Genomic DNA, 72089 nt, shown 5'->3' on the forward strand with positions numbered 1-72089 from the left:
ATTACTGTAAATTAACATTTTAAAGAGATGCAATTGGAGTCCTAGGAAAAGCTGCTTGTGTTTTACCAAGAAGCAAAGCTTTCAGTCACCATATGACTGAGGCATCCTAAAAATACTGTGTTTTCTTTCCTGTTGTCACCTGGGGCCAGTTGCAATGTGCTGAGAAAGATATAGTCTGCACTGTTACCCCTAGGAAGGTTTTGAGGTATAACCAGGTTTGGAAGTGATTTAAAGGGTTTGTTTCTCTCAATATTGGAGACAGAAGTCCAGGACATGGTTATTTACCCTATTCTTAGGTACTAAATTATGATTTGTGTTTGCATTTCCCATTAAATCTGGAGTTGTGCCTTACTTTGCCTCTATTCACACTGTTAAGCTCCTTTGGTGGTACCATTGAGCAAATACAGAAATGAAGGATTTTCAGGGCTGCAGAACTACTTGTTTTGGGGGCAAGGAAGTGCTGCCAGCTGCTCTGCCAGGTGTCAGGGAGAAGAAGCAGAGCAGCTTGCATGCAAGGATGCTTCATGTTTTAGTGTTTAATAATGTGTTTACTTTATTATTATTTAAAAGCATAACAACTGCTTTTAAACTAAATATTGCCACATTTTTATTAGGAAAATGACATGTTGCAGGGCCTGAAGAAAAAGCCTATGCAGAACGTTCTTGTTAATAAGCCTGAAAGCTCACCAAATCTAAACAAAAATTCTCCTGTTCTGGAATGCTTGGTCCAGCAGTTATTTGTAATACTGTGATCAAGATGACAGAGGTTGCAAGGTCAAGTCCAGTTATTTACTGCTAAGAGCTTTAAAACAAACATTGTTTATGATGATGCACAAGTTTGGTTATCTAATTTTCTCTCTCACCAATAGTACTTGCTTCCGAATATTCTTTTTGAAGATCCTTTCTCTAGAAGCTCACCTACACAAATGAACATACAGCTGCATAAGGTTCTTGTGTCCTTCCCTAATCTAAATATTTCTTTAGTCCACTGGAAAAAAAAAAAAAAAAAAAGGAAAGAAAAAAAAGAAAGAAAAAAAAAGGAAAAAAAAAAGGCTAAATGCAAGCATATTTCTTTGGTCATTTATCATTCATCTTGAGATTCCTGAAACCATTCACATGGTCTGAAGGTACAAGTACTGATGTAAAATACATTTCTGGGCTTTGAATCTGAAACCACCAAAGAAAACTTAAGCTATTGTACTATGTAGCTACAAGTACACACAGCAATATCCCTTCCTAGTAGTTTATGATAGTAATTTGCCATGAGTACTGGCCTCTAACTTATTTCTAAATTCAGGAGAAAAAAAAAAATCCCCAAAAGGTAATTGTTCCTGATTCTCATTAGTGCAGAAAAAGCATGCTTAAAAAGGTGTTTTTCATGAAAGCCATATTTCTTTGGTTTTAACTATTTCCTTATGTCCTTGCAGATTCAGTTTTGATATGAGTAAACAAGCTCCAAATTTAAACTGAATGCAGATCTTACTAAAAGCCATAAATTGAGAATTTATTCCAAAAGCTGTTCTGATAGAGTCTTATTTTGAACTTCAGGACATGCCTCAAGGCTCTGTGTGGGGGCTTTTGCTTAAGCATGATAAATGAAAGAGACTAATTTTACCTTGTGTAAAATTTTATCCGCCATTTCAGCTGATAATTTCTGAGTTTATTAAATACACTTTTTTTTTTCCAAACATTTCACATGATTAAGATGTTAAAACAGGTTTTCAAAGGACTGGGAAGCAAGGGTTTGTAGACAATCTGCACTCAAAAACTGGAAGTCCACGTTGCTTGATATAAGTATTTTTAACTGTGTTAGGAGTATACTGCTGGGAGAGCCAGCTGAATGCAGAAGTGTGGCCAGGAAATCAGCACACTGTTCAATTCTCTCATACAAAAGACTTCAGTTATGTTAGCCTGTAGTTTGTACTTCAGTGGCACCTTCCCAAAAGGAAGATGGGAAAACTGATAAAGAAGCCTACACCAAGATCAGAAGTAGTATTTTTGCCTGTTGCTGCTTTATGTGGCAAGACAGTGTTGTAGGACTAAAATAATGTTTATGTCTTTATCCTAGGTATTCATCGGTTGAGTCTGAAAGTTGACTGTGATCTAAAAGCTAATCTTTTTAAAATAGCTTTATTCATAGTATTATTGACGTGGAACAGAGGAGACGAACAGTACAACCTAAATGATTTTCTGTGAAAATATAGTCTCAAAACTATATGACCTTACGGAGAGTATTTACTGAAAAAGTAACCCAACACACCCTAAAGAAGGAGATGTAAGTGAAAGAATATAGATGCAAAACATGTTTGAAGGGATGAAAAATAGATTAAACAATGAACGTAGGCAAAGTTTAAATTAGCAGAAAGTGATAAGCTGGCAATTTTCCAAAGCTGAAAAAAAAACAGTAAGCTTTCATCCTTTGGAAATGACAACTAGTTAGATATTCTATTAAGAAAATACTGATGTGCAAAGAGGGGGCAATACAATTAGAAAGCAATTTAAATTTGTATGAGACAAAATGTCCACTGAGGTCAAAACCATAAATATTATGTTTGTTCCTTATCAGAGGTGAAATAATCAATTTAATACTTAGTGCATATGTCTCCCTCAAAGACAGTCTAACACCGAACAGGTTTGGACCTGCGTTTTGGTAGAGACGGTGTACTTTTATTTATTTATTTAACTCTAAATTATTAGGTGGGCTTTTACCTGCTTTCCTTAACATAAGAAAAGTTTGTGTGCAAATCTGACATGGATTGAAATTCTGTAAACATGTTATTGTTTTTTCTTCTAAAGACAAGGTAAAAAAAATCAAGTTAAGGAAAAAGCCAGGGAAACAACAACAAAAGCTGTTTAAACCAGATGTTTCAGTAAAGAATGTGTATGTATAAATAATACATACATTTTTATACCAGTCTTGTCTAATGTGCTAAGATATTCTTTTCACTGAGGTAAAAATAAGCAGAGGTTACCTCAGAGGAAGATCAACAAAATAAACTGATGAGAGAGTTTTGCTATCATGCCTATTTGACTTAGCATTTTTGAAAGCTGCTCTGTTAGAGGAAATTTTTTCCACTCAGTTTGCTCTGTGAGGATGCTTTAGTGGAGACGAAGTGGTCCTTGCTGAGCTTTAGCCCCTCTGAGGGCTCTTCAGCATCTGCCCTTCAAGCAGCTATATAATCAAATTCATTATATCCCCATATTCCTCCTCCCACAGATGGTAACTGCTTGATCCCTTCCTTCTTCACGGGCCATCATGGCTATTAGCGCTATCTATCTCAGCAAGGTCCTTTCAGTGTTTTCTCCCAAACACTAACTGATGTGTGTTTGTACTATGTACGGCCTGTGACCCCACCACATGGCCCAGGTTTCAGGGCACCCGCCTGCCTTACTGCATTGCCCCTCAGGGCCTTAAGGACTGGAGGATAGAGAACAAACAACTGACTGGATCTCTGGTGGCCTTCAGGTTTTCCAGACTCTACCTTTAGGATATAATTACAGGACATGGATTTCCTGTAAACCACCTGCACAGGGATGTCCTGCATCTGAGAAATCTCAAACAGGACATACCATCTTACTGCTCTTCCTCCACAGGCTCCTGAGTACCCTCCAAGGCCAAGACAGTTTGAACCAGGAGGCACTGTCACTCCAGTGGTGTCTCCAGCCATGTAGAGTAGATAAATATTCTGCTTAGAAAAAGAAAAGAGTGGAACATGGGATTTGCAGAAAAAATAAATGTAACCAACAAGCTACTGTAAGAAGGGGAAGGCGTCTTTGCCTTCTGACACCTATAAAAGCTGTCAGTAAGTGGGAGCAGGAGGATCCATGATATACAGTAGATTGCATGGAGGAAAAGGACTTTTGTCCAGTTTAGACCTTTGAGGTTAATAACCTCTTTTGAGGTCATGATGCACATTGTCAATATTGTTACTGTTCATATTTGTTCAATTGTGGTATCTATGTAAGTGCTTTCCAGGACATGCAATAACACTGTCCGTTCTTCAAAGTACCTATTCTCCATAACAGGAGTGAGGAGAGAGATCTGGATTGTGTCTACCTCAGGGGTCGCTTTCTGTGTGCTAGACAAAGTAATCCATAAGTAAACCATAAGGGATCCATTAAATACCAACTTTGTGCACGTAAGAGAAACCTATGAGAATTTAGTTTTCCCCTACACCAGTTTTATTCTCACAAGAAACAATACACATCTTAGTCCTGAGCCACAGTACAAAATACAGTCCCCTCTGAGTGTGGCTCCAACAGTGTAGTCCTCTGGCTTCTATACAATTTCTGTGATGAAACACAAGCATCTGTACATAGAATTTCTGGAGTTCTTAAATGGGGAATGAAATCCAGAGACAGCCATACACAAAGACTTGAAGGCCAAATGCATTACCAAACATTTTCTTTTTCTTATCTTTTTTTTTTTCAACTATGAAAACAAATTATTTTACTAATGACCAATAGTTATTTCACTTTGACTTTGTATGCAAGCTGTTTATTTTTTAATCAATCTCCGTATCTTTCAGATTGTTTAAAAGATAAAGCTAGTGATCTTATGGCAAAAAACATACCAGTATGAAGTGAATGACCTGAATCTGCCAGCATAAATTGGAAACACCACTACAAGAACTTGCCAATCCATCCCTATCTTATTCAGTCTTGAAATAGAGGACTGGACAAGAGTAATAAACACTGTGTTCTATTCATAGGAGTTATATAACTTTATCTTGAGGTTCAAATTTTTTCACTATTCATCAGAGAGGAAAAAAAAAACAATGGTCATTGGTTAGCCAAACTACGTTATTTCTGATGTAAATGGAATATTGAATTTCAGTGTAACTTCTTTCCAGTAACTGGTCTTTCACAGTATCTTAGAAAACATTTTCATCAAACTATAGAGTTATACTTTTAACTTTATTTGGATACAGAATTCACTCAAAGCCTATTAAAGCATACTGTCTGCTTTTTTTAAATAATATTCAATAATTTAAAGAGTAAAAAATGACAACTTTTGTAAATGTTCTGATGCCACATTTTCTGAAAACACACTGTACACAGTAAAAGTTTGGCCTGAATGGCAATTGTCAGAACATAGTCCTGTTTGCTCCTGGAGATACCAGAATGATTACTTTTTGTCTGAACGCAAAGGGGTGTATCTGATGAGTATTTAAGAAGGCAAATAGGAAGAGGACTAAAGATGCTCTTAATATCAATAGTCACATCTTGTTAATATAAAAGTTTGCTGTATCTTGGGTAGATTAAGCTAGCTGGGCAGTGGCAAACACATAGGTTTATATTTGATAAAAAGTTGTTGTTTATTTTCTGCAAAGAAGCCTAGAAGTAGAATAGTGGTTAAAGGAATTTTATCTTTGTCTTGTCTCAGAGCAAGCAGATATAGATTGGATATATGTGGTGGTGTAGTCCCCTCACCCCGCCAGCCTGAAACTTTATAATCTTAGCCAAGTGATATAAAGGATTGATTGTGCATGTAGTTCTTTAGGGGTTGGGATAGTTCTTTCTGGGATTGGGATATGATCTGGTCGTATCTAGACTCCCTGGAGTTTAGATGGCAAAAGGGACCCCATTCTGAACCTTGTGACTCAACACGAGTCACCCTGATGCTTTTAGTCTGACCCTGTCCTCTATGCAGTAAATAATCTAGTGACCTTGCCATCACGAATCTTGTTAATGTCACATTTACAGTGATTGTTAAATCACTGTCTCATTCACAATTAAGCCCTGATAGATCACTGTTTTCATCAATAAACATATTGCTGCTTATTTCTTATAAGTGAAGTGTACAATTCTTTTCACAACAAAGTATGAGATTGCACTGAGTAAATGCAGACTGTGAGACAGAGTTTTAAGTGTAGTTTTACTGTTTGACAAACCATATGAGTCTTTCTGTTTTACTCTTCCATCCTGTAAGGTGGGAATAATATTCAACCTACATATATTTTACATATATTTTATAGGAGTGCTATGATGGATAGTAAATATGTGAGTGGATTGCAAAAGTTATCACTGCTTAAGAGCTATTATGCATGATTACCATATGATTCATTAATCCTCTAATGGGTAACTTGCTTCCCAGTTGAGCACTCTGCAACCTACTAACAGGATATATTATGACCAAATGGAAATTTATATTTTTAAAGTTTTATCTTGGATGTTAAATCAAATAATTTATTGTAGTTGCATTCTATGAGTCACTAACAGTACTGGAATCTCTTTAAGTTTAGCTGCAGTTCTGAAATAAAATTTCATCCTTGTCAGTTAATGAGCTGGACCAGACTGCAGTTGAAAACTAAATGAAATTAACATAAAATTATTAAAAACCTTCTAATATAAACAACTATAATTCCATTTTAAAAACATTTCCAGCTACCCGGCATATAAACAGAAACCTCACTGATGTTTATAATTTTGGTTTCCCAAAGATCCCTATCAGACCCCGTATTTTAGCTTAAAAATGTGAAGAGAGCTGTAGATACTGCCTTTGGGGGATATAAAGGTAGATTATAAGAAGCAAGAACAAAGCTCCAGAGTTGACATTTTTTCCCACATTTTCTATGAGCATATGCATAGACAACAGACCATGGTGTCAGAGAAGAGATGCCCAAGCTCACATAGCTTTGAGGTGAGCAACATTAAAAAACACCACTTCTTTACCTACCCTGCTTTAATGGTGTGAGTTCTTCATGAAGCTCAGGGTGGTTGTCATGAGTGCAGCAGTATCAGAGCAAATCCATTTTGAAAATGGGTACCCTGGTGCCTTTCTCCTTCTTCCCTTTCACATCCTCTTCAGAGGGAACTGATACTGCTTTGGATGTGCTGCTCCATGCAGCTGCTGTGCCACTGCCTTCATCTCTTCATCTCACACTTGCCATTCATATTAAGCAGGATATAGTACTATGAAACTACAAAATGAATACTATGAATATGAAAAAGGGCACTCAGCTGAGTGTGTCAACATTATGCTTGTATAATTGTATCAATCATAATCTACTTCAAGCTATTTTTCTCCTTTTTAATTTTTTTTCCTACTTTGATGCACTTGTTATACTTTTCTGCCATCTGTCCCACTGATGGGTAATTTCTGCAAAGTACTGAGGACCCTCAACTGATATTAAAGAAGGAACAGGACCTATATTTATTCTGTGGGACCAAGTCTTTCAGTATCAATGCCCCACCTTTCTGGTTACATTTATGGAAAAATGTTCCTCAAACTTTAACCTGTTGAACAGAAATCTCATGATGTTCACCCTAACCTCAGCAAGGACAAATATACAGGTAAGTTAACTTTATATGGATGCTTCTTTACCAAGCGTTGATCTTGCTTCTGTAAACTTTATTCTTTTCTATTCTTTTATTCATTCATGGATTAAATTATGCATATCAGGCAGAATATGTATATTTTGCAAGTTCTGTTGAGAAGCCAGAATATTTTTGACTAGGGAAAACTAGTACTGCAATCATTAATTTCATCAGAAGCTTCCATTAAAAAACAAACAATAGCAAGGACCATGATGTTTGACTCTAGATCTAAAATGTGCACAGACTGAGAAGTATTTTTGGGAAAAAAAAAGGACATGTAAATGTAAACTATGACTCCTGTTAGTGAGATGATCATCAGGGCTACAGGTAGATCCATTAGTGAAAATAAATAGTGCAACCCTGTCACTAACATTTCAGGCCTTCACTTAAAATGCAAATATCTAACAGTGAAAAGGAAAAAAAAAAAAAAAAAAAAAAGCTTGTTGTCAGTGCAGGCTGGCATGAAATTTCTCCTTTTCACTGCTAAAAGCATTTGCATCTCAGTGCACACTAACTCTCTATTTTCTTTTCCAATGCCCTCTAGTGCTAATTGAAGATTTTGTTACTAACTGTGAATATGCAGGAAATGCCTACCAGGAACTCAGAGCTTTTGAAATGAATGAAATTTCTTGCTAACTTGTTACTTACTGCCAGCATTTGGGTTGCATTAGTAAGCACAAGTCCTCCTGAAGTTAGTTGAAATTAATACCACTTACATTTAACGATGACTCAGAAAGAGTGGGTGTAATTTCATATGTTCAGATTAAAAAAATGTATTGATGAAGCAAAATTGTGTGATGTAGATATAAATCTGTAGGAAAGATTTTGCAAAGACACGAGATGAATATCAGCACCAAAGTTTTTTGCTGGCTTGCCGCTCTTAACATTTCAGGCAATCTTATTTGCAAAATTGGCTTATTTTGCTTTTTTTTTATTATATATAATAATTTCACTTAAAATAGTGGAGTAACATTGACATCACACTGGGAAATAATGCAATAAAATATGAAATAGGTTAAAGAAAGCAGGGGCTGAGGTCCCTTGGTTTGTTCAGCCCAGAGCAGAGCAGGCTGAGGGGAGGCCTCATGGCGGCCTGCAGCTCCCTCACGAGGGGAGCGGAGGGGCAGGCGCTGAGCTCTGCTCTCTGGGGACAGCGACAGGACCCGAGGGAACGGCATGGAGCTGGGACAGGGGAGGGTCAGGCTGAGTGCTAGGGAAAGGTTCTGCACCCAGAGGGTGGTCGGGCACAGGGACAGGCTCCCCAGGGCAGTGGTCACAGCACCGAGCCTGCCGGAGTTCTAGAAGTGTTTGAACAACGCTCTCAGACACAGGGTCTGATTTTTGGGTGGTCCTGTGGGGAGCCAAGAGTTGGACTTGGTGATCCTTGTGGGTCACTTCCAAGTCAGGATGCTCTATGATCCTATGAAAGTATTTAGCTTATGTAACATTTTAGATTGGCAGCGCAGCTTTTATTGCTTTAAAAGTTGCTACTCAAACTAATGAAAGCTAATATCAAATTAATTCATTCTTGGACTAAAAGCATATGCATTTCATTATCATCCAGAATAAAATCAACAGATCAGATGATATTTTAAAGCCCAATATACAACCAGGTTAGGAACCAGGAAAGAAATAGAATTTTTTTATTTTCTTTTATTTTTTATTTTTTTAAGTTGAAAAATAAGAATTTCTTATTATAAATGCCTCTTCAGGGTAACAGTATCAAAATGTCTCTGAAATATGGAAAATATCTGTGAGAAAAATTATGCAAAGCAAATCTAGGGAAATATATGGATGGACGATAGGAGAACCACAGCCGGGTTGGGGAAAAATTATTCAATAAACATTCAGTAGGGCATGGAGAGCTCTTTTCAGTATTGCTGATGGCAGTTGTAGCAGCAATTCTGAAGAACGAAGTTGGATATTCATTAACTAGTACTTTGCATTTCACACAGTACTTCTGCATTCTCAAACTACACAGAGATATTGATGAACAAAACCTCCCAACCCCATTCTCATAGCTGCTGTTATCCTAATTTTATGGGGGAGGGAAAAAAAAGTATAACAAATGAAATGACTCGAGTCACTCTGTCTATGGCAAAGTTGGAAGTAATTTAGATCTGTTACCTCACTGTTATGTAGACAAAGGGCAGTACTGATGCATTTCCATGGTTTAACAACTAGAAATCAATTCTTAAAGTTATTGTTTAAAAAGGATGAACAGAAGTGGATTCCTCTTAGCTATTGCTATAATTTCACTACATTGATGTCTAAAAAATTCCCCATCTCTAAAGAAAATAACACTTCTGTGAAACTGATGTTACCTACTGTTCCCATCCTGTACCTAGAGGTAAACCAGGGAGGGCTATGTTCCTATGCAATCGCCACTGTTTTTCAGAAAATCCTTGGCAAAAACTGAAGCCTGCCAGCCTTCGTGTTCCTGCTGGTATAGCTGTGAGCAACTGGATGTGCACAGAGTACTGCTCAGGTTGCAGCAGTACTTGGTTGTTCAGAGGCTCTGTCTGCACAAAGCACAGTCGGGAGTCATCAAGATGGTTTGTGTCCTGAAAGTGCTAAGGGGCAGACTGAGCTCTGTGTAATCAATATGTTCCTAGCTTGTTAACTTTTTTTTTATTATTATTCCAATTGGCATAAAAATAAATTATGCATCTGACAAGTCAGATCACTTGAACAGCTTTAATTTCTTATCCTTAATCTACTTTTCTCTAGCCACTGGACTCTATTTTGTCTGAAATGTTTTTTTTTCACTCAAGAAAGTGCATTCTGGCTGCAGATTTTCATTCCTCATTACCAAAAAAGCAAAAGACTGTGCTGCATCAATGCTCTCTGTCTTACTGCTGAAAGTTACATACATTGGTGTGATATTGGATTGATCATTGTGATAATACAGATTTTAAAATGTCATTTGAAGCCTCTGTGCCCAGCATCTAAGTATTTTTTCTGCTACTGGGACCCAATAGACTGTATTTGTTTCTGTTGAATTTCTTACATTCTGTTACTTCTATGTGACTGCAGCACACTGCCATGAAATAGCGAATTGATTTTGCTCTTCTAAACAGAGAGTACTAAATACTGACAGTCATCAAGCTTTTTACATAAAGGCCTTTGAGACTTTATTAATTTAAAATCATATTAGATGCCTTCAGGGCACGCTCAGTAGTCATTTTTTTCAATTGTTTTTCTTTTTTCTTTTTTTCATTGTGTTTATTTCCAACAAAAATTCCCTAAGGCAGGACTACATTCCCGATGCATTACAGACTTCAACTCTTGTGTTCTGGTCTGCCTTCCTATATATATCTTGCTAGCTTTTCTGTTGACTGTTGCCTTGTATGTGAGCCAGACTGAACATAGAAAAACCCTAAGAAAATAATTGGTTCTTAGTGTTTGAAGGAGGAGGAGACAGGTTACAGTTTGCAGGAAAGAGGCTGGTTTCACCTGGCTTGCCTGCCTGCAGAAAACTTAGAGTATCTTCTAGAAGTGCTTCCCTACATAGAGCAGCATCGTTTCAGTTCAACATGCTATTTATTTGAACCAAGTGCTCTTCATGTATTTAGGACAATATTTCTTGTACACAGAGTGCTGTATAAATAGTATAGTTAGAGGTGAAAATGAAAACAGAGACACTAGTGTCATCTGCTGAAGGTGATAAACCACATTGTAATGAGAAAAAATGTAATTTATACAGTGTTTAAATTGCTTAAAACATCTGAGAAAGTAGTGCTCAGACTTTTTTTCCTGTCACAAGTCATCGTTAGGCAAATAATAAGCATAGAAGTTCCGGTGGAACAACTGAATATTGAAATCTCTAATTGAAAATGGAGCCATAATGGAAACATTTCTGTCTGAAGTCCAAGTATGGGTGAAGATGACAGGGCATTAAATAGATGTTGTTCATGCTCAGACAGCTTGCAAACAGAAGTGATATATCTAGTCTTTCTGCATAAGTCTTTTCCATGGGTTAGTAAGATGTTTTAGTGTGGCACTTTAGTAGTTTGACTAAACAGCACAGATTTCACTAAACAGCCATAATATAGTGGCTTGTCGTTTCCTTGTAATTATTTTTTCCCATTTGACATTGATTTTATTGTGAGTATATACCATGTCTTCCTGGAAAAATCTCACGTAGTTCTGAAAATTAAAGCACAGACTTAATCTCCATGACTGATACATATTATTTATGAGATCTGTGTTAGTGTGCTCTGAACTAGATGGTCAAGCTATTTCTCTGCCTCTGTACCCATTGTTTATGGAGTAGTGACCTTCAAAATATAAGACAGCACAGTGGTTTATGTAGGTTGATAGATAGACAAATGGATGGGTTTCTATTAATAGGCTGATTGCTGTGACTGAAAAATTTAGTTATGCAAATGATCAGTCTTTTCCTCTCTGCTGAATTAATTATTAAGGAAGAAGAACAGAGACTAAGATGTGAATTTTCAGCAAAGGTATAACTCAAGGTGTCCTGGTCCTGGCTGCGGCTCTGCCCATCCTCCTACACCAGTTTCTCTCCATCCTCGCCCCTCACTGTGTGCTGCCCCTGCAAGTCAGAGGAGTTTTCCTTGTGCTCTTTATTTCCAAGGCAGAAGCATGGTATTCTGAAAAGCCTCCTGTGGGGTTTCTTTGAAACCAAGTGCCACAAATCCCATCAATCACATGTTTTGGTCAGCCAAAGGGGCACAAGGACTGGCCTGAATAGCATTGGGAAAGACTTTGGGCACTTCATCACTCCAGGTTGACTGAGATCATGCTGGAAAGGTGATGAGGAAGAAAAATCCAGCAGCACCAGTTCATTTGGGGTTAAACGAATCAAAGTCGAGCTTGGGCTTGCCGGGCTGCTGCTAGGCAACAAGTAACTTTCTGCATTCAGAACTTCCCCACTAATTGATTCTTGACACCATTCCCTGTTGGTTTGTATAAATAGAGAGCTGTTGCTGGGAGGAAGAGAGGGAAACTGGGGTGCAAGGACCTGCAGTATGGAGGTGCAGAGCATCCCTTCCCATGGCAGGAGGGATCCAGTCCCTACGGGGGGGTGGCAACCACTTGAATTCACAATTGATAAAGCAATACCGATGCTGAGGAACAAAGAAATCCACAGGAGAAATATTGCAGGATGTCAGCCTTTCAATGTGTCCACAGAACACATACCTCTTACATGCACTTATGCCTCGGTTAAATGAAAGCAATCCACAAATAATAGGAACAAGCCTTCCTTACAGGACTAATATTTGGCTGACTGGCAGAGCGAGTGCAGCACTAACAGCATATGCACTTCGTGCAGGTCTACCAGCATAGAGAGGGGAGAATTGGAGCAGGGATTTATAGGATCTTGAGATTCTGGGAGAACCAGGCTAATGACAAGAAAGGGGAAGCTTGCCTGAAGGAGAAAAACGAGCCCAGCAAGTGTCTGAATGTCAAAATCCTCTTTTATAGATGGCTCGTTTCTTAAATAAAGAAAGGAGTCTTTATTATATTGGCTCTGTGCCCACCCCAATAAGATTTTACCCTCACTACTGACTTCAAGACTGAGGCATTTTAAGGACCATTTCATGAATTAAACTATTGTTCCTTATAAATAAACTCTGATTCTTTTTTCTCTCATAAATTATTTATTTCCTAGCTCTTTATTCTCCTGCAGAGAAATGAAAGGTATAGAGAGAATGAAAATGGGATGTTTCAAAGATGACAGAAAATTCAGTTATTTTTTTACAAGAGTGAAAATTCCCTTTCTCAACATGGATGTAATGGGCAGGTGTTACATTTCTATATCCAGCATGTATATGCCAAATGTTACATGATATTCTCACTTTACTTGCTTTTGGGCATGTTAGAAAAATGTATACCATTATGCTTTTTCTGAATCTTTCCATATGTTTCTGCAGATGTTGGGGGGTATTTCTTCCTTTCTTCTTTGACGTCCTCTCTGAGATGCTGCACTGCAATAGTGCTGACCTTGTGCTGCTCGGGTCAGGTGGTCTGTTTCTCTAAGCAGCTGAGAGTTGGAAGGGAATATTTCTTCTTGGATATTGTTATTCATCTCACTTGGACAATACCTTCACACAGGATTTTGTTATTAGGGTGAGGGAATTGTAGTTAATTGTTAACGACCATATTCATCCTCTTTCTAGATGAGATGGAACTATTGCCAGTGAGCACTGCACCCTATTTTTGATAGTTTCATTTATAAATCAGTAGCTATTCCATATATATTTACATGTTGGGAAGAGTGCATTAATGTATTTTGGCATGCTTTTCAAATATGCTGCTGCTGCCCTTTTTATTTTTTTATTTTTTTTTTGTATCTATTACCACTATCTTTCTTTTTTTCCTTAATAGTGACAAAAACTATTTAAAGATTAAATCAACTATTATTTTTTTTAATTGAAGGTTGTCTTTGTGAGGTACAAATCAGAAGAAACCCGACTAACATATGTTTATTTATTAGTAAACATATCCTGATATAGTTACCCTTTTTAAAATAGAAAAGCATTTTGAAAGTACTTTGGCAAATTTAAATCCTGACCTCTGCTGTTTTCAATTCCTTGTGGAACAGCAGAAGTGAAATGCACTACCCAGGAGAGTGATATGGAGCTCAGAGAAAAATCAAACTGACATATTTGTTCCTTTTTCTTTTAAAACTACATCTATTTCTCTCTTGATAATTCTTGCAAAATACTTATGCTTCCACTTCATTCAGGGTTCCAAGAAAAGCTGAATAAGCTCTTCTGAAACACTTTTTTTTTTTTTTTTAAGATTTAGACCCATTTTATCTCAAAAGTTACTTGCATATAATACAATTAACATTACCTAGTTACTCAGAAATGCCTACCAGTTGGATACTCAAACTAGCCTTGCCTACATACCAGCACTGCTAATTTCACCCTGAACTCTTCATGTTTTCTGAATATTTAGGATTCAATTTATATTACGTGCTTATCTGGATAGTAATGCAGAGTTACTTTTTGCAGGGACAGAACAGATGACAAAAAGCCAGTGGGCTGCTGACTGCCTCCCAGGATGTCTGGGAAGCCCTTCAGGGAGGTACAAAAATTTGTCTCTAGTGTAATTGCAGAGACTCCTTAGAGAATTCACACAAGACCAATTAGTCACAGTGTGTTTACTCCAGTTGCAGTGCTTTTCTGCCTCATTTTTCTACCAACCTTTGACACTTTTTAAAGGGTCTTTTAAGCCTTTAGAATAAAATTTTTAAATCACAACATGGAGATGAATTCAACATTTGGTTAAACAAGTTAAAGTGCACAAAGAATGTGAATATGAATACCCCTGATCATGCTTGAAGAGCCAAAACAAATCTACGTGTGCTTTTAAACAGGATTTTAATCTCAGATAAAATGAGGTTTTGGTCAAGATTAAATGAGGAGGAGATAGCCACTGTTGCCTGTGATGTCTTGCCTATGCTTGCCTCACTATTCCCTTCACTGTTATTATTAAAATATGGGTGCACTGCAATAAAAAGTTAATGATGACTTAGAGGCACTGGAGAAGGCTTAGGTACCCTTTTATATTGAATCTTAAATAGAAAATAATAGTAATGATGGCTCTGAGTATCCTCTGCTTAATGAAGGAATTGTAGTTGTCTGCATTTGGAATTCTTGCAAGGCAACCATGTAATAGATAACAATATCTACCAGGTTCTAAATTCCCTGTATAAGCATTATTTATGACTGCTGCTGGCAAAGCAGTTACTCCATTTTCCAAGCCAAGTTGCAGTGAAAGTTCTGGCAGCAATCAAAGAGGAGCCTCTAAAATATATATATATGAAATAAGTAATATTTTTGGTCTTCTAGACATTATTGACATGAAAAGGTGAATAGAGTTTCAAACTGTTAGTTTTATTAATATATTTACACTTTTTCTTGTTCTTTTGGATTTTATCACTAAGGCAAAGGAATATATAACCTCCCTCTACTTGAGGCCTGGATGATCTAATATTTTTTTCAGTAGTATAACTTATTTTTTCATTGCTGTTGGAGAGACTTTTTTAATACATAAAACTAAAATCTATATGTCTATATGTAGGTTTTTTTTGGAATATTTTTGAAGTTTACCTGATCTATGTCAGAGACTTTGAAAAACAGATAGAGAAACAAGCAGTTTAACCTATAAAGATATCTACCATGGAGTTAAAAATCACATACTAACTATAGAGTGCCAACATTTTCCAAAGTGGGCAGTGATTGTGGGTGCATTCCTGCCCAAGCTGAGCTCCAACTTCACGTCTGATCTCAGCTGCAGCTCAGCTCCTTCTGGAAATTGGGCCAACAATGTCTCAAGTTTGGGTAGAAGAGATGAGATGCCTAAATAATGAGTGCTTATTTTTCAAAAGTGGCCTGAATTTCAGGTTTTGTTCCAAGAGTGGAACAAAAATATTATCCTAGTGATTGTTATATGTTTTCCATACATTAATGGTTTTAAAGCACTGTGAGATTTTCAGAGGGCTCTAGAGCACCAATAAGTAGGACTATAAACTAATACACAGGAGATATTATATGTGTTTTTATAATACTATAGGTTTTATTTTATGCTTTTCCCACTATACTGCATGGTAGAGTGAACACAGGGAATAGTAAAGCAACACTTTGCATTTTATGACTGGGGTTCAATATCACCTTAAACCTGGATGCTTCACCTCCTGTCTCATTATGCCACCCATGAAGGGCAGGTTTCTTTGCCTCTGTGAAAGCAACCAGGAAATGGGGTGGGTATATCTGACCCAGAATATCCCCAAAGAGATGCCACAAGGGTCCAATGACTGCTAACCAGACTGGGGAATGGCTTCCAGAAGGATCAGGGTGTCCTTGCAATACACTAGGTGCTTCCCAGTTGCATGCCTGCAGAAATCACTTATATCAGCTGTGCCAGCCCCATGGGCAGCCAGGCTTGTCTGTATCTTCTTCCGATGCTGATTTCACTCATACTGTCAAGCTCATGGTTAATATCCTCTGTCTATGAGGGACCTGCCAGAGAGGATATCAACCTGCCCAGAAGCCTCACAGCTACACAGATGAAACTGGGCACAGTAAAGAAGGACTAGATAAATATTTCATGCTTGCTGCAATGTGATTTTTGACCAAACACAGTTTCATAAAAGTAAGGGAAGAATGAGTCAGTGACTGATTTTATAATCAGTTTTTGGAGCTTTTTTGAAGAACTCTCTGTTATTGGCATAAGAGCATGATCATTTCAGAGTCTCACATCCAGCATGCTGAGGAGATATTTGAGGCAGAGTCTCTGGATGCTGTAAGCAATCTCGAGGACAGAAAGAAGGCATCCCACAACACCAGAGCAACCACAAAAGACTAACAGAAAGCAATGTACATATCGAGTACAGAAAAAGAATACAATAAAATATTGTCAAAGTAACATCAATAGTCTGCCAGGCCCCAGCAATGGGAATGACCTGGAGCATGTCACACAAGCTCCACAAAACTCCTGATGAACAGTAAGTTGACATCTCAGATCCTGCCCACCCCTTCTTAACTGTGTTATAATTTTCCTCATCTGCTAAGTAAGAAAGTAGAACATAAAGATCTAAAAGAGAAATGCTGGCAGTCACCACAGAAAACGTGCTAAGATACAGACAGAGTCTGAGAACCGGTGAAGCTATGCAACAGCAAAGGGCCTCAAGGTAGGATAAAGAGGTGCAAGTAAGTGGCAGAAGAAAAGTAAGAATACACAGAAATTTTTGCTTCCTGAAAGTTTAAAAATGGAGTTTCATTCTAAACAGGATGTTGGTTGGCTAGTCTGGGACGTGGGAGAATTGTATTTTAAGTGTGAACTTCTCTATTTGGAGCAGCATTTCCAGGCCATTAAAAAGCGACTTTCAGTTGTGTTTACTGTCACTGTGCAATTGTAAAAAGTTACTGACTAAAATGTGTGGGAGATGAAATGTCTTCGATGACAATATCCCTGCTAAAGAAAAAATTGCCTTTGCCTTCCCCACTAATCTGCCAAAAAGTAGTTTGCATTGGAAATGTTCCATTTTTATGCTAATAAGATTTGACAGTAACTGAGATTTCAGCACTGGGACCTATATAAGTACCGGCTGGGAGAATGTACAAAATATTATTTTTAAGGAACAGGACTATGGTTTGGTTATTTTCTAACTAGAACTAAAGCTTCCCACATTCTGCATAAAATAATCTAAACCTACATTTAACGCTGGAGATAAAACCAAACCTGAGGGCCTTATTCTCTGCTCATTTCCACCATGGCTAACGAAGTCTGTGAAACTACAATGATCCATAAGCAATTTGAAAGAAGAATAATTATTGCAGTAAGTAGTAAATAAAATTAATAATTTAGAAGCAATTAACTTATTCTCAAGGAAAATAATAAAATGAACAAGATTTTTTTTCTGTATACCATTAAGAGGTAGAAGTTCTAGCTGATGGACATAAAATATGTGGGGCAGAATCATAAAAATAGGTTATTTTTTAATATGTGCATATTCTAGAATGAAAAATAAAAAGATGTTGATAAAGCAGTTTCAAAAGCAATGGAAAAATGTTTACATTCTTTCAGAACTTTTCCTTTACTTTTTCACATTTCAGACTTTCACAGGAATGTTAAAATGGCATAAGAATGTAAGGCAGTGCTGAATCAGACCAAATGCCCATCTAAACCAGTATCTTTTCTCTACCAGTGGCCCTGGTGATGCCTAAGGACAAATAAAAAAACAGCAAACTTATATGATATGATGATTCACAGTCACAAAAGTGAATTGCTTTCATTGCTTAAAGGTCAGTATACCTCAAAAGTCATAGTTTAGTCCTTGAGTAACATTACTGAAACAATTAGAATTATACTCAGATAAGTAATTCATGCAGAATTCCCACTGAGTAACAAATATTTCTGTTTATCAAGCAACAGTTGTGCTTCATAAAACATACATGTTGTTTAAGAAAATAGGTACATTTTACAGCTAGAGATGAAAATGTAATGTAATTCACAGATTACCATTTACATTACTTTTTTTTTTCTTTCCCCCCCATCATTACTGCAAAAACATCACTCACAGGGAGGAAAAGGTTGATGACTATTGAACTACAAATTCAAACAATAGTAAATATCTTTGTAATACTAATTAAAGTAACATCACAGGTATCTGCTTTCCGTGAATTTTGGTGCATGTTTCTACTGAACAGAAGCAAGTGATACTACATAAAATGGACTGCTGCTACCAACATAATACTTCTCCTAATACAGATGCTCTGCTCAGAACACATCATACTGAAAATTACTCCTGCAGTCACACTGGTACCCAAAGAGGTATGCATAGAGAGTGTCTCCTACTCCCAACTCCTTTTCAACGGCCAGCAGGAAACTTTACACTCAGCAGACAGCTATGGATCAAAAAGAGCCTCTCTGTGTAGTTGAGCTGATCCCTATTTCATATTCACATCACATCCTGTGCTCAGGTGGATCTATCTGATGGCTTGAAGACACTTTTAATAGGTTCCTCACCTCATTTTCGGACTAGATTGATCCAATAGCTCAATCTAACATATGCTTGTAGGTCTTGCCTCCCTTTGCTCATCAAAGCTCCACCAATCTGCTAAATCTGTTTTCCTCTAATTTCAGTATTTATGAAGGTTTGAAGCAAATAGATGTCCATCTTACAGCGGGTTACACCACCTTGTCCCCTACCATGAACAAATGTAGAGGACAGTTTGGAAAGGAGATGTACAGATGGAAGGGCTGGTTCTGAATCCCCAGTAAGCACTGTGTGTGCCACATTCACCTTGAATTATGAGAACCTTGTAACTGGAGAAAACAGCTGAATAGCAGTGCTAAATTGCTAAGAGATACCCATTACAGCTAATGAGAGGAGAAAAAAATGTGCATTTTAAACTAAATGTTACTCTTTTCAATAGCAAAATAACACATTTCTTCATTTTCTGCAGTTCTTTAACTATTTCTCCTAATGTTATTTTGGGCTTATTCAGGAAACTAACAGGTAAAAATAACATTTACCCAATAGTGGCAAGTCTTTCAGTCTGCAGAAATAAACATGAAGAGATAAAAACATGAAGAGCAGTAAGTGGATTATATCTATTAAGTAGACCATTTTGTCATCTCAGCTAGTCATTTACTAATTTCAGGTGTTTGTTGTTGTTTTGTTTTTTGTTTGTTTGTTTTAAATATAATTACCCAAATTAGTGGTAATTATTACAGTATCTACATCCGGGTATGCAAAAGCTATGCTCTGTGACTCATGAAAGAGTGACTGTTTCGGCTGTCAAAGCATAATGCTAGCACTAGTCCTTTGTTTTGATATGATAACAATTTTTGAAATCATTCTGGAAAGACAATGAATTGTACATTCAGAGTAGTGCAATTGCTACTTTGAAAACAGCTCTTCTTGAAATGTTTTGCTTCATCGAGAATTGGCAATGCTTAAGTGAGCAGTAAGTGTAATATTATCTGGTTTCCAAGCCACGGCTACATTGTAGAGCTAATTAATGACTGGGAAAACATTAAGAAGGCTATTATATACCCACCATAAAAATGATCTGTTAAATATGTACAAAGAAATATATTTTTATTAATTATCTGAAAGCATATCCTCATTGAAATACAGACATGTCACAACACAAAGTTAGCATGCAGCAAGAATGTTTCATATAGTGATAATATTTTGCTTTATATAAGGTGGGAAAGACTTATTTCAGCAGTATGCATTATTTTCACAACAGAAGCTGTTCTGTGGTCATTTTATGAGTATCTGTGCTTTCTATATCTAAATAGCTACAGGATTTAATAAAATTTGAGTGCTAACAAATTTTTGCTGAACTATTTCTGAGATTTGTGTGCTAACCAGCTACTCTACTGGAATTGCCCTGAATACTAGAACCTGCCAAAGAACAATACACTCTAAGCGCCACAAATATTTAGTGAGGTAGCCTTCTAGAAAAATAGTAAAATTGAGATGTCTTTGTAGTATATCAGCTTGCAGTAACATGTTTGGGAGAGACTCAAATGATACATGGGGGATAGATGGTAGGAATAATAATTTTAGCAAAGCTGACGCGAAGTGCCAGATACCACAGATAACCTTCCAGCCCTAAACAAATCTTTAAAAAATGAATCTAAAGCCATGTTTATTCATGGTCTTATATTCAGAATTGATCTATTCTGCAGAAGCCCTTTGCTGGTGCTCCTTCTCTCCTGCAATGATGCAGGATAATTGGAAATGTCCTTGAGCCAGTGTGTATCTGTCTGTTGTGAGAAGGATCTTATGCAGGTTTGAGAGTGGAAATTAGTTGCACATAGTCACAGCAGATTTTTTTTTCTTTTCTCCCACGCCTCCTCAGAATATAACAATTATTCCACACTTAAAGCTTGTACTCAGCTTCCTTTCTTTCCTTCTTTCCTCCCTTCCTTCCATTTATTTGTCTTTCTAATTTCTTTGACTTTTTACCTTTTTTTTCTTTCTTTCTCTTTATCCTTCTTTCTTCATTCCTCTTTCTGTCTTCTTGTTAGTCCTTTCTTTGTTTCTTTTTCCAGTGTTCCTCACAGAGTAAAATAGATGCTGAGGCCCGGATGAAATTAATGTAATTGAATAATCCTCATTTGTCTCATTATCTTCTTGGCAAAATAAAGACTGCATCACTTGTGGTTAGAGATCCTCTGAGTTGTTCTACTACTGCTGTAATTAAGATGTCATGGCTGGCACTGCTTATGAAGGTCTTTTCAGATATTAAGGAAAAAACTGAGGGAGAATCTGAATAGTTTTTCAGAGACACATGAAAAAAATATTTGTCTTTTTACATGTACCCAAGATAAGATACAGTGCACTGATGTCTATAACAGTTCATGTACCTTTGCTAGCAGTTTTGTGACCTTTCCATATCTCAAAGGCAGTCTCAGTTCAGTCATGGGAACGTTCTCCTGAGCATGCAAATGGGGAAACACTCATTTGGGGGTGATTTTCATAAAACACCAGACAGGGCAAAGAGAGCTTTCCTGTACAGAGCATTAAGAAAGAGATAACTGCTCCGCTAATGAGCTATGGTGTATTCCCTTGTAACCAAGGGGGAAAAAAAATAACCAAGGTAAATATCTTTCTCTTAGGGAGAAAGCTTTAAGTGCTTATTGTATGGATTTTGAAGAAAATGTGCTCTGCATAAGTCTTCCCTGCTCACAGAGAGTAAAATTCAGACCTTAACAAACAGCTGGAAGTTGATCTCCAGAATCACACGCTGCCTCTGCCTACATGCTTGTGTTGAGATGAAGGCCCTCTGTGAGCTGGTGCTCAATGGTCACCAAGGGGCTGCATGCAGATGAGCAAGAACTTCCATAAGCACCAGGAGATAATGTCCTGCCTGCCACACTGCAGCTGTCCTCCACACCTGAGACTCAGATATCAGCAAGGCTCCAAAGTGGGCCTGGGGTTCTGTTTCTGACCAAAACATTATCACATCTTGTCCCTACAAATGTGAAAAATTTGGTGGGGAAACAGCATGTTTTCCCAGTTTCAGCTGTTAACTTTCTTCTTGGTAGCTGATATAGCACTGTATTTTGGGTTTAGGATTAGAACAATGCTGATAACACACTGGTGGTTTAGTTTTTTGCAGAGCAGTGCTTACACTAAGTCATAGTCTTTTGTGTTTCTAATGCTGCCCTGCTATCGAGGAGGCTGGGGGTGCACCAGGAGCTGGGAGGGGACACAGCCAAGACAGCTGGCCCAGGCAGACCAGAGGGATGTCCCACATCATGCTGAATGCTGAATCATGCCATCATACTGAACTGGTATTTTGATATTTGATATTTTGCGTATAGTTCTCTTTATGCAAGTCAAGGACTCCTGCGGAGAATAGGTGATTCTGAAATCCCAAAGGGCAGCCAGGGACTGAGTCAGCCTTCACTGTAATTTATGGCCACTGTGGGTCTGTCCTAGGTCACATGGAGGCTGCCGGTGGGATCACACATGAAAAAGCTAGATTGCTCAAGTACAGTGTGCTCATCCCACATCTGTCCTCCTAGCCCAAGCATCCAACCCTGAGCAAAGGGATAAAAAATCCAAAGGCTTAAAAGAGGGTAACTGGGCAGAATGTAGCTGGAGAGATGCTCTAACAGAGTGCAATCTTCAGATTTCTCCAAGTTTTCTAGGTCAGTTTTTGTTCTGCCATTATAGGCAGGCCAGAGCTTATTTTCACAGATGTTTCATTTAGATATACCTTATGCTATGACCGATTATATGGTTATCCAACTCATTTAAGGATGACTTAGATTCATTACTTTGAACTTTTTTTTCCATATCTAATGAAATAACAATAGACCATTTTGTCTTTTAAATTATTGCTGTTAGAGAATGCCAAACAATTCTGTAGAAAAACTTGCATTTATACAACAATTTCTGTATCACAGTATCACAGTATCACAGATTTCTAGGTTGGAAGAGACCTCAAGATCATCGAGTCCAATCTCCGACCTAACACTAAGTACTCCACTAAACCATATCGCTAAGCTCTACATCTAAACATCTTTTAAAGACCTCCAGGGATGGTGACTCCACCAACTCCCTGGGCAGCCCGTTCCAATGCTTAATAACCCTTTCGGTAAAGAAGTACTTCCTAACATCCAACCTAAAACTCCCCTGTCGCAACTTTCGCCCATTCCCCCTCATCCTGTCACCAGGCACGTGGGAGAACAGACCAACCCCCACCTCTTTACAGCCTCCTTTAAGGTAACTGTAGAGAGCGATAAGGTCGCCCCTGAGCCTCCTCTTCTCCAGGCTGAACAAGCCCAGCTCCCTCAGCCGCTCCTCGTAAGACTTGTTCTCCAGACCCCTCACCAGCTTGGTCGCCCTTCTCTGGACTCGCTCGAGCACGTCCATGTCCTTCCTGTAGCGAGGGGCCCAAAACTGAACACAGTACTCGAGGTGCGGCCTCACCAGAGCCGAGTACAGGGGCAGAATCACTTCCCTAGACCTGCTGGCCACACTGCTTCTTATACAGGCCAGGATGCTCTTGGCCTTCTTGGCCACCTGGGCACACTGCTGGCTCATATTCAGCCGACTATCAACCAATACTCCCAGGTCCTTCTCGGCCAGGCAGCTTTCCAGCCACTCATCTCCCAGCCTGTAGCTCTGCTTGGGGTTGTTGCGCCCCAGGTGCAGGACCCGGCACTTGGCCTTGTTGAACTTCATACAGTTGAGCTCAGCCCATCGCTCCAGCCTATCCAGATCCTCCTGCAGAGCCTTCCTGCCCTCGAGCAGATTGACACACGCACTTAGCTTGGTGTCATCTGCAAACTTACTGAGGGTGCACTGGACGCCCTCATCCAGATCATCGATAAAGATATTAAAGAGGACCGGCCCCAGTACCGAGCCCTGGGGGACACCACTAGTGCCCGGCCTCCAACCAGATTTGACTCCATTCACCACAACTCTCTGAGCCCGGCCATCCAGCCAGTTTCTAACCCAGCGAAGCGTACGCCAGTCCAAGCCCCGAGCAGCCAGTTTCTTGAGGAGAATGTTGTGGGGAACGGTGTCAAAAGCCTTACTGAAGTCAAGGTAAACCACATCCACAGCCTTTCCCTCATCCACCAAGCGCGTCACTTGGTCATAGAAGGAGATCAGGTTCGTCAAGCAGGACCTGCCTTTCATAAACCCATGCTGACTGGGCCTGATCGCCTGCTTGCCCTGCAAGTGCCGCATGATGACCCTCAAGATAATCTGCTCCATGAGCTTTCCTGGCACTGAGGTCAAACTGACAGGCCTATAGTTCCCCGGGTCTGCCCTGCGGCCCTTCTTATAGATGGGCGTCACATTTGCTAGCCGCCAGTCAACTGGGACCTCCCCCGATAGCCAGGACTGCCGATAAATGATGGAAAGCGGCTCGGCCAGCTCCTCCGCCAGTGCTTTCAGTACCCTCGGGTGCATCCCATCCGGCCCCATCGACTTGCGCACATCCAAGCTCCGTAGCAGGTCGCCAACCATTTCCTCATGGATAGCGAAGGCCACATCCTGCTCCCCATCCCCTTCCACCAGCTCAAGGCACTGGGTATCCAGAGAACAACCGGTATTGCCGCTAAAGACTGAGGCAAAGGCGGCATTAAGCACCTCAGCCTTTTCCTCATCCTTAGTAACTAGGTTTCCCCTCGCATCCAGTAAAGGATGGAGATTCTCCTTAGTCCTCCGTTTTGCGTTGATATATTTGTAAAAGGATTTTTTGTTGTCTTTAACGGCAGTAGCCAGGATGAGCTCCAGATGAGCTTTGGCCTTTCTAATTTTCTCCCTGCACAGCCTCGCTACATCCTTGTAGTCCTCCTCAGTGGCCCGCCCTTTTTTCCAAAGATTATAAACCCTCTTTTTTCTGCTAAGCACAAGCCGCAACTCTCTGTTGAGCCAGGCCGGTCTTCTTCCACGCCGGCTCGTCTTTGGACACGTGGGGACGGACCGCTCCTGTGCCATCACGATTTCCTTCTTGAGGAGCGCCCAGCCTTCCTGGACTCCTCTGCCCTTCAGAACCGCCTCCCAAGGGACTCGGCCAACCAGCGTCCTGAGCAGCTCAAAGTCAGCCCTCCGGAAGTCCAATACAGCAGTTTTACTGGTCCCCTTCCTGGCCTCGCCAAGAATAGAGAACTCTACCATTTCGTGGTCACTCTGCCCAAGACAGTTTCCGACCACCACATCTCCCACCAGTCCTTCTCTGTTTGTGAAGAGAAGGTCTAGCGGGGCACCACCCCTGGTAGGTTCACTGACCAGCTGCATCAGGAAGCTATCTCCCACGCTCTCCAGAAACCTCCTAGACTGCTTTCTCTGTGCCGTGTTGTGCTTCCAGGATATGTCCGGGAAGTTGAAGTCCCCCATGAGGACAAGCGCCGACGATTTTGCAACTTCTGTCAGTTGCCTATAAAACTCCTCATCCGTCTCCTCATCCTGGTTCGCCGGTCTATAACAGACCCCGACCAGGATGCTAGCCTTGCTGGCCTTCCCGCGGATCCTAACCCACAGGGATTCAACCTTATCATTCCCAGCCTGGAGTTCCACAACATCAAAAGATTCTCTAATGTAGAGAGCCACGCCACCACCCCCTCTGTGCTGCCTGTCCCTCCTGAAGAGCCGATAGCCAGGCATTGCAGCACTCCAGTCGTGGGAGCGGTCCCACCACGTCTCGGTGATGGCAATCAAGTTGTAGCCTGCCTGCTGCAAATATCCTGTAAATATCCAGCTTGCTGAAAGGGTAGCTGAAACCATCACTTGAAATTGCTTGGATTAATGCATCACTAAGGAACAATTCAGGTGTTAACGAAACACTTCCATGTGCACATCGGAAAAATAAGATGGTCAAGCAATTTCAGAAGAGTCAGTGAACCACCTACATTAACTACTAGGTCAGCAGTCTACAGGTGAAACACGTTTAAAAGCTATTGAACCGTCCACTCTCCCTAGTGCATTGTATGAGAATAAAGCAAAGAAAATGCCACTTTTCATCCCTTGTGACTACAAAAATGCTTTTAACATTAGAAACTCACTTAGTAGAGCACATGCATTTAACACAATAAAGTTTTATTTTATTAACTCAGATGTAGGAAACTTGTATTAAAATCACAATCCTGCATAAGAAGTACTGAATTTAATGTGATAAAACCTGTTTGTAGATGACAGGAGATACTATATTTCCCTGCATGCTTTGTTTTATGATTTAGGGCCATTTACTGTCCATACTAAAATAAAAAATCCAGGTTTCATTCAACCTCTGTTCAAATACCTTGAAATAGATTTTAAACCCATCACATTTTTTTCTTTCATTTAAGCATCATGGAATACTGTATCTTGACTGGACATTCAGGAAGCCCTCTGGTTCATCCCACATACCCCAAAGCAAAAGCAGCTGTAGTCTGTGTCGTGCCTGACGGATGTTTGTCTCTTACTCTTAAAACCCCAGGTGACATCAACTCAACAACATCCCCAGGCACTCTGTTCTCATGTTATTCTATATTTTCCTTTGGAGTTTTTCCTAAATGTCTAATCTAAATCTCCCTTGCCACAGTTTAAACCCATTATTTCTTCTCCTACCCTCAGTGGAGATAGAGAATGGATTAATTACTCCTTTCTTCCTTTCAGCTGTCCTTTAGATATCTGAACACAGTTATCACACTTCCCCTCTGTCTTTGTGGTCCCCACAGCAAAAGCATTGTTATTTAGCATCATTGCCAAACTAGGAGGCAATATTTTCTGTAAATATTTCTGTAATTACTGTCAAGGGAATAGTTTTTCTACTGCATCAGTTTTCAGTGGTATTTGCAATGGGATTATCTTAGGAGAAATGACAATACTGTTCCCTTTTTGTAGTTCTATGGGGATAAAAAGAATAAAGCGGTCTAAGGGGAACAATTGCAAGAGAGAGAGAGAACCCTTCAATGAATTTTTGGGCTGCAGCTGGCTGCGATTTTCTCCTCTAGTTAAACAGTAGGCCTTGTCTTGCCTTGAACTCTGTGTAACAGCATGGTAATGGGAACTTGAGGGGCTGAAACAAAAAGGTAAGGACAGCATGTGTGAGTGTGTGTGTGCATGAGGGTGGGGGGGGAAGTTCTGAAAATGCTCCAGAAAAATGTTTCCTGTCTCATGCGTATTTTAATGCCAAGTCTTTGTGTCACTGGGAAAGAGTGGTAACTACAAGAATATTTGTTTCTACTGACTGGTACTTTGGCACCTGAAGAAACTGCTTTGCTGTCTCACAGTCACTTCTCCATTCATTTTGACTTGGATACCTTCCAGCTGCCTCTGCGGATCTATGGCCTCTCTTCCAGTGTATTATCAGCAGCATCCTTGGAAACCTGAGCATCTTTGCCCCTTTTTCGTGCTGCCATAAGAGGACCCTCTTTGTCCTACTCTGTTACAACTTTGCCTACAATGTAAGCACAAGGTGAAGCCAGAAGTATTTTTTGCATCAAAATTTTCTTACTTTTTTGTCACTGTATAAACATATGCGTCTCCATTATGATCATATGACATGTGCCTCCTCAGTCTGTTGAAGAGAATGACTATTTTCAGGACATCTGTGTGCACGCTGTCTACAAAGTTCAAGAGTCTTTGCTTAGCTTTCATATTTTTGTTTTCAGGATATTTTGCAAGGACCTCTCAGGATCTATTTTGGTGTTTAATAGCTTAGTCTTCAGATTCCTAGAACTTTAGAGCCAGCTATATGCTCCTCTACAAGTTGGGTCAATGAGTCATAACAATCTTACCTTACCTAATCTATAATTGTTATTACTTAATGGTCTTGAAAGTAGTAAAATTAAAATGCTAATAAAGTAAACAGCATACGGAGATTTAACTGAGATACTCATTAAAACGTTTTAGTAATTTTACATTACAGAATATAATGATTCATATAATTCTTACTGATATACAAATGCCATAGCAGCACTTGACATTTATAACACATTTTAGAAGAAATTGTACTTACAACTAATTTACAAGCAGATACAAAGGGATGCCAGAGCTTATTCCTTAATTTGGAAGTAGGGCATGGACTACTGGGACCTTAGAGAGACAATGCAGACCTGAAAAACAGAGCCATATTTTAGACACTTGTCTCTCCCTTTTCTTTATGGGGATGCTTAAGCCACTATTAAGTCTGTGTAGGAATTATGTGCCTCAAAGGAAAATGCCAAAACCTGCATACACGAGCTACCTGCAAGAAAAGCTTGGCAAAAACCCATTCTGAAATTAATAATTTTTTTTATTCCAAAGCCCACATGAAAACCTACACCCACTCTTCATAAGCACCGAGAATTGTAAACCTTCCTTCCTTTCTTTCCTTCTTCCTTCATTCTTTCTTTCTCTCTCTCTCTTTCTCTCTCCCCCTCTCTTCCCCCCCCCCCCCCCTTTTTTTTTCCTGTTTAATTATTAGGCACAGATTTACCAGGGGTTTTAGTCATCGCTTCTCTTATCCCTGCCTCCCACTGACTCCTTGCATGTTCTCTGCACAGCATTGAAGCTTCTCCATAATTCAAATGAAATCACTAGATGCAGGGAACCCGGTAGATGATATATTGCTCTGCAGAAGTCATGGAGTTAGTGGTCATTCTCATCCACAGCCTCATGCTGTTCATCTGCTCTATCATGAGGTCTCATCTGTCTGCAGTTCTCCTCAGCCTTCATCTCATTGGGGATCTGTTTGCCCCTTCAAAAATTAATGGAATTACTGGTGCTCATCTTTTGCATATCTTGGGTTGTACAAGTGCCTATGAATCAGCCAACGTAGGTCCAGTTTCTTCCTCTGGCAGGGAGATTAATCACTTAACTGCTTTTGATAATAAACTGGAGATCACTGATGAGCTCTGAAAATGATGAAAAACAGTAGCCATGAGATTCTGCTGTACTTGTTCAAGGCGAAGAGAGAATGTCGAGGAAATCTGTCTTCCCAAATCATCCTCCCAAGACTGCAATGGGAAGGATGAGCTACAGTAAGATATTTTCCATTTTTAAAATCTTTTAGCTGACATACCTTTTGAAGAAAGAGTGATTCTGCACTTGAAACACTGGTTAAAAGTTTGTTTATGTCTCTGTTGATTTGTTTTATGCTCTTGTGAGGAAATTAAACTGTTGCCAGAATATCTGTAGGTGTCAAAGTACTGGAGGCCACTGAGGGGCTGCATCTACTGTAAGACTTAAGTAACTAATCTGTGAGGTGACTTCTAATAGGAGCAAGGATCAGACTGTACATGAGAATCACAGAGAGCCCTTGTGGTGAACCACATCTGTCTTAAGACCTAAAAGAGCTGGATTGCCTCACATCAGCCTGGTGGGTCCATGGGATTTGAGATGTCAAGCTACCAGCCAATTTTCTTCCTGTCATGGGGGGATGATCAGCACCCCCAGGAACTGGATGTTGCAAACTGTTTGGATTGTGTGGCTCCACACACTGAAAAACAGGTCAGGTTTAAAGGATTAAATTCATTTACAATCAGTGGAGCTCAGCATTCAGCTTTGACTTTTGCACTTGTCTCATATATTAACTTCTAATCTTAGCAAGGTTTTTGCATTTGCTTTCTCTTAGAAAAATGTTGCAGCATTGAAGGCATCACTCAGTGGCCACCATAGTGAAGCAAACGCTGAAATATATGACGATGCATAATTCTTAATTCTTGTTTTGCTCGGTTAGCTATTTATTTACCATGGAGAGGTCTGAAAGGATGCCTACATCCTGGTGTAATTTGTAACTCAGGAAGCATTTATTACTGACTTGGCCCTTGAAGACCACCTCATGAAATTGTCCTAATGCGGACAAGAATATCCCATGTAAAATTATTTTCATCTATTTTCCAACCATTGCTCAGAATTCAATTTATTATGCAAAACTGAGATTTCCCATAAAACCCCTGATAACTGTACTTGGCTGTGTTGCTTCCTGTACGGGTATAAAACGGTATCCTAACAAGATTTTATGGTTAATCTATCACAGTAATTATGAAGTTTATTTACCTCACCACAGTATGTTCGAAACTGTATTTAAAGATTCATGTGGTGTTTATTCGGTTCCAGTAAAAATTTAGTTTTCTACACAGCAGCAAGTCATACCCATAAAAATAAGACTCATTTTAAACTATTGCCAGTACACCAAATTAAATTTATGAACTTAGAAATGTGTTTGAAAGCTGACTATTTCTTATTTCTCTTAAACAAACAAAATGAAAAAAAAAAAATGTCACTAATGCATATAGTCTGCTGTTTAAAAAAGATCTCAAAGAAGATAAAGGCCTTTCTTGAATATCAACTATTTTCCATGGTCTCTCATTTTATTTTATTTTATTTTATTTTTGGTTGTTTGTTTTGGTTTTGATCATCTGCTTAAGGAGCAAATGTTCAAAATGTGAAAGTTCAAAGTTTTGGTGCTCTTATTTGACTAGCAGACTAGAGGTAGTCTAGACCTAGAGCTTGTGTCATTGTTAGCAGCCTGCGTCTTTTTCTGCTAGAAGAAGAGAGATGTTTTAAGGTGGCAACCTAGAAAAACCAAGCAGTCCATTGGTCCCCACTAAACTTAATGGTCCTTACTATCAGATTATGAGATTCCTACTGAAGTTCAGGCATATTTCTGAAACAGAAATAAAACCAAACTGCCACACTGTTCAATATGGTCCCCATGACTAAGGACTTGACCTTTTCTGGTCTTATGCTACAATTTTTTTGGATGCTTACACCAGACACTAAAGATCAAGCATACCTTGCAGAAGACAGATTCTTTCAGCACCAAGAAATTAAATGAGGAAGAAATAACTGTAGATACATCAAATGTTTTATTTTTCTTAGATATAATGCCTAAATTATAAAACAGAGAAAAAAGTATAACATTATATTTTTAGTTCTCCTGCTTGCTGACTTAAAAATACTCATTTCCTTGAAATAGAGCACTGTACAGAATGTATGGTTCAGATATTTAAAGGCATATCCAATAGTCTTCTGTACTAATGTGCGTTATTTGGCACTTATGTATATTGTCTGTTAACCAGGAAAAAAAAAATCTGTCATGAGCCTTACTATTGTTGCACAATGAAAATCATTTGATTTCAATATCTTTCTGAAGCTATGTGCAGCATCTGTTCTTCCTGTTCTCTTTCTGTCTCAAAATTCCCATGGAATCTTTTGTAATTGTTCATCAGACTTCCCAAAGCTACATTAAATGTACAACAGTTCAATTAAATATCACTCCTCTATCAGAAATGAATCTATTTTGCAATCCATGCATAATGTGTGGCTGAACCTAAATTAATAACTATTTCCATGCGCAAGAATAAAATTTACTGTAATTATTTTCTTTACCTAATACACAGAATTTACCATTGTATCATATTCATATATCTGGTCAGGTTAGCAGCAAAAAAGACCTGCAAACCTGAATTTATGTAGATAACTGCTGATCACTGAGGGCAGACTTTTGGAAATGAGGAGTTGCACATTTTTTCTAGTTAGCCTCTGAATTTTTTATGATCGAAGGCAAGTCTTTATTATCTGTGCTCTAGCTTTCTAATATGTAAAAGGGGGATAATGATGCCTGATGACCTCTGTGAAAGAGCTTTGAGTTTTTATTTTATATAAAATATTATTGCTGCTGTTCTTCAAGAGAGAAATACATACCATGGAACTGTGGAGAAGCTTCAAACTACGTGGAAGAGAAGGAGAAGAATTCAAGAATACCAGACAAAAGGGAAATTAAACCTACAAAACCTGGGATCCTGGCTAGTGCTTGGAATCCTGTCCTATCAGGTGTGAGAAGTGAAAAGTCTTTCCTGTGCCAACCAAATACATAGGTCAATAGGATAAAGATCTTTCCTCACAAAGGTCTGCAAATGAGGAGGATGTTAAACCATTTAGGCTATCTGAGCATTGCTAGAAAACTTTTTGGTTGCTTGGCTGCTGACTCACTGACCACAAGAGAGCTAAAACTGACTGTGATTTACACGTAACCTCCACTGTGAAATTGGATCTTATACAGAAAAATGCAAGTATCCAGATACAAAAACAAAGAGAGAAAGAAAGAGAGAAGGAGAGCAAGAGAGAAACTACGTGAAAATAGAAAGATAAATCTCCAAATATCAAGATGTTAAATTACATCTAAGGTTGGAAACAACTTAGCAGTACACTAGAGCACTGGACCAGTTTATCACTAGAACTTGTAGAAAGTTGGCAAAATGAGGTACTTCTAAATCAGGCAGGTTTTTAGCTTCCTTTCAATCACTTTGCTACTTAAGTCTACAGAAGATGAAAGGAAATAAAGAACTATGCCTGAAAATTATATTTCTTCTTACTCTTACTAGGCCTCTATACAGTACATGTCTACACAATCATAGAGAAAACAATGGAGTGAGAGATATGAAAAAAGATGTTGGAAAAGATATTAAGGAAAAAAAAGAAAAACAACAAATTCTGTGGATATATTTGATTTTTGTTTTCTGTACAGAAATTACACAGACATGTACTGTTCCAGCCAGGCATCAGGGGGTAATTAATTCCAAATATAAGCTAATTATATAAAGCAGGTTTATCTTTTTTCTTTCTTTTTTCTTTTTTTTTTTAAACTACTTTTTAAATTTCAAACTTCTCTGAGAAAATTGCAAACTTTCATGTCCTACCAGCTAAATATAATAACTTGTTAATAATTTATGGAAAATTATGAAGTCTTTTAGTCTTTTATGTTTAGCTTCTGCTTCTGTTTTGGAAAACATCTGCATTACTAGTATTAAAATTACACTCATTAAATTGTCTGCTTATTCTGTTTCTACATTCTTAATATTATCAAAAGCAAGGAAATAGTATAGTAGAAAATGTCTTTAGCCTTAAGGCTAGAGAACTGATAAAACAGGCTCAAATCAAAACCTTTGAGACTCTCCTTATTTATTTCAGCAGACTCTGTCTGAAGCACTGTATCCGGAAGGATCTGTGTAACTCTGAGAGTGACAATCTCTGCTGCAACAAGGTTACAGCAGATAACTGAGTGCAATTCTCATTCGCAATGAGTCAGAGAACCAGGATTTGTCATTCTGACTCTTGCCATCCATCTTCATAGGAGTAGAAACTAATATAAAGATGGGTTATCATGAATGTACAAAAAAAGAATACATTAGTACAGCTGCACAAATGAATAGCACTATCAAATTCCCTTGCATTTCCACCACCAGCTAATCAGTCTCAATAAAATTATCTTCATGTGGCTACAGTTAGGAAAGAACATTTTTTCTATACTTAATTGAAATTTAATTGTTAATTGTGATGAGAATGGTTCATCAGTCATTTCATGGAAAACAAGCTGTTTTGTGAGTGGGGTAACTAACATATCTGGGTTGCCAGAAGATTTGTGACTCGTCACTTTCCTCCCATTAAAAAAAAAAAAAAAAAAACTCTCTTCACCTTCTGATGTCTCTTGCCGCCTTCTCTAAAGTTCCCTAAAGACCCTCTGCCTCTTCTCCTGTTTCTTATTTATCTTTGCCACACCTGTGCTGGTAGGGTTAGAGATATGCGTGGTGGATAGACATGCAGCTTTTAATCAGCAGGCTGATATCTGAATGAAAATTACTACATTTTTTCCCTGTCTCTCAGTAGATCAGGAACAGAATTGCTGGGACTCTACCCCTTGGTCACATTTAGCTGAAATTGGCTAATATATTCAAAAGCTATTAGAGGAGGACAGATGATCCCATAAGATGATACAGAAAATCACACCATTCCACTCTCCACCCCAAATTTTGAGCATGAATGTTATGACCACAAAATGCATCTCCATGTTTGCTGACAGTAATCTAGATCTGTGAAACAAACACTATGCTAGACAAATAGGTTACAAAGCTGTTGCAAGATAATACCCTTCAGCAGAGCAATGTTTTTACTGACATATACTATAGTTGCATACATACTTCTGCATCTCCAAAATCAGCCTGGATAAATTGGTCTTGCACTGGAAGATGGGGATTGTTTTTCCTTGAAACGGGACTGTAAGAATGTAGTGAAGGTATTATACTGCACAGGCACTGCTACCATTACTAGCAAATACAAGGCTACAGCTATGATCCAAACACCTGAGTGGAGGCTGATCCCCTTCAGACAAGGTCTTCCCACATTTTGCCATACAGGTGTATTAATTTTTATGTTTTAACAAGAATTTGCTAGTACAAAGGAAGTATTACAAATGGCCAGTTTCTTCCTACTTCCTTTAGTAAAATTAAAAAAAAAAAAAAAAAAAAAAAGAAAAGAAATTCCAGTCTCTTTCTGTTCTGTCAACAGTGTTTTGTTTTGTCAACAGTGAATTGGTTGTGATGGGGAAGACACAGATACAGCATGCAAGCTTAATTTTTCTTGCAGCATAAATCAAAAAATATCCAGGCAGTGAAGTGTTATCCATCTTCTCCAAAGATGATGAGAAGAGGATAATTTAGTTTTCTAGTGGTATACTTTCATACGTTTTGGCAATCTTCCTTCCTTAAAAGGCTAACCTTGGAATTTAGAGCACTAATCAAGATGACCTTTTAGTAAAGGATGTGGAAAAGAAACATTCACATCTGAACTTCAGCCACATAAATTCATTGCTCTTCATTTTTGAAGCTTACCTAGTAATCTTCCTAGATAGAAAGGTAAAAAATCCTGTCATAATTGTCCCAGATCAGACTCAGTCAAAGCTAAAATACTGTAGCTTCAATAAAGCATCAGGTTATGTATAATGATTCAGACTTACTTACAGTGGCTTTATCTCACAGCAATAAATAATGAAATGTCCCAATATAATAAGGAGCTGGCTTATGTCTGAGGAGCTTGAGCTACCACCCTGGGGGGTTCCAGGTTCATGTCTCTTCCCTGCCACAGACATCCTGCTGCGGTGGAAGGTGACTGACAGCTGGAGAAGGTGATTTATTCAGATATACATCTGGAAAAAAAAGTATCTGCTTAAAAGTTTGTGTTTTGATGCTTGTTACTGTACATTCTAAAAGGCATTTTGGGCAAATGCTCCATTTAGTTCCTGGAGATAGGAGGAAGACTCAGGGTGAGGCAACAGGCTTGGCTGCAGGAAGAAGGCCCAGAGTAACCACCAGCATTGGCAGGGCCCAGAGGTCACCAAGAGGCCCTGATTGCCCTGAGCAACCTCACCTGGGACCCACATGCTCTCTGCCTATAGGTCCGGGGCACTATTTAAGCTCAAGTCTTCTATCACTTTATTTCCTGAGTCATGGTGTAAGCATGCTAGCTTCTAGTTCTGCTTAGCTGAGTCTGGGACCCACCATGTAGTTTTGCCTCCTGTGTTGCTCCTGTATGGACCCTGGACATCAGTCATCAGCTTGCAGTGCCTTGGGCAGTCAATGGACCTTGTTTTCAGCACACAACTTGGATGCTGCAGGACTACACTTAGGTCAGTGAGAGCACAGCCTGGGCTGGGTTTGCCCTTAGTTTGTGATTCTGCTGCTCCCAGCCCTGTGGAGCAAACCTGCTTGTGCTGTACTAGGGCACAGAAGCCCTCTTGTACACACCCTGCAGGTACTTTACAGGAGGCAGGGAATATACTCTGAATTTTCCCATGGAGGCTTTTGGACCTGCTGTTTTGAAGCAGTACTAGTACAGAATCTGTTTGACTCTTTAGTTTCTTCATAAATTAAAAAAAAAAAAATCTTTTTTTTTAACTGCAAGGCACTAATTTCCAAGTAGGTCACTTTGATTTTGTAGGCAGCTTATATGGTGACTGAATATGATGATAGAGTAGCAACTATAAACACTTGCAGAAATCTTCAGTTCTAAAGAACACACAGAAGAAATCCTCTAAAACTTTCAAACTGCTGGAGTAGTTTCACAAAACTGTTTAAGATGAGCACAGCAGTAATTTTACCAACTGCAGCCTATCTTCCTCTCCACAAATTTTGCAGCTGTTACTACTTCTGTAGGTGTTGCTTTGACCAGTAATGTATCAAAGCAAAATTTTGTGTAGTTTTAGGAAACATAATAATAGTTTTCTCCCTATATTAGGCATTAGGAAAATTTCTTATTGCTCTGTAAAGACAGTGATACTTCCTAGATTGACATAATACTGTCATACCTCTTTGTTTTAGGTAGTTGTCAGGAAAAAAGTTAACTAAATACTTTCTACAACATTAACTATCCTTCAACAAAGGAATATTCTGCTGAATTAATCAGACTGTCTACAAATCAAGCTTTGTCTCACAGCAGACAAAAGTTTTAAAGGGCGCAACTCTAGAGCAGACACTAACTACACTGCCTTCAGTTTGAGTTAGAATAGAACGGTTTGCTTAGAAGAACCCTTCAAACATCATCTAGTCCAAATGCCTGACTACTTCAAGGGGATAACCAAAAGTTAAGGAACATAATAATATGCTTTATAATAATGAGGGCATTATCCAAATGCCTCTCAGACACTGACAGGCATGGGGCATCAACCACCTCTTTATGAAGCTTGCTCTTTACTGTGAGCATGGTCTAACACTGGAAATTTTTCCTGATATCTGATCTGAACCTCCCTGGTGCAGCTTTGTGATGTTCCCATGCATTCTGTTTTTGGTTACCAGGGAGTAGAGACCAGCACACCCCTCTCCAATTCATTTCATAAAGGCTCTAAAACATATCTTTCATCATATTTTGCTTGCATATATTTTTCAGGGTGATCCACTTATAATATTGTAAGGTTAAGTTATAAAACTTCAATTTTGTGCTAAGGTAGCGATCTACTGGTGATTACATTTTCAGCATGATAATGGGATTCTAAGAGTAATTTTGTGTAGGATTTCTGATATTTGAAAGGATAGAAATGCACAGTTCAGCTCTCTACACTGCATAAGAGGTGTTCTGCTTCAAATGAGTCATGAAAATAAACTTTGGTGCACAGTGCTTTGTACTGAAAAACATAGAAGCATGTTTTTTAAAGCAATATTGGGCACATACTCTGCTGTGTGTGCCATAGGGGCAGAGCTCTTCAAATTCATCAGACTTCAATGCAGAATAGTAATTCTTAAATTTTAAGAAAGTTGCATAGATCATGACTTTCAACTACTCTTCAAAAAGAATACTTCTGTAAAGATAACAAATACCATCCCACCCAAAAGCAGACCATTTCTCCACTGCTTCTAAGCTAGTGTGGGTGTAGCAGAAAATGTAGGAGACAACCAGTTGTCTAGTGGGATTCACTTTAAAACTCCACAGTTCTCTGACTCAACCAGACAGCAACTCAGAAGTGTAGTGGAGGAGATCTGTAAACTGTATGGTCTTGTCTGCTGGAGAAGGAATCATAATCCAGCTGGATACAGAAGATATGTAAAGTCATTTTTTAAGCCCCAAAGGAAAGAAGTTCAAGATACTTCCTAGTTTTCTCTTTAACATTTGCTAATGGCATAGCTTTCTGATAGTCTAGTATATCTTATTCTTACTTGATCTATGCATTATATATGAAGAAAAGGTGTTTATCAGGAGACTTTGGATTCCAGGAGGCAATAGGTGCCTAAATGTGAGATGAGTGCTTCATGAAACACCTAACATGTCAATAATTCAGACTGCCAAACTATAGGTTTATCAAGACTTGCTAGTTCCCATCTCTACCATGCCATGTGAAAACTACTCCAAGGCAGAGCCATGCTCCAAAGAACTCAGCCCAAAAATACTGCGTAAGTGTCACAGCAGCTGCTGGAGGCTTTAAAAACCAAAATTCTCATAGGTTTTTGGCTTAGGACAAAATTTGATTTTTAGAGTAGCTTGGAGTTTTTCCCATATAGTGTTCCTCTATATGGGAAATATAATATGCTTTTCATTAATTTTGATCAATGAAATATGTTTTGGGCAACAGCTCTCAGTAGATTGGAGGTGGAATCATTTGTTTGGAAGGTGGCCAGTCTTTACAAAAGAAAAGCTTTCTCTCTCTACATTTTAGCTGATGGATGCTGATGAAGCATTTTAGCCATGTGAACAGCTCTCATATTACTTTTCCTCTTGGTTCTCGGAAATGTCTAGTAATGAAGCCTGCATGAGGTCAATCTCATAATTATAGCTGTCACCACAGTCTTCCCCCTTCCCTGGATATTTTAGACCATAATCCCCAAAGCCAAAAGTATCTCCAAGGCTAAATAAAACCACTACTGATTGTATTAAACTACTTAGTAACTACCAAATAAAAGGGTCTTTGAAGTAAAAGAGCTCAGGTGTGTCTAAAAGCAAAAAAAAAAAAAAAAAATCTAAATGAACACAGCCCTACGATTAATTACAATTTATTTCCATGTATTTTATGCTTGAGTTCTGATCTTGAGATTCAGATCTTAAAACCTAATTCGAAAGAACAATACTGCAGAATAATTGGTGAGGAGTGGTATAAAATGAGGTACTGTAGGAACAAAATAAAAGTTGAAGCATTATACAAGAATTAATTCCTCTCCAGTCAGATATGTGGTCTGAGCAGATTTTTCTGGTTGAACACTACCAAAATCATGACAAACATTTGATACCACCAGCTAAATGGAATTGTATAATTTAGCATATGTAGCATTGTTTTTCCATACATAATGAAGTGCTAGTTTTTATTTACAACTCAAATATTATAAATTCTTTATAAATTATAAATATTTAGGTTTTAGATTTAAAGAAGTGTAGTTTTTCAATCATTCTTAATATTAGCTACCTTGTGCTAGTACTGCAATAATCATATAGCAAAAATATAGACTACATCTGCATCAAAGGTTCGAGTCCAGACTGACAGAAGAAACATGGATAGATGTAAATTATTAGGAGGAGTTTACAGAAAAATCAGTTTTCTTGTTTAGTAGATATTTATAATATTCTTGTCTATCCAATATTTTAGATACAAGAAAATATCCCTGCTGTAGTGAGTTTTACTTAAGTGTCCTTTATTCAGGACAGGCAGTCTAAATGTTGCTTCAAGCAATATATGACCTCTGTTCTGTCTGAGCAACTATAAACAGAATCACTTATACATAAATTATCCATTCAGCTCTATTTTTATATTATTCAATGCAAACCTGCCAGGAAAGACCAGATGAAAATTTCTGGTCGTCTTTTTCTTCTGTTTCTCTTAATGTGGACACTGCTGAATTAAAAATTTAATAGGTAGGAGCATGCTTCTATATAGCATGTAAAGAAATTACTAGACTACTTGCAAAACAGTAAAAAAATTATGCCTGAAGTTGAAGGAGGTTCTAAATCAACACAAGTAATGCAGGCTAATTTCATGTGAGACAAGAACTGTACATAGCAGTAACAAGTTTTTTATCAGACAAACTGTCTTTCATGCAAATCCTTCTTCAGGTCTGAGATAGCAGTAACAGACTTGAGAGCTAAATACATGCCAATTACTTGCAGGCTAAGTAGGTACATGTTGGTCAGCTCACCTCTGAAAGAACCCTAATGGCAGTGAGCTCAGGTAGAGGGGTATGAAATCGTATGAGTAGATGAAAGACAATGAACTTGCACTTATGTACTTAACAGTAATGGAGGAAGTAGGATGGTGGTTAGGAGTTTGGTAAGGTACCACAAATGTTTTGATATGCTTCAGATGGCTTATTCTCTTATGTGTTGAGTGCAAGCATAAAATCTAAACCTTCTTTAGCTGCAAATCTTTTTTATGGATTTATATAATTTCCAGTAAAACATTGCTAGACTAATGTCTTACAATTTCTACAAGAATATAGGCTTGAAGGTTTAGACACAGAGATACTTGAAGTACATGCTTAGAATAGACTGTAATAAATCTTAAAAAAAAAAAAAAAAAAAAAGCATCCTGTGGCTGTTTACATACAGTATTTAGGAATAGCTTCTGTATCACAGGATTGAAAGTAGAAGGGACACTGGAAATAACACACAATGTCATATAATGGCTTAGTTTTGTGTTCTCTGAAGCTAATGACAAAGCTTTTTGTTCACGTGCAGGATTAGGTTTTTAAAAAAGCATCAGTAAGAACAACAATATTCTCTAAACATTTTAGGTAATGTCAGCTCATGTGAGGTATATAGGATTCCCTCATGTGAGGGATATAGGATTCTTTTAAGAATTATCATTGCCAGGTTACATCTTATTCTTTTTAGACACTGCAGATGCTATAAGATTCTACCTAAAAATGTCATCTTTCAATTGTAATCTCAAATGCTTCAGGCCAGTCACATCATTTATTTTATGATGCTTCTTTCTCACTTGACTCATCTTGTTTGCATGTTTAAGGAAGCATATTGTGCTTTGAATATAAAATTCTTTAATGCATATAGAAGTTATAGGTAGGGAAGACTTTTATGTTTTAACTCAATGCAGTTTTAGCTGTGTTCAGTTGAAAAGTAGACTTAAGAGACTAACAGGAAGCTCCAAACTCTTTAATGAAACATGATAATATTGGATTTACATCTTTGTGCATGTAGATTGATATGAGAAATATTACCACCATAAGAGATGTATACTTTATTCCTAACAGGAAAATATTGATGTAGTAAGTGATTTATACTTTGGATAATAAAGTTGATTTCCTAGAGAAACAAAGTTAAGTTGTGACTTGGGATTTGTGTTGATGCTAAGTTCTGGGAATTGCATAAATACATTGTTGTAAATATATATTTATGTTTATTGTTCTAAATGTAAATAATTAGCCTAGATGAAATTAGATGAAAGGCTTTTCATTTATGAGACCAAAACACAAACTCTCGAGTAATACATACACTACATGAATGGGTATGTAACATTCACAGTAACATATGACTAGCAGGATTGTAAAATGGCTTTTCATGGCTTGTGGACTTTGTACTTAGAGGTAAATTTTTTTCATGTACCAGTCACAACTGTGCTTGCTGAACCTATTCACCCAGCAATGAATACTCCAGATGACTTCAATCTCAAAGGCTCTCCAGGAGAAAGAAGACCAAAATGGCATGACTGTAACCTGATCTGAAAGGCAAGGTCTGTCTGTGCTTGTAAACAAGGTATGTCACAGAGTAAATCCACATCCTCTTAACTGAAGTAATGTGGATTACTAAAGCTGAAAGACAACCAGTTGTTTCCCCATGCACACTAGCAGAGTTAAAGAATTTTCAGGCTCAAGGAGGCCAGGCAAAGAGAGATGAGTACAATGCAGCACCAGTGACACATTCTCCTAGGAAGAGTGGTTGACGACAAAACAAGTTCTGTGGGCAGTGTTGGTAATAATCTGCTTTCCTGTGGAAGTGCTGCACGTCTGCCAGTTGTAGAGGCAGAAAATGACTGAACTTAGCCAAAGAGGACCTTTGGGTCCACTGGAATCTGCAGATAAATACTATGTGCACCATATCAGGAATACCGCACCATGTGGGCAACTACCCAAGGATGAAAGATGTCAAGAAAAAATGGTGGAATAGGTGGAAGGGTGTAGCAAGCAGAGGATTGCCAGGCCCTGGTGATGGGCCAAAAGCCCAAACAGCTAGAGCAGTGCTTCTTCCCACTGACTAAAGTCTTTTTTTCTCCTCCTTGGGAGTGCCAAGATAAACATAGGATTGACCAATTGAAAGGTGGAAAGAAATCTTGGTGCAGCACTCTTTTGGTATGCAAGGGATGTGTGACAGGAAGACACAACAAAACAGACATGCTTAAGATGATCACAGGACAGAAGCACAAGTACAGTGATATACTGTTCCTTACAAACAAACCATCACTTTTGTCTAGTGAGTGTCTTAAAAAAAATAACTTTTCAATTTACCTTTGTGTTCATACCTTCTCATTCATGTTACTGATTTGCAGATTAATTTCTTATCTATATTAGTAAAAAGGAATGTTTTAGCGCAAACAAACATCATTTGGGGGTTACCTGAGAAAGGTAAATTTAATTGATATGATAAATTGTTGCTTCCACGGGGGGGGGGGGGGGGGGGGGAACTAATGAGAAGTGTGGCTAATTCTTTATTACTGTACCACCACATCCGCCCTGCATACTTTGTAAGAATGCTTTTCAAATGTAGTATGCTACATTGTACATTTGTACAATGTTTGAACTTTTTCCCCACTTCATTTTCCTTCTATTACTACTAGATGAGGCATTTGATATTGTTTCCCTTATTTGTTGCTGTGCAAAAAGGCTTTCCCTTAGGAAGACTTCCCAAAGCACAAAACCTGAGAAGCATATTTAAAAAGATATGTCTGCTGTCATGAAATTTGTAAGTTTCTCATTGCTTTTGAAAACAAACCCCTATTCTTCACAAGCAACCAAACTAATTAGTTTGACTACATTATCTCTTTAGTATTGACCTGAGGAAGCATGTGACTGAGGCATCCCTGAAAGAGGAGTTAATGTTGCAGAGTATCTTCAGCCACAGTATTTTCTTTGTTCTTTAGCCAATGGTTTTCAGGAATAGTTCTTCCAATCACTAGGGAAAAATCAGCACAGACATATTTATCTGTGTACAGTATATACATAAAGTACATAATAGAGCCAAGGAATATGAGAGCACTGATTACTTAAAATTTTATCCTTCAGATTACAGACATGAATTAGACAGAAATCCACTATAATAAACAAGGCATTTGTGGTGTTAGCAGTTAGCAAAGAGTGTCATGCTTCCCAGTTTCTAGAGAACAGATGTGCATAGCATTTAGCAGTCATATTTGACAACATTTCAAGTTAAAGGAGTAAATTTGCATGAAAATTTAACCAGCTTTCCCCATCTCCTCTGACTTAGACATGGCTTATCTAGCTCAGAGATCAGATACACGGGGAGATGTGAAAGGAGATGCCTGCAGTATGGCTGCTGACATATAGCAGCATATGGCTGCTAGTCTTTGTGGAGAACTCTGAAGCTCTGCACCCAGCAATTCTTTCTCCAAAATGAATTTTCTCTGAAAATATAAAATTTTGATGGGGAAGGTGGAACCCAGGAATGCAAGGAGATGAGCAAAGGAAATCTTTGCTGTATAAACACTGCTCAGTTCAGTCCTTCAACAGAGAGCTCTTGAGAACTGTGGCGTGCCCTCAGCTGAGCAGACCCATTGTGTACACTGTGAAGTGTTTCAACATTTTCTATCTAAAATGAGTTCTTTCAAGTAAGAAACCAGAAATTTAAAGCTGAGATGGGGTTAGGTTATCCTCAGGAAAGTGTTTCTGATGTACATAAACAAAAGCAGGGAATCACAGCAGTGACAGTACCGCAGTAGAAAATTTCAAACAATTACTGCCCGTTACTTTTACCAACAGACAGTTGTATAACCTACAAGTCTATAGGTGCACATCCATTCAAATCAGTGAATAAGCATGAAGCATACAGTGTGTGACTCAGGATGTGGTGGGAAGGTGTTCTGCTACCAGTATCCAAAAGACTGCACTTAATTTCCAACCGGCCTTTGAGCTGCAGTGGAACGGCTGCATGCAGCAAAGAGATAAAGGCTTGCTTTCTAGGCTGGACTGCTGAGAAGGTGCTGAGGTGAGAGGTTGGAGGGCTTTTCTATCATTTTGCTTCAACAGAGGAAAAATTCAATACAAAATACGTCCCAAAGAGAGTTCAGATGGTAGCATGTGACAAACAATTTTAAAGTTAACTGCAAAACAGTGGAAAGCATACACCAACCTTTTTTGTCACCAGAACCAAGAGAGGTTTCAGCTATCACCACCCATGGGGAGGTGTCTCCCTTCCTGAAACAGATTTTTTTTTTATGTTTTTAGGTGATCTCAGACTGGCCATTTTAAGCGGTGAGTTAAGTGTGGTTCAGTGTTGTGTATGCTGCAGAAAGCCCTATATGAAATCCCCTATTCTTTCATGTGTTTTCAAAAGCCAGTTGAATGTTAATCAAGGTATAATCTTCCAGCTAGTCCTAGTAAAGGAAGATTTTTTTATTTATTAATTTATATATCTTTAAAATCAATCTAGATTGCTAAATACATGGTAATATTTTAATTAGTGAGGAAAAAATAACATAATTGAAGCAAATCAGGATTTCAGTTTTTCAATGTCTGTACATTCAGGAAGTGGAACATAAACAACCCATGCCAAATCACTATCAATGGAAGACCAAAGTTGTTACTGTTCTGAATTGACTTCAACTTCAGTTTGTTACATGCACAGAAAAAAAAAAAAAAAAAAAAGTAATAAAAAGGACTCTTGGAAAAATAAAAAGGTAGGCAGCAGATAGATATAGGTCTTAAAGTTCAGTGATTGCCTGCAAATTGTGCTCGAACTTGCACTGACATCTCATAAAAAGTTAAAAGTTTCACAGAATTTCTTTTGGGCCGTATCATATCTGATGAAATACTAGGGCTTCTTGCTTTATTGAAAATAACTAGTCAGGTTATCTTTAGGACAGTCTATCTAAGACACACTGTCTAAATTGAATCCTTATCCAAGTGGAAATTCAGTATAACATCTTTTGTTTGATTACAGCTGAGCATGTTTCAAGAGTGGAAGCAAAATCAGCTTTGAGTGGACAGATTTACTTGCTTACTTTAGGAAGAAGATTGTGTTTAGATTAGGTTTGACTGGCAATGCTTCTTTCTAGTCAGGAAAAATCTTTAAAGGAATATTTACAATTCTTTATAGATGCAGCCCTAACTCTTCATTTTCTTCACAATCCCAAGGAAGTCCACATTATTCTTACTGTAGAAAGACTTCATGTTTGTATCTCCTTCAGCTGAAGAATGGGACACTTTGTGGTCCAAGTGCACTGAATGTGTCTTAATGACCAAAATGATTCCCACAGATTATTTTATGGGAGATGTTCTCGTACTCACTTTTAAAAGCATTTTTAAAAGCTATGTAGATCAAAGGAATATTCTCTAGTGCTGATTGAATTATTTCCACCCAACAATTTTATGGAAATATTTAGTCACTTTTTCTGTTTATAGATTATTTTGAGACAATTTATCATCAGTGTACATAATTTTAAATCATTCAGACTATGGTTTTTAAAAATGTTTTGATCTAAAGCTTTGCCATTCCAGTTTGCTTCAACTGCTTTTTACTTGGCATATAGAATATATGAAATTTAGTATAAAAGTGGTATAACTGGTAGTTTTATCTCCCTGTTATTCTCTGATTGCAAACCTAGAGGAGCCTTTGAGTTGAGCAGGCAGGTAGTTTTTGTGTGTAAATTCTGTTCCTCAGTTTCTGCTAAAAATACTTTGCAAAGTTTTGTGTAAGCGTTTGTTGGAAGAAAATTTGTTTATATTGCAGCAACACAGTTGGCTTTGCCTTGACATCTGTGTGTTTCTATTCAGGTTTCATTTATCTTTGTACTTCTCTTGTACCTGTCCTCTACTCTACCTGCAGCATGTTTCTCAGATCTGCATGCTTTGTGTTCAGATGATGGTTTGATGAATGTCTCAGATGATTTACAATGAATTATGAAACAGTTACTTTTAGGCTTTCTTGAAAATGCAAATGAAAGAGTGAAAAATAAAAACTCAGTAAATCTGAAAGAAGAGGGATTTACTTTTGGTGTGTGAGATTGCTTAAAGTATCATTTAGCAGATTTTGCTATCCTCCTTTGTAGAGATTATTTGAAATTAATTGCTGCTACTAGAAAATAAATTGCAGTGCTGAAAAAGATGCCATGCACATTTTAATTACAACATTGGATATGGCTGAATAATTTAAGAGGTTTTGAGACTAAAGAAACTTAACTTTCTCTCCTTCTCATATATATGTGGAAGGAAAGAGATAATGAGAGAAATCCAAGAATGAATTACTTCACATATGAAAGCCCAAATGTCTACTTAAACTCTGAACGATAACAAATAGAGGTACATAATATTATTTTCCAAGTACTGAGTCTTGTTTTACAGATTGATCTCTCATTTTAATCCCCCTTAGATTTTTCTAAGTGCTCTAGATAATCTGATATAATAAACACATTTCCTTTGAAAACAAGGTGACACTGCAGCCACTGCTCTATGAATTCAATTTTCTACAGAATTCAAGAAAATTTATTTTACAATAATTTTCCTCAGGGTTTCTTCCTGCTCTGTGAGAGCCTGACACACTCTGTCTTAATCAAACTATATGACTGGTTCCCAGAGTAGGTCCTGGGAGGTGTAGAAAACCAAGGCTGTGCTTGCAGAGGATCTACTCCTTTGCCTCCAAGCTGTTGTGATCCCTTACGCTGGTTTGAGCATTGATGAGTTGTTGGGTTGTTTGTTTTTTCTCCTTTCCTTGTGGTTTAATCTGAATAACCCAGTCAAAAATAGTACATTTGTTTTCCAAGGCAAAGGCTGTAGATATTGAAGAATTCCCATATGTTCAAGAACACTCTTACTGTGGTCCAAGCCATAGAAGTGCCTTCAATTGTTTGTTGCTTCTCCACCAGCACAGAAAGTCTCCCCCAGCAATCTTAAAAAATGAAACAGGCTCTGAGGCTGTACTGGCCCTTTCTGTGGAGGCAACATGAAGCCCCTTTAGCAATACTCATTGTCTGCTGCTTAGAAAAAAGGGGATCATCATAATGAGGTTTCAGGTCAACCAGGGTTGCTCACAGACACGTACTGAACAGGTGTTTCTTTGCCTGCTTTTAAATACAATTATGAGGGTTTTTTTGGTGTTACTGACACTTGACTCTGGAAATGGCAGAACAGAATTCTGAGTAAAAAGAATAACCCTTAATATTTTTTCAATACAAAGGCAACTATGAAATGTTGAGGGGGAAAAAAAGTGTGCGCACTTATTCCATCCTGCAATGGAGTTGTACACAACAAGTACTCAGGATACCTGGAACAGAGGGGGAACACAGTCGTAGGAAAGTAGGCTTTCTGTAGAGGAAATGGAGGAGTGGGCTGCCTAGAGCCACCTTATAGGAAAAGCAGGACACAGGGCTGTGTTCACTGAGATGCTACGGTCAGGACTGTAAGCACATCCAGGCTTCAATGTATGGCTATATTGCTGGGTCTGCAACCATTCTAGCTGAGCTTACACAGACTTTTTTCACACTGTACAAAAGATGGTCCTTACTTCTGCATTAGCATCACAGTTTAGAAATAAAAGCACATAGTCCTGCAACACTCGGTATCGTTTTCTTATGTGGGTGTTCAGCTTTACCTCCACTACCCATCCTTTTCTCCAAAGAATGTCGTCTTCCTGCCCACCTTCCTGTCAGGAGAGTGATTTTGCCATTAGCAAGTGCTCCAGTGCTGTTCTGTTCTGGCTTTTCTGCCCAGTGAGTTGTAGCTATTCTTCCTACACAACAGTACACTTTCAGTGGCAGAACAGAATATTATAGGTGACTAGATCTGTAAGCGATTCTAGTTCTTAATGTTAGTTGTTGCTAATGTTGATACTTCTAATAACTTCAGCCTAGAAACTAAGATCACCCTTTATTATTATTATTTTGACTGATAATTCACTGTGCCATTAAATAAACATTTAACTATATTGATCATACTTGAACAATTATAATCTACTGACGCATGCTTTCTTAAAGTATTCAAATCATGAATTCATACAGATTAGAATTTGAAATCTCTTCCTTCTCCCACTTAGATGATAGAACCTTCTTAACTTTATCATTTTATTCTAAAATGGGCAAGACACTGTTCTCTCTAAATTATAAGCAATATGCTTTTGAGTACTGTAGACAAATGTCAATATAGGAATACTCCCAGCTATTTTTAGAAATTTTGTTCTACCTAAATGTTTAGTCTTGTCTTTTAAGAATACTGGAGGCAAAACCATTCTACAAAGTAATCCCCAATTCCTTAACAAAGTAAGACTTCTTACTTTACTTTTTTTCAGTTTTAGAGAACAAAATATCTATCAGAGTGCTTAAAATAGGCTTAAATTGATTTTTATTTTTTATCATTTTTTCATCCAGGTTTAGTGATTAGAGAGGTGCCATGACAACAGAATTTGCTTTCACATGTTGCATCATGTTGAACCACAAGGGACTTGGATGATTATTCAGGACAACCTAAGATGACTCTATACAACTTCCAGTGAAAAATACACTGTGGGATTTATTGTTTTAAGGCTAAATGATTGGAGTAATAAAAGATATGTAAAAAGATAACAAATGCCATGAAGCCACTATATTTTATATAGAAAACAAAACATTTGTTACAGTTGTAATCTCCCATGCTTCAAAGAATGTACCTTGGTCCAACTTCCACTGAAATTGTTTTGTATGAATTCAAAGAATCATTGAGCTGTATTTACCCAGTTTTGTAAACTAGCTTCGTTCCTAGGATCCCTCAATCCCATGTACAAATGTATTGAATTTCAAAGAATTTAGAGGATTTAATACTCAGTTCTAGTTTCACTAACAACTTTTTCCTCTAACTTAAATGCACACTGATCCACGGTTTGAAGAACTGAAAATCTCTCTCTGCATATGGTGGTTTGCTTTCAACTGCTCTTATAAAAAATTAAAAATTACTCAGTAACTTATGTCACAGGAAAAAAAATCATTTAGAAGTAAAGCTAGTTTAACGGGCTGATTTCCATTTTCCAAGTGATGAATTTGTGCATCTTGTTCAGCATGTTGGTTTTATAACCAGTTTCAACACCATGGTGTTGCTCATTTGTCTCAATCTGTCTAGGGACAAGTAAGGGCAGGTCATGTCCTGCTGTAACTGGAAGCCCAAGTCAACAGGCTTGTGGGCAGGGCAGAACTCATGTCTTCTGTCTGTGGATGTAGGGTGCACCACTGGAATGGTCATGTTATTTTCCACAAATGCTTCAACTGCTATTAACAATTCAGCCCTGAGCTGTCCTCAAATATGCCTGTATTAATCCTGTTGGTATAAATGGGATAGTCATTTATTTGAATGAATCATCATTCAAAATGAGCTATACATTGCTTAGAGATGCTGATATCCATTATCTATAATTATTAGATGCACCTGTGGCTTCAAGACATTTCTAAATTTAAGTTCTCTATTCGCTTTTTAAATAGCCTCAAATGATGCCTTTCTCTTTTGTTTTAACCAATGACCCTCATGTGTTCTCAAGTGCTTTTACATTATATTTGGCTGATGCAACAGCATAATATGGTTCCTCTGGAAGAATCAGTGACAGCAAGTAGGGCATACGGTTACCAGGGAAATGAAGCATTCACTATTCAGTTGCTTAGATGGCCTGTATAATAGATAGTTCACTGAGCATTTGATTTGTATCTATAAAAATCACTGATGAATATGATAGCATTATTAATAAGATGTCCACACTTATTCAGATCATTACAAATACCACATTAAAATTGACAGTGTTTCCAATACTTTTGCAGGATTCACTTGTATGTGCCTCAGAGTTGGCAGATCTTGAGGCAAGACTGGAAATCAATGACTGCTTCAATGAAGTTCTGTCTGTGTATACAAGAGAAGAAAAAAAATCAAGCATTCCAAGAATTAACACACAAAAAATTACCTTTTCAAATGTAATTATCCACCTTTTTTGGTTGGTTGGTTGGTTGTGTGTGTGTGTATGTTGGAAGTGTTTAGATATACCACAGACCTAAAAAACATAGCAGAGCTCAATAGATCTTGTTAGCTTTATTTTATATGAACACTATTTTTTCCTTTCAAAAGTCACCTAGGAAAAAGTTCTGATTTACTGAAAAAATTATTAGTTTATATATGTATATTTTGCCAGTAGAAAAAGTAGATCTTTCCATTCATTCTAAAGGATTTGGATAATTTTCCACCTATACACCTCCAATATTTTTTCATGGTAAAAATCATCATTGTGCTTGTATTTCTAGCTCTATAAGCCTCCTATTTGCAGACAGTTTATAACACTATTGTTACACCTTTGTCTTGAGCTGAAAGAAGAAAAGACAGCTTGTATACAATACATGATATACAGACAAAAGAAAGATCATGAGCGAGGTTTTATTCTCTTACAGAAAGTGCTCTGGATGCTTTACTGTCCAGGCAGGTCCAGAACACCAGCACAGTAAGCCTCTAGAAAGCCATTAGAGTGTGTGATCTGTTTGTGTTTAAATTCTGCTGCTGTCCTACCTTACTGTTGTGGGAGCAGAAAGTAAGGCTTTCAGAAGCATTTAGTAAATGCATGAATGTATTGATGAATACCTCTCTAAAGAGACTTTTAAAATACTGAATGGGAGTTTCCTGTTAAACACATAGTCAAAGCAGTGAGATAACCTGGTATATTGATAAGAAGTCAAGTCCATCTACAAATAATCCACTCCCAACCCTCCATTCATTTTATCCTCCTGTGTAAAATCTAAAAATTAGTTTTATGCCAGGTGTGCATTGCACTCTACCCTCTCTGAGCATCCTTCTGTCAGGCTTCACTATTTAAAAACTGTCATTTCTGAGAGCAGAGGACCTCTGTTGCTGCACTAGGTGGATGTAGCACACTGTGGTTGGGATCAATCTGAAAATCCCATCCCCTCATGCCAATGCATCCCTGTGAAACAGAAAACTTGGGTTATTATTGCATCACTTCATCAATAATTCCTTCATTGTCTCTGAAAAATCTAAATTCCTCTTTCAAACTTCAAAATCATTTTGATGTCACAAATAGGAATGGCAATTGGTATTTAAGTAAATTGATATTTTCCTGCATAAAGAGAACTATAAAACCAACTTCCACGGCAGTTACAACCTTCAGAGTTGAATCAATAGATGAAATGTGTAACTGAAATATTTTAAAAGTTGGAACAGCTCTAAAACCCTTTATTTTCTGCAAAAGGAAGACATGAAAATGCCACAGACTAATCAATTCTGTATGGTTTCTGAACAGCAGCTAATAAAAACAGACATATTTTTAAACATCTATCTTCTTTTCACAAGCAGTCTTTAATCTTACCTCATAAAGACGATAATCTTTAATAGCTAAAGAAATCGAGGTAGGTTATGCACTGCCAGGAACCTGTTAGGAAATCCTAACTGCTATATAGGCCTCTCAATCAAGTTCAGGGTTTGTAAAGCAGCGTACAAACTTAAATCTAAAATTGCCATAAACAATTTACATCAATAAGTCATTTAAGTTTCCTGCTAAAGGTTTCATTTAAATATAGATTGAACTAAGAACTGAAGCACAGCATATTCATGCAGAAAAACTGTGTACTGAGTAGTTATACAAAACAAACAAATTCCAATTTCCTCTGTAATGTTTTGTTACCTATAGCTATAGCCATTGAAGAAAGCCTGGTGAGCAATAAAGGACATATTATACAGCCTCATCAATCTTGAAGAACGATGGAGAACTTCATTAACCATATATCTTCAGCTCCAATATATAACAGTCCACTGGCTGGAGGTTAGAAACCGAGATGGAAACAAGTACACACCATATCAGCAGACCGATAATCATGAGCCTCCAGGTTTTTTCCACAGCAAAATCCTCAATATCAGAATTCTCGGAGTTCAATTTTGTTTCAAACTCCATTATAGCCTGGAAAGATTTTTTTAATTGTTCATTGAATCTGAGGGGGAGATGGGTTGCATTTGCACAAATGCCATATTAAATGGTTGACTTGACAACGAAAGAGGAAGGAACAAGATCCTTGATATTAGGCCAGAAAGCATTTTACAGCCATTCCTTTATCTCAGCTGCCAGCTCTAGCAGTGGCTGCATCCCTGAAGTCTCTGGTAGCCCTGTACGTGGGCTCATGTGATGGCTACGAATATTGCCAACTTCCCCATCCTCAGACCTGTGTTTTTTTTTTTTATAGCCTTCATGTAGAAAAAGCTAAATTGTTTGCCAGAGACCAATGTTTCTAAGAAAACAAGGCTTTCTTTGCTTGATTCCTCAAAGGCATGCCTCTTTATATGTCTGAATTCAGATCATCGTCATCTCTAAAGGCAGCTGAGACCACCGTGAAGTAGACCTGCTTTTGGCTACCAAGTGGTTATAATCAAGAAAAAGGAACCTCTCATTTATTATTAGAGGTGAACATTGTTTTCTTATCATGTTATTAATTACCAGCACACTATCAGGGGTTTCACAGAGCATCTGGCAGGATAAGGGCCTTTATGAACAATTTCAAATCCACAGGTTGAAAAGTTAGGAATTCTGAGTCCTACATGAATGCTCTGGATCCTTTTTATGTTTGGAGATTCAACCTAGAGCCCACATCCTGTGGATGAAAGTCATCTTTTTTTTGCTAAGGAATATAAGTTATTCTTAGGCAGTTATAGTAGTCAAGCCAGTAGTTAGCTCACTTGATTGAGTGCCCTCTACTGCAACTACGAACAGTGCAAGGTCAACAGAGGTACAACAAAGCATTGATCAACCACTGTCCCTTCTCCCCCTGCCCCCCCCCCCCCCAAAAAAAAAAAAAAAAAAGATTTTAAAGGTCATCTCCACTAATCAGTCACAGACCACTAAAAGGAAGTTTGGTTCAACCTGTTCAGGAATAGCAAATCATCCTTCAAGGGACAGGTTGTTCTAGCTTGCACTTTGTCCCAACAGCACAATTCCGCTATATAAGTGTTAGTTCTCAATACACTGCATTTTGAGTGTTGCCTTCAGCAGGATAGCTCTATTTTTATGTACACAAAAACTAATTGAGTATTCCCAAGCCATAACCTCAATCTTCAAAAATGTCATGAGAAAACTGTAAGCGAATGAGAAAAAGATACTTGGCAATGCATACCTAAGTTATCACAAAGGGCAAAAACTATTTTCCCAAGCTAAAACAACTTTTTAGTTCCCTGCTAGTGCTAGATTTAAATTCCCAGAAGTAAAGAAGTGCTGTTGATGATAGTATTGGGCTAATGAGCTTTTTCTTCAAGGAGTCATGGACAATAGCCTGTAGTATATTAATGAGTTTGGAGGTGCTGTTTGGCAGAAAAGCTGCTGGAAGCTATTGAAAAAGCAAAAAGCAGAAAAGGAGTGATAATTTTGGTCAGTGTTATCACATTCTTTGTAGTATCAGGGTAGGTGATGCTATTATGTCTTTCTGTCTCTTCACTTTGACACCTTTACAAAGTGAAATGTAGTTGCTAATCTAAAACCATCTGTGACGTATGATTGGTTATATGTACCAGGCAGCACTTAAATATTGGTAATTCTTCTGTCAGAGTCATTTTTCTTAATTGCCAAGTGTCTGCTTGATGCTGGCTTTTAATACGCTGTCAAACAATTTGAAGTATGTTCCTTCACCTAGTCCTCCTGCACCAAGCACACTGGAATTTTTCAAAGGCAAACTATTTTGCACAGATGTACAGCTTTAATAGGGAAGTGTTTCAAGTGCAGGGTGGCCAGCTGTTAAAATACATATTGGGGATGTAGCACACCACTGTGAAGGATCTGACCCAGGTCCCCTGAAGTCTGGCACATATTGCTATAGCTAAGTAAACAGGCAGACCCGGTGTTAAATGGCAATGTCTCTTTTTTTTCACACACAAGGAATGGAAATATTTCATTTCTGTTCAGTTATAAAATGAAAAAAAATATGAAAGTCTCAATTTTATTTCTTTTTTTTAATTATGACTATATTTTCTATCCAGCACAGATCAAAGGCCATTGGTTTGTCTCTATATTCTCTGGCATTTCCTTCTTTTATCATCATCGTAGCCAAATACCTCCCTCCTCTCCCATTCCTCATCAGTTCTGTGACTAGTCAATAACACACTGCAGAGCTACATCACAAGCAAGAGGAAAGATGCCAGGGAGATTGTTTCTCTCCCTTCCACAAACACATCTGCATGCATAGATATGCTGTTCATTGCCAAAACATTCTTTGCTTAATTTTTGTTTTTAGATAATTAGATTTTTTTTTTCATTTGTTGTAAGAATGAACTCAACCTTGTTCAAGCAGAAGTCTGGCTGTCAAAACACTCAGAAGGATGCAAGGACAGATTCGAGAAGATAATCAGGAGAAACACTTGAACAGACATGTACATTGGTTACCCTGATGACAACAGTTATGACTGGAAGATGACACTTTCATTCTATGACTATGAATCTGCAAATATATTCAGGTCTTGTGCCACGCAAACAAAAGTGCAGTGGAAAAGAGATAACGTTAAGTTTTTTGGACCTAAATAACTATTTTCAGATAACAGTTTCTCCTGGCTGATCAGAACCATTCTCATTACTCTTGTGACAGTGTTTTCTTAATTTCAAGTAAGGTGTGGTTTTTTGTTGTTGTTTGTTTGTTTAGTTTTTTTGTTTTGTTTTTTAATAGGTTCCTATTCTGGTAGGATTTAGCAGGTATGACTTCTTACAGATTACTTACTACCTTTCTGTTGAAATGTGGTTTACACTGAAAGTGTATACCTGCATCTGAATCATAAAATCCCCATTCATTTAATTTAGATCAGGATTGGGCCATTACCTTAACCTCCTTCTTTGCAGGATCAATGTAGGACTTGCAGCTTTTATATTACCTAGCTTGTATTTTCCTTAAGAATTACAGCTTGATATGAGAAATGGAAAAGTTATGTGACTTCCATATGTTTGTACACTTATGTTTCTGCTATTTGTATGATAGAATGCATTAATATACTGATGTTGTTGGGCAAAACTATAAGAAGATTGTTTTGAACCATGAGATTATCTCATAAAAATATTATGAAACTACTTTCAATCACATGTAATTTATGGCAGGAATATTCAGATTAAAGAGAGAGCCTAAGATAACCCATTTCATGTAAGGTTATCCAGCAGAAAAATAAACTTAAAGTGGATGTAAGATTGATTCAAAACATTGAAAACATTAATTTTCTAATTTCCCCTTTGAATAATAGAATTTCTGATGCAATAACATGTAGAATCTTATGCCACTTCTGACAGTGGTGGTTCTAACGTTTATCAGCATGTACAAATATCCAATGCAATGGAGGTTTAATGGAATGATATCTTACAAAACAAAACCAGTGTAATTTACTTATTATTACTGTAGTACTAAAAGGAAGTAACATTTAGTTGTGATATGCTAGAAAACAGAAAAAAAATCATTAATCTGTAAAAGACTTTATACCTTCTTTTTGTGGTAAAATTCTTTTCATGTTTAGTCTGATCTGTCATGTGCCAGTCTTTATGAGCATAGGGCTAGTCAGTGAAATCCCTCGAGAGAGTGCACATGAATGTCTGGTGACTGCAGTGTTTCAGTGCCTGGAGGGAAGATGATTTTTTTTTTTGCTGCAAGAAATTGTTAGGTGTTGCTACTTATTGCATGCTGTAATAAGTTTGTAAACAGTTTGTCATTACTTTTGTTGTGTTACAATACCTACAAAGGTCTGTACTGTTTGTAAAGTTCCACAGGAGATGGATCTCACTGTTCCCAGCATAAGAACTGCCTCTGACTTCAGGGATCTACCTGTTCATTTCAATATAAATATACGTAAATCCACTCTGAGAAATTCAAGAACATCTGAGCATCTTCCTGTTTCTCTATCTCTTCCAAGAGCATAAGCAGCATTGATGTCAAAGGCTAGCCAAAGAACAGAAACAGACAATTCTGTGAGGTGGCAGCACTATCACTAAAAGAAAAAAAAAAAAAAAAAAAAAGGAAAAAAAAAGTCTATTTCATGGTAATTGAATATTAGCTACCTTGATTAATTACCAGCTCCAGAATATGATGTCTGACCAAGCTTTTAAAGCAAGCGAGTCTGAACTGTTCTCATCGATATTCAAATATATACCCCATTTTTTCTCACCTTCAGTATTCGTGCGGGATTTAAAAGAGTTAAAACCTAACAATGTTCCCTCTAGGCAATAATGATACCATTTAGCTACAGAAAATTTCAACCAATAATGCTTTGAGCTCTCTAAATTACCTGCAAATGCATTTTGCTGCAGAGCCTGTCAAAATCTCACAGATTTCAATATCCAAAGGCTAGGCAGGCAAGAGGAGGGTGGTCTGCTAGGGTGAGGTTTGCCCAGGTAGCCCAGCAGAACATGATGTATTATACCCTGCTCTGCTAATCCTATTACTGGAGCAGGGTTGGGTATTACTCACTGTAGGTCTCAGACTAGTGGAAGCAATATTTTTGAAAGGGCAGATTAATAATCAGGGGACATTTTGGGAGGGGTCTGTCAGTTTGATGTGAATTATCATTTTTTGTTTGTTTGTTTATTTTGTGTGTTTGAAGCTCCTCTGTCAGACATTTTGAATGCTAAAATAAACCGTGAGGAGGTGGGTTAGCAGTGAAAGAGCAAATAGTAAGGATATGTGCACAAGAAAGGCAGTTGGACATCTGTCATTTATCACACAAAGCACATGATAATAAAGTCCAAAAATGACTTTGAAAAGTCTATTATTTTGAAATATCCTTCTACTTCTGGTGGATTTTTCCAATAGTAAGAATATTGTATAAAAATGAATTCTTACAGAACAGTACATATTTTAAGTGGCTCCACTATAAGTACATTTTTACAAGCTTTCCCTTACACATGTGTATTCATATGTAATAATGTCAGAATTTCGTAGAGAGTGAATATGAAGTGAGAGATATTTTAACAATACTCTAGTATTTATCCAGAAATTACAAGTGTGGAATCAGAAGTCAAACTCCTATGTTCGCTATAACTCATTGACATAAAATGGATGTTGGGCAGCATTATTTATCATCTCTACCTCACTTTAGTCCTTCACAACATTTAAAAAAAATAATAATAATACTGTCTCATTCAAAAATTTAGGCTGTTCTTTTCTGTTGCTACTGAATACAAACAAATGAACTAAATGGTGCATCAATTAGACACCTTTGTATTTTGTTGAACTCAGAAAATAAATTACTAGAAATAGCCTATGCTATTGAATCTGCATCACAAACCTGGTCTTTATCATTAGTATAAACACTTGTATCTTAGGCATTCAAAATTTGATGTTAAAAAAGCTTGCAAAAAATGTATTTATGTAGCTGGGTGAAGAGCCATAAATATGCCTTTTGTCTGTTAGTACTGTAATGCTTGAGGTGAGTGGTTAGATTGCTACAGTTTATGCCTAACATGTACTTAGCCTAATTAGCAAATGAGGTCAGCAATTAGATAGCTAAAGGGGATCAGTACATGAGCCCAGCTATGCCATAAATGTTATAAGGAAAAAAGGAAAAGCTAAAATCTTAGCATTAGCCTTAAATAGCAGCGATGCAGTGCCAGCAAGAAAGAAGACTGCCACAAAACTTGATCACAGAGAACAGAAAAGCCATCTGATAAATGCAGTGATTGATCAGTAGGGTAATGATTTGCGAAATTACATATCAGTGCCCATATCCCACACATCCTCTGCTAATAAACCTCCTCTCTGGCAGGTGGGGTGGGCAGGGAAGGGGAGGTGGTCTGCTCTCTCTTGATCTTGAAAGACTTACCACAGGATGCCTGCTTAGTGTCAGCAGGCACTGACAAACAATACAGATTTGATCACCGTACCTGTTTGGAGTTCTTTAATCCTCATTTTGCATGACTGTGTACAGCTTCTCTGGGTCCCCCATCACCTGCATGCTAAGCAGGATAGATGGTCTAAAACTCCACCTGCACTTGAGAGTACCTTGAACCACCACCCATGAGCCCTTATCTTCAAGTAGTCCTGGAAATATTTCACACTGTTGTATAATCCATTTCCTTGATGAGAATCACAAAGGGAGGCGCATCGTATAAAAGGATAAAAGAGAAGCTGTCTTTAATGAGCACACATGGCTCTCTGTCATAACAAATTACCCTGTGATGCTCATGATTAATTGTGCTGCCACTTGTTGTACGGCAGCACAGTAATGCAAGCCAAATAAGCACAATGCAAGGCTGTCTGCAAAATTAGTAAGCTTTTTGCATTTCATATTTATCACTGTCTGCCAGCTGTGACAATCTTTCAACATATATGTGATCTTGCCTGTGGTGTCCTGAATTAAAATGGATCATATAAAGCCTTGGTTCAATGCAGGGCCAATGAGCCTATGCAAGCTGACAAGCCAGAAGGTAGTACAAATTAAAATGAATTTGTGCCAATCTCTCTTGAGCTAGTTGTGATATTATGCCCCACTCTGCCTCTTTTTAAGATATTTTGTCACCAGGCTTTTCTAAGTATGCAGTCATTTTTTATTCTTTGCAGATATTTAGAATAGAATAGAAGAGTTCAGTTGGAAGAGGTCTCCAAAGATCATCTAGCCTGACCACTTCAGTGCTAAAGAAAAGTTAAAGCATATTATTGAGAGCATTGTCCAAACACCTCTCAAACACTGATAGGCACGGGGCGTCATCCACCTATCTAGGAAATCTGCTCCACTGTTTGGCCACCCTCATGTTAAATGTTTCCTAATGTCCACTCTGAACCTCCCCTGGTGCAGCTTTGTCCCATTCCCCTGTGTCCTGTCCTTGGAGACCAGCACCTACCTCTGTGCTTCCCTCCTCAGGGAGTTGCAGAGCACAGGGAGGCCACCTCTCAGCCACCTGCTCTCCAGGTGAGACAACCCAAGTGCCCTCAGCCACTCCCCACAGGACATACCCTTCAGCCCTTTCACCTGCTTTGTTGCCCTCCTCTGTATGCTTTCAAGTACCTTAACACCCTTTTTATATAGTGGAGCCCAGAATGTACACGCAATTCAAGGTGAGGCCACACCAACACTAAGTGTAGCAGGAGAATCACCTCTTTTGACCAGCTGGCTATGATATGTTTAATGCATCCTAAAATGTGGTTTGACCTACTGGCTGCCAGTTCACACTGCTGACTCAGGTTGAGCCTACTGTTGACCAGCACCCCAATTTTCTTGTAACTGAGATATTCTCTTCTTTCTCGTACCTGGCACTTAAATTATGCATGTTTCTGAATTACTAATGTAGTGCCATTAAAACTGAGTTAAAACACAACAGCAGAAATCCCAGTCCAAACAGGATACAAATTCTTTGTTCAAGTCAAAATATCAGTTACGGGTTAAAACGCCAGATTAGCTGCAGGCATTTTGTTTTCTGGGTTTGCAGAATAATCATTCTGCCTAAGACAATAACCCATTTATATATATACATATTAAGGAAAGCATATAATCTAAACAAAAAAGTTCCTAATATACATATTAAGGAAAGCATATAATCTAAACAAAAAAGTTCCTAAAGTACCACATTTGTGACACTTATTACTAGTTCATCTTCTAGTGCTTTTGATTATGTTGCTTTTCATTATTTTTCAAGGAAAAGGGAAATCTGTCAACCTTTTCAGAGACTGAAATTTGGAGGTATTAAAAATTACATCCCTCATGGGAGATTATGTTTCTGGAGTGTTATTAGGAATTTAGATAGCCTTTGAAGATTTGGACTTTGATATTTACTGAGCTTTGCTCTCCCCAGGGTGCTACCATGGGAAGGACAATCCAGCCAAACTGAGTGCTTTTAAGAAATTCTTTCTTACATTAAGGGAGGCTAAAACCTTGGGTTCTGTAGTAGACACAAATATTTCTGATCTCCAACCCCAGATTAAGTGTATAATCAATAGAAACTAGCATCACTAAGCATTTTTTTTCCATTTTCTGGAAGAGCAGGTCAGTAACAGCGGGATGTATGTATCTCTGAGCACTGTATGCACTTCACAGCTACACTGCAAACCGCTCCATCTGCTTTTGCACAGTTGTATACACAGACCACGTCTGTCCTAAGGAATCCCATATATTTTCATTCGACAAACCACTGGGTCCACAACATTTCACTGGAGTCCTTACTAATACCTTCAGTGCAAGACTTAAGTTTCCCATTCACTGCCCAGTGAAGGGTAAGAGTTTTAATTGTCTGCTCAGCAGGGGACTATGGTGTTTCTGTTGAAACAATCACACCAAACTGCAAAAAGTCAAGACAAAGTGATCTGCAGAGTTATATGATACAGCTAACTAGGAGTATGTTATGTGAACCAGAGTCTTAACATAAAAAAGATACAATTTGTAATTTATCTCTCAGTAAAAAATATTTAAATGAATGTTTTTGGTTTTTTTCTGCTAAAGTTATCCAAAACAAGACAGAGAGCTTTAGAAGAAATATTACAAATTATAAATTATTCTGAGAAAGAAAGAGATGGGTTTTCAGCAGAAACTATGTAGCTTTGCTTCTGGAAGGAAATGCGTTATTTAGCTGTGGTGGTTTTACTTGGGTGGGTGGCCGAGCTCCACCACAGTCCTTTTTGGCACCCAACATGGGGCTCGAGGAATTTAAGATAAGGATGATAGTTGAGAGAAGTAATGGGCAAAACATGGACTGGATGATTGTTATGAATATAAAAGTTGTGACGAATCTAAGAAAGCAGTAATTGTGAAGGAATATATTTCATGTTAGTGTGATGAAGGGATGAGGGGTGGTGTGTGTGTGTAAATTGTCCACTTTGTCAGTGTTGTGATGATGTTATGTTTATTTTGGTGTGGGGAATTCTTTTTCTTTTTGATGTAAGTGAAGTTTGTGAAGATTGTAATGATTGTTAAGTAAGAGTATATTGTGATTATTCTTAAATATGCTTTTCATTGAGGTGAGGGGTGGAATGTAGTGGGTTTACATGGCCAGGTTTTGGTAGCAGGGGGCCATAGGGATGGCTTCTATGAGAAGGATCTAGAAGCTGCCCCATGTTTGGTAAGGGCCCCACTGGTGACCAGAGCCGAGCCAAGAAGCGATGTTGTTTTGTGCCTCTGTGAGAGCATATTTAAGACAGGGGAAAAAAACAAAAACAAAAACGCTGCACCACACAGCAGCTGGGAGAGTGAGAGGAGTGAGGAACAGCCTTGCAGGTGCCAAGGTCAGTGAGGAAGGATGGGGAGAGGTGCTCCAGGCACCGGAGCAGAAGTCCCCTGCGGCCTGTGGTGGGGACCATGGTGAAGCAGGCTGTGAAGCAGGGGTCTTCCACAGGCCTCAGTCTCCGTCGGTGCAGGTCCACCTGCGCCACCATGGTCTCCTCCATGGGCTGCAGTGTGGAACCCTGCTCCACCGTGGTACTCCACGGGCTGCAGGGGGACAGCCTGCTTCACCATGGTCCTCACCACAGGCCGCAGGGGACTTCTGCTCCGGTGCCTGGAGCACCTCTCCCCATCCTTCCTCACTGACCTTGGCACCTGCAAGGCTGTTCCTCACTCCTCTCACTCTCCCAGCTGCTGTGTGGTGCAGCGTTTTTTTTTTCCCCTGTCTTAAATATGCTCTCACAGAGGCACAAAACAACATCGCTTCTTGGCTCGGCTCTGGTCACCAGTGGGGCCCTTACCAAACATGGGGCAGCTTCTAGATCCTTCTCATAGAAGCCATCCCTATGGCCCCCTGCTACCAAAACCTGGCCATGTAAACCCACTACATTAGCTTATTAATGGAGGGCATAAAAGCACTAGCTGAAACTAGCAAAGAGAAAATTCAGGATAAATAGCTGTAAAAGCAGTGACTTCAGTCCTTTCCTGTAAATTATTTCAATTAAGTTGAGAAACCACTAGTAAAGGTAAAGTAGCAAAATATTCAGCACTGACAGATGGAGACATGAAAGTATTCATCAGAATTTTCTGAGAAATCACTTAGCTTCTTTAATACTTGAAACAGAAAAATCTTGCTTTCTGGAAACTTTGATTTTACTCTTTTTTTTTTTTAATGATGATTTTTCACTTCTAAATGAATCCCTGAATTATTTGGTAAGTTGATGTCTGGTTTACATATAGTATATATGTAATGATAGTTATTGGCTGTGTAAATGCACCACAGTTAACTCCAGTTTGTATTATTATTTCTGAGGCTCCGAGCTGTCAGGAAAAAAATGATGAACTCTGGATACATGATAAATTGGGTGAGTTAGAAAAGAATCTGTTGATGCCAGTGCTCTATTAACAAGGGAAGCAATGAAATGTGTTTAATAAACCCCAGCCCTTTCTTGGGCTTAAGCACTTTGCTGAGTGTAACCCCCAGTGTTATTCCCAAGACATGAAGTTATGACTCAAAATTCTGAATAAAGAACACCTTTTATTAAAAAATAAAATAAAAAAGCTGGAGCAAGAGATAGTTCTGTTCTTCTAATGCACAATGGAGAAGCAAACAACTGTTTTATAAAATAGAGCTCAGTAGCCAGAGCACAGCTGCAAATGCAGAATGAGGACATCCAGGTTCAGCTGCCCTAAGAGGGTCTAAATCCACACCTGTGCTCTTGGAAAGTGCTATTACCTCTTGACCAAAAGCTGCTTGAGGGGCGTTGTTTTCCTCACCCATTGAAACTCTACACTCGAAAAACCTCAGGTTGCTTTGGGCAGGAAAAGTGTGTCATGCTGCTGGAAGGGTATTCATTTGAGAGGAGAAATGGGCTCCAGTAACCATGCTTGATCATTCATTTTACACAGTCACTGTTAATTCTTATATACTAAAATAGCTTTACAGAGTGAAGTCTGTATGCGAGAACCAGAAGAAACCTGCAGCCTGCCAGGCTGCTGACTGCTGGGTCTCTCTCAGCCCATGAATCCTGTCTCCTTTCCTGCACTGTGGGGAAGACAAGGGGAAGGTTCAAAACCACATCAAAACTGAGATGCTTTGGATGTCCAGGGAAGCAGACTTTAAGAACACATCATAAATGGAGGTATCTATGGAGCACGTGTGCTTCAGGGGTAATTGATAGTTGACTGGAAGGATTTTGAGACCAAAATCAATATAAGGCTTCTGTTTTGTATCTGTAAGACTTTCCTATGGCTTAATTGTACTCTAGAGAAACTAGACTTTTTAGAGAAGCTAAGAGAAAATGCAAATAGACTTGACATAATTTAGAAGGCATTGTTAATCAAATCAAATTATTAAAAAAAATCTGTAATGTCTAATATTGGGCTCACTACAGCAGTATCCATCCAATTACTCAACCAAACTATCAGCATTCATTTACCTTTAAATATCCTTTTTCCAAGATCAACTAGATCCCAAGCTAGAAATGACCACACTTCACCAAAACATTTTATGTTCTCCCACACAACTCCTACACACACTTTCCCGAAATTGGTTTGAATTACTCTTGGGCTATCTTCAAGGAGCAAATCTTGTCACTCTTGCTGAGATTTGTGACACCTCACTGCAACCAGCTGCATTAATTTCTGAGCGTTTCCTCTTCTTGGGCCTCTCCTGAGTTGCAAAATCACACAGTCTTTCGGCAACATGCTTGACACTGACAGCAATTAAATGTGAGAAGTTCTGCCAGTAATCTTTCACTCTGGAAAGGGTAATGACCTTGCTGAAAGGCGGGAGGTACTGTCAAGCTGTGCACAGCCCAGAGTAGGAAACATCCCTTCTGGTCGCTCCTCTGCCATGGTCCTTCTGGCAGTCCTTCAGTGGCTCCGTTCCCTAGTTTGAGTTATTCTTTTCTTGCCTTGCATATGAAAGCTAATTTCTCCATGTGTACTATGTTCAGCTACTGCAGTGATGAACACCGAGAGACACAGGATGGGGAAAAAAAAAAAAAAGTGACTACGTAATTGCCTGGTATAGCAACTATTGCCAGGCCTTGTATCTATGTCCAGTTTTTGCTACTACTTCAGGGAAGCACTGCAGAAGGTCCCATTACGCAATCCAGAGCCTTAGGATATGCAAAGCAGATGCAGTAAAACCTGGCACCAAGCAATGCATAAATTTGATCCTGTCCCAAATTGATTATTAAACACAACAGTAATTTTCCCTATAGTTCTGAAGTCTGAATCAATCCTAACCCTGACCTTACTTACCCTAGTGTGACTCTATTGATTTAGCACAATTTTACATCAGTGAGGGCAGAAAAGGGTCATAAAATTTAGCCCTAAGTGACTTGGTACAGTATAATCCATGATTAAACACCAAATATAAATGACTAATTTCATATTTGTTAAGCGATCTTCACTCCTTTTTAAATGGAAAGGAATTGGTGGTATATAGTATGTCTCAAAAGTAGGCTATTCTTTACTCTGATGCCCAGCTATGGCTTTAGTTTGCAGTGATTATGACTAATACGTCTAAATACTGTTAGTGAAAGAGGGGGTTCTTTGGATTTCATGAGCGTGAGGAACTAAATGATATCTAATACTACAATATAAATACACTGTATTAGGGACAACCCCTAAAATCGTTTCATTTTATTGTGCAATCTTCTGCTTCATACCTAATCTGAAGCAATAATAATATAAGGATGAGCTCTGACATCTTTCTACTTCTTTATAATTATCCTCTGTCAAATTCCTTGTGATTATATTGATTAAAGTTTTCTTTCAGTTTTGCCTGTAGCTGAAACACATTTCTCACTTATAGAGTTTGATTTTATTCTGTCATTTCATTGTGTCATAAGCACAAATTTAATGTTTGTTTATAGGGATGAAAGTGAATTGTATTACAATGCAGTCATCCACAGAGCTATTAAAAACTGTATTTTCTCAGCATGCTCCTGACACTGCTGAATTCTGTTTTTCTGAACACAAGAGATAGAGCTTATATTTGTGAATGATTTTTTTCACATTTTTTCCATGAACATATATATACAATGGCAATGATTTTAAAAGGTCACAATCAAAACCTGAAAATATTTTTGGATGGATAACAGACACAGAAGCTGTAAGCAGTCATAAGCTACTTTCTGATAAGAATTATGTTAAAAATCATGTTAAATTGAAGTAGAGATAGAGACTGCAAGAGGAAAAACAGAAACGTCTTTCCCCAGGTGAAAAGCAGCAATACTTTGGCAGCGGTCACTATGGAAGCACACCATGCTGCCAGCAGTATGGCTCTCAGCCCTTCTTCTCCAGAGATCCCAGGAGTGTGCATCCCCCTCTGGCTGTAACTTCACCAGATCTGTGGTAAGTATGGGCTGAGGGGGAGAACAGCAAACCAAGGGTGCAAACCAGGAAGAAAACACTCATTTCCCACCGTCCAAATAGTCCATCCTATACCTTCACTAAACACTCGAGCATGCTTTTTCTGTTTCAGACTGACAGACTCCTGCACCCCCCATATATGAAGCCCAAATGTGCTGCAGACAGCGCATGTTACTTAGCAGTGGCACAGTTTTCTACTGCTGTTACCCCTGGCAGAATTTCTGCAAGCCCCGTGCCCACTCCTGGCATTGGGAGAAGCTGTCTTTCCAGAGAACAGCAAAGCCTGATGGCCAACCCTCTGTTTTGCTGAGTTGTGTCTCAGTATTACCTTTCATAATTTTTGGCTTAAAATATTAAAGAAGAATTGTGTTAATAAACATCAGCCAAATAGGCAATTCCATGAAACTGAAGGGTTGTTACTTCCATCTGACCAAGAAACATGCTGCTCTCTGTTCCTTCTGGCTATGGACCAAGATACTGTGGTTCACAGTCTGTCCTCTCCAAGATGTATTGCTGCAGACTCCCCCTTTCCACCAGCAAGGGAAACAGACTGTGTCGCACCAATTCTGCATGCACACCCTGATGACCCATCAATTGCCAAATCCCTTTTAAGGGCTCCTTGCTCAGTCCATCGGTTCTTTAAAAGGCTATGCCGAAAAAACCTCCACCTGCTTCTCCAGCAGTTTTCTGCTATCAGCCAATATGGAAAGCCATTAGGAAATGTGAAAATTTATCCTTTTTTAAAGATTTTTTGCTTTAATTCATATGTATGCTTCAAAAAGAAAAATTAAAAAATCTTAGAACATGTTAATAATAGAATTATATGTGCTGCTGTTTAGTCCTTTAACACTTTTTCTGTAAGTAATGAGGACAGAAAATAAAATTGTTTTATTTCATAAACTTACACTTTTAGCAAGTTACAGTCCCTTTATTCATTTCACCAAATTACAGTTCAGTTCTCTAATTCACTATGCCAATACATATCTTGTTCATTTTCCAGTTTACTAACATCTTAAATTCTGAACTTGAATTGTTGGGTGCCTATTTACATTTTAATTCTGAGACTACAAAAAAAAAAATCCTTTTATTAATAAATCAACAATTCAGGCATTACATTTCCAGCTATCTCATTTTCTCTTTACGTTAAGAAATGCCATTGGTTAATACATATTCATATGCATATGAATATGAATTCATATTTCATATGCAGAATATCTCCATTGCTAATAGCAACTATTTTTTTCATTACTGAAAAGAAAAGGATCTGTACTTATTTCATAAATATAAGTAAGCCTTTCTGTGTTATACCTAATACTAATAATATATAATGCAGAACTGCATATGCCTTACATATTTTTCTAACTCATGATGTAATTACATTTACTTTTAATAAATAAATCCATTCCCACAGTTATTTTACTTTCACAATTTATGTTTTTCCTGGGAAAGAAAGAGGGGGGAGTACTTTTGCTTTGCTTCAAAATTTACAGATATTTTATCTCTGAAAGAAGTTTTGACGAAGCAGTTATGAAGAAAGGAAAACCTTTTGAATCTCTGAGGCATGAGGCAAAGGGAAGAAAGGTCTTGGGCCTTTCTGCAAATAGCTGAGCTTTCCTCCTGATAAATCAGGGCTTCTAGAAGAATGGCAGTGTCCCCACCCTAAGGATGTCACTGTTGTGGTGAGATAAGTGATCAGGAAACTATCTAGTATATGCACCTTTATGGGTACTTCCTCCTGTGGTCCCTTCACATCAGCTTCCTCAGAAAAGACCAAATAATTCCCTGAATACTGAATTCAGAGTTGAAGTCCTCTATTATTCAGCACCACGCATCCTTCCTCATTCTCTGTGGCAAAAAAAAAAAAAAATGAAAGGAAGAAAGGGACTGTGCTGAAATAATCGTGGAAAGGCCACAGGTAGGTCTCAGACTGAAAAAAATAACACAAAATACTGACAACTGAGAATCCTTAACAATGTGTCAAGCAATTTAATCATGAACTTAGCTGCCAAAATGTCATCATCACTTACTGCCTTAGCTGTTTCAGCATAATTTGCCATTTAAATTGCTATTCTTGCCTCTCCAATCCTTCATGTACCCAGGCCATTGCTGCATATTGCACTACATATTTTAAGTCTCCTCATCAAAATAATTTCACAACTCTCCGTATCCTCCTACACTACTGAGCCCATTTCCATCCCCTGGTTTTTTTTTTTGTTTTTTTTTTTCTTCTGTCACTTTCCTGATAAAAATCAAATAAATTAGTTGTTAAGCTTTAAAGATAGACACATTTCTGATGGGTGGATTTTTAGAGGGTCATTTTCCAAGACTGCCTTCTCTGGTGTTCTTACAAGGTACTAACTTACCAGCAGGAATGCTGTACACAATTGTACTTTTTGTGCATTTCTCAACATACTTAGTGCTTAATGAATGGTTATAATGAACAAGCCAACTCAAGTAGTCACAAACTCTAGTGCCTCCAGTCAAAGAAAGGAAGAGCCTTCATATTCAAAGGGAAAATGATGAAGATTACCAATCTTACGAAGAAGATTGTTGTCTTAAATGTGGTTTGGTAAGGAAAGAAAGAAGATTCAGGTGTGCTGCTACACTTCAATTGAACTTATACACTTATTGAGCTTATATACACTTCTATTTAATTGAATGTATACCGACATGCATATTCCAACAGTTCCCTTAATACTTACACAGTTTTACCAGTACTTATACCTATAGCTAATGCCATATAACAAGGGAAATAAGCCACATTAGCATCTAATTCTGTTTGTAGTAGGAATTAGTAGCTGTTCATAATTATTTTTAAATAATATCACTGAAAATCATACAATCACAATAATTATATTGATATTTAAATTACACTGTAAGAATTGTACAGACAAGTACTAATATCAATTAGAAAAGGTAAAAATATATTTAATTCTTCAGAATGTTATCTTTTTAAGTCAACCAGTCATGCTCTATGACAAGCAATACTGTTTCTATGCAGTCTGAATATTGATTTGGCTTCATTAACCAGCTTGAACTATTTAAGAGATGAAAGGTAACCCCTCACCACCTTCACTGTAGAGACTTTGTTAATTGTACCACTGCAGAGGGCAAAAGAAAAAGTTCTTTCATTGTATCAGATCTCTCATCTTTGTTTACATGGGGCATATTTGTTAAAAAACAGATTAAACTTTGAAATCATAGCTCTTGTTATAAAGAACTACAATAACATTTAGAAATGTAACCTCTGTGTTTTCTCCAGTTAGGGTGGTTTTAGTTTTGGTTTTGTGGTGTTTTTGTTGTTGTTGTTGTTTCTTGTTTGTTTGTTCGTTTTTGTTTTAGTGTTAAGTATGCCTGAACTTCACTGGTGCTCAGTGTGAGAAGATGTAAGACATGGGATTCAGTTCTGAGTTAATGTATTATCTTGCCTTTACGAGAGCCACTAAGACTTTGTTCCTCAGCTATTATTTTAGGCAGATATTATACAGACTTTTTTTCTAAGCTATTAGTGCTCTGCAGAAGTTCATGCCCAAAGGGTGTTCTCTGTTTTAATAATGTTAAATTACATTTAGAAGATAACAGGAGTATTGATCTTAAAAAGAAGGCAGCATTCTGCATTGGTCAGGTCAGCTGTGATAGATATTACATTTTTGGCAAGACTTGGTGATTTTTATGTTTTTTTGTTGTTTTTTTTTTAATTGATCTTCCTTCTGGTCTATGTTGCTGTCTAATAGCTGAATTACCAACCTAGTTATTTCATTAGAAACAGTGACAAATAATACTGCTTCTAGATCTCCAGTGCCCTATTTCAGATTCTGGGATCCTAACACAGATTCTGCCAATATTGGTTCAAGCTAAAGGCTATTCCTTCATCATGAAGAACATATCAGTTTTTTCAGATAAGAGTCACAGGATGGACAGATCTACAGCTTGTGTTTGCCCACAAAGGTCAAAATGCAAGTATTAACATTCAAGAACATTACAATAGTTTGGGTGTTATCTGGGGTATATGTCTAGCAACTTGAGACTGAAAATCTTGCCTCCATCTGTCTCCTGCCAAAGAAAAGTAAAATATGTATATATTCCTTACAGTATAACTCATGAATGTCAAGAGAGTCACCTTTCAGCATGAATCAGCAAGAATCACTACTGAAAATAAGCAGAGTGACATTCTGGTGTTCTTCTGGGTCTTTGCCATAAGAATAATGTGCAAATTTCATAAATTTAGTCACCTAATAATGAGAATAACTAGAAACTGGTTAGGTGTCAGGAGGAGATGGCCTACTAACTATGTCCATCTCACTCAAGACCCAGCTTGTTTGTACACAGAACCTAGTACTAATTACTCTTAGAGATGAAAACATTCTGAATGTACTTAATTCTTCTGAAACAGTTCTGTTTTCTCAGCAAACATATATAGAACTAGGTAGGATTTTGTGCACTGACAAGGGCTAGATTCTTGTAAGTGTTGCAACAATTTATGTTGTTTCCTTTGTCCCTTCCTGACTAAGAAACACCAGGTGAGGAAAGAAAGGATCAGAGTGATAAAGGCACTTCTGAAGAAATAAAGTTAATGAAATAAATTAATGAATTTCAAAACTGATGAAAGGACTCTTGGGCACATCCACTCATTTTTAGTGTAAGGCAGTGAAACTGCATTGAATAGCGATGCCTTCTCTGCTGCCTTTGCTGATGTTCTAATTTCACCAGCTGGGAATTATATGCACTGAAGATGACAACTGCCATCCAAAGTCTTTCAGCTTGATAAGATTAGCAAGAACCAACAGTAAAGACCAGTCCTTTGCCAGAATTTTAGGCAGTAATGAAAACCTCTGTAGCTACTGGGACACAGATACTTACAGACAGAGCTACTTATTTTTGCCTTCTAAGTGCTGAATAATTTAGCTGAACTGGTGAGCTCTTCTGTAATTTCTGTGTTCTGCATTTTTTTTTTCTTAAGCTGTTAAGTAGACCTACAGCTGAAAGGTATCCTGTTTTTCTGACCAAGCCAACAAATAGGCAGAAGTCTACTTTTTGTTGTTTTCTCCAGCTTTTATCTTTCTGCCACCTCTAGTGCCGTAAACCATGCACTGTTTTATTTATTTTTATCAGTTACATGCAGTATATCTATTTTTCAAACACTGACAGGAACAGAACATTTTTTTCTGACCTACCGAGATCACAGGAGACAATAAACATTCTGTCAATGGATGCAATCTTTTCAACAGCAAAATTTACCACTTGCATCACTCAAAAAGTAAATATAGTTGCCACATACCCACATATAAAAATCTGAGTGAAAATACCCAGATGGAACCACATATGCTGGCATTTTCCTGCGTCATTATCAAATCAATCTTAGTTAAGTACGCAAAATGAAGAATCTCATTCTTAACAAGGATTATGTTGTACTAATTAGCTATAAACATGAAACAAATGATTGATTACCTGTCAAGAACTTGAGCCCCTGTGATCCTCTTTTTTTTTTTTAAAGTAAAATCACTGCAAACAACACTGAATATCTCAGAATATGTAGCTATTATTTTTCACCGTTTTGTTTGACTGCCTATGCTTTCATGAGAACTTCAACTAACCTTCTGTAGGTCCCATTTCTTCAATATGCATCCAACAGAATTATTTAATGCTTTTGACATCCTAATGGTCTGAAGCTGTTAATCTGGAACAGAATTTTTCTCTCCATTGCAGACCATATGCAAACAATGCATTTTCTTAGACTTCCTTTAGGGTAGGTTCACAGCATAGCTTCCAATATAGTGTTAAGTTATCCAAGTAAATGTTAAACTTCCAAGAAACAGATGAAGTGATCTTGAGCTGCATTTGTTCGTCTGTGTTTTGTCTGCTGCTTTGTCTGGACCAAAGCTAGCAAGATTCTATCAACTCCACACAGCAGTCTGCTTTATGGAGATGCTGCAAGAAAGGGAGACCCAATACAACAAGCAAAATCAATTACTTCAGGATACAACAAAGTGGTTAGACTACAGCTGCCATTATTACTATACATACTGTATTGGAACAGCAGTTCTATAATTGACAATCCTGTAAGCAACTATCTTTTCTGCAGCCACCAAAATCTGCATATGGCTAAGAGTCTCAACACTTCCCATGTGTCAGACAGCTGAGGAAAGAGAAGAGTCCTGATGGGCTTTAACTGGAAGGACCTGCTTATTTGAGTAGAGTCATAACTCTCCTCCCCCTGGCCGTTCAAAGGCAGCCCTTAGGGAGCGCGAGCGACCAGGAGTGCGGCGAACAGGGCCGGCAAACAGGGAGTGACACGGGGGGAGTGACGCGGCAGTTAGCGAGGCAGTGAGCGCGGGCAGGAAGGGCAGGAAGGGCGGAGCGCTCACACCCGCCCATAGGGACAACTCCTCCATCGGCACTCTCCCGTCAGCTGGGCTGCGATGGTCTCCACCAGGCACGGTGCTTTCTCTAGGAAGTCAGTACACACCCAGACCGACTGCCCGTCCAAACATGCGGCAGTTCAGGTCTCCAGATGCGGGGAGTGTCTGAGCCTCTTGCTGCCATCGGCGGGAGGCAGAGAGACTGCTTGCGTGAGGTGCGAGCAGGTGGACGACCTGGTCCGCATGGTGGCGGAGCTCAAGGAGGAGGTGCAGAGGTTGAGGGATATCAGGGAGTGCGAGCGGGAGATAGACTGGTGGAGCACCTCCCTGCAGGACTGGAGGGAGAGGGACCAGGGTGAGACGCTCCAAAGGGGGGTGGACCCCCTGCCCTGTCGCCATCGGGCAGAGGGAGGGGACCTGCGAGTTGAGGAGGAATGGAGACAGGTCCCTGCTCGACCTCGCAGGAGATGCCCTCCCCTTCCGGTGCCGCCTTCCCAGATGCCCTTGAACAATAGGTTTGAGGCCCTGGAGCTGGAGAGACCGGTGGGTGAGGATGAGGTAGGAAGCCTAACCAGGAGGATGCCTGAGGTGAGGAAGTTGACTCCACGCCTCAGGACTGCCTCCACCAAGAAAGAAAGAAGGGTGATTGTTGTGGGCGACTCCCTCCTCAGGGGAACGGAGGGCCCTATTTGTCGGCCTGACCCCACACATAGGGAAGTCTGCTGCCTCCCTGGGGCCAGGGTCAGAGACATTACCAGGAAGCTTCCAAACCTGGTTCGCCCCTCTGACTATTACCCGCTTTTGATAGTCCAGGCTGGCAGTGACGATGTTGAAAAGAGAAGCCTCAAGGCTATCAAACAGGACTTTAGGGGGCTGGGACGATTGGTGGAGGGAGTGGGAGTGCAGGTGGTGTTTTCGTCCATCCCTACGGGGGAAGGGAGAGGCACGGAGAGGACATGGAAAGCTCGCGTGGTTAATAGGTGGCTCAGAGGCTGGTGCCAGCACAGAAATTTTGGGTTTTTTCACCATGGGGAGCTTTACTCGGCACCCGGCCTGATGGCCCCAGACGGGTCCCTATCTCCAAGGGGAAAACGGATCCTAGGCCAGGAGCTGGCGGGACTCATAGAGAGCGCTGTAAACTAGGTAAGAAGGGGGACGGGGCTCAAACAAGGCTTGTTGGAGCTGTGCCGGGGGAAACAATGGCTAGGCCGGGGAAGAAGGCGATGGCCCAGCTGAAGTGCATCTACACTAATGCACGCAGCATAGGTAACAAACAGGAGGAGCTGG

General features: G+C 38.5%; 1 long non-coding RNA gene across 3 annotated transcripts; it reads left to right on the forward strand.

Annotated features, from left to right (window-relative positions):
• Positions 1-34499: 34499 nt before the first annotated feature.
• Positions 34500-49731, forward strand: LOC106032287 (uncharacterized). Of its 3 annotated transcripts, XR_010831150.1 has the most exons (4): positions 34500-35207; positions 40619-40765; positions 43468-43494; positions 47601-48968. It is a non-coding gene; the product is annotated as an uncharacterized lncRNA (long non-coding RNA). The 3 variants fall into 3 exon arrangements; XR_001204757.3 differs by lacking the exons at positions 43468-43494; positions 47601-48968 and adding an exon at positions 49011-49731 and having other exon boundaries at positions 34505-35207; XR_010831149.1 differs by lacking the exon at positions 43468-43494 and having other exon boundaries at positions 34814-35207.
• Positions 49732-72089: the final 22358 nt, after the last annotated feature.

The sequence above is a fragment of the Anser cygnoides genome, chromosome 4 (assembly GCF_040182565.1).
Source record: "Anser cygnoides isolate HZ-2024a breed goose chromosome 4, Taihu_goose_T2T_genome, whole genome shotgun sequence".
Lineage (NCBI taxonomy): Eukaryota > Metazoa > Chordata > Aves > Anseriformes > Anatidae > Anser > Anser cygnoides.